The 72,089-nt window shown below is 34.8% G+C and overlaps 2 protein-coding genes across 2 annotated transcripts; both read right to left on the minus strand.

Annotated features, from left to right (window-relative positions):
- Positions 1–6,698: 6,698 nt before the first annotated feature.
- Positions 6,699–11,891, minus strand: LOC132556525 (uncharacterized). The gene is made up of 4 exons (XM_060220939.1): positions 11,843–11,891; positions 9,872–10,004; positions 8,505–8,665; positions 6,699–6,991 (listed from the first exon to the last, which is right to left on the minus strand). Exons 1-4 carry the CDS (start codon positions 11,889–11,891, stop codon positions 6,699–6,701), a joined length of 636 nt encoding a protein of 211 aa, XP_060076922.1.
- A 1,880-nt stretch (positions 11,892–13,771) lies between these two features.
- On the minus strand, positions 13,772–50,463 carry LOC132556526 (uncharacterized). The gene is made up of 21 exons (XM_060220940.1): positions 50,409–50,463; positions 48,621–48,776; positions 48,040–48,184; positions 44,960–45,094; positions 44,515–44,596; positions 36,898–36,973; positions 36,719–36,789; positions 36,323–36,401; positions 35,398–35,516; positions 35,088–35,218; positions 34,540–34,604; positions 33,649–33,830; positions 32,186–32,301; positions 31,544–31,700; positions 31,184–31,204; positions 29,816–29,896; positions 29,194–29,394; positions 28,696–28,879; positions 25,059–25,133; positions 24,562–24,652; positions 13,772–13,832 (listed from the first exon to the last, which is right to left on the minus strand). The coding sequence occupies exons 1-21, from the start codon at positions 50,461–50,463 to the stop codon at positions 13,772–13,774; spliced, it is 2,283 nt and encodes a 760-aa protein (XP_060076923.1).
- Between the last annotated feature and the right edge of the window lie 21,626 nt (positions 50,464–72,089).

A 72,089-nucleotide genomic window follows, 5' to 3' on the forward strand; every position in this document is an offset into this window, starting at 1 on the left:
TTGAATCGGGGCAAATCCCATTAAAACACACAATAGTTCTAACATCCAGTTGTACTGGGTAGACTTTTCTACCGCCCATCTGTTCCTTTTACTTCAAGACGTTTTAGGTGAAATTAGGATTAAAACTTGTATACGATAACTTGTTGTTCTAGGTGATCCCTGTGCAAGTTCCTGTTAACACAGTCCTCTCACTATGTGATCTAAAATATCGTACACACAGACCAAGTACAAAAACGGGGTATAATGTAAAGTTGGGAGAGAGGAGGGACAAGAAGCATGCCAACGTGGATATATATATATATATTTTGTCAATTTAAAATATAAATGACCAAATAAGGATTGCTTTTGCAAAATGAGAAAAATGTATGACGTCATGATGTTTAAAATAGATAAACCCATTTATGACATCATATTTTACTAAGGCTAAGTCTATGTAGGGACGCTGGCTCTTACTAAGTAGAAATATACTTTCACCACCTCCCTCGCTAGGTATGTACCATGTGTCCCGATCATGTAAGCCATTTTAAATAAGTTCTATGCCTCATAACAGTTCATAACCTGTTTAAATTTATTTAAAATGAAAATAAAATAAAACATAATGAAGATTTAATATTACAGTAATAATATTACCAAATAAAGGATGCATATGACAAGCTAAAAAGATATTCATTTAAAGATGAAACATTTGAAAATATTTAAACATGAAAGTTTGTTTTCATTTCAAAATATTGATAGCATAATGATTTCAAGCGTTGAAATAAAAAAAAACACATATTGAAACTTAAATGTACACCCGTTTGAAGAGTATCATGGGTTCATTGGGCATTTACCGAGATTAACGTCCTGGGAACAGACGAGACTTATTAGAAGTGGTGTCTCCTTAAATAAAACCAGCCCATCGCATGTCATACAAAGCAATTAGAGTGAAACTTTTTTCACCCAATGAGACAATCTCGATAGCATAGGACAGTCCATGGTATCTAGGTACTACGAAATAACACACATTGGACGTTTTGAGCTTGTCATCAAAATCAATGGGCACTAGTCTATTTCCTTGTGTAATATTAACTTCGATAAACTCGTCCGGACGTACCTACGTAAACAACTCTAGTTATTTCTTGAAAAGCACTGCACTGATCATTCGCAGATTTCATATAAAGGTTTCACTTAGTCCTTAGTTGTGCTCGTTAAATAATGGGACTGTGCAGAAATACAAAACAGATGAAAGGAGATCATCTTGAACTTTCCCAATGATAATTTGATATCACTGTTTATTGGTGGAAGGAGACAGGAAACAGTTTTCTCAAGTTTTCTATACCACTTTCATTTTGGGATCAGCATGAAAAGATGTACTGAATTAATCTTTCTCAGATTTCATATGCATGTGTCCCTGAATCCTTGGCTTTGGCAGTTAAATATTAATATCACGATTTCTTAGAGGAATGTTCAAATTTTTATATGATAAAGACGCCTAATCGTCACAAAGAATTTGACACTGTGCAATGGGGATGATTATAAATTGCTCTACAGATGTCAAATCTTCCAAATACACAAAAAACAAATACAATTTTAAAGCTCGATGTCCTTTAAATCACAGTTGTTAAAACAGACCTGTATGTTCCTGCTATAACCTTTTTGAATCATCAGCATTATGCTTGTTCATGTCAAAACAATGTGATATATCAGAGGATAGATATCAGCTTCATTACAATTCCTCAAATTGATCATCCACGCCGTGAATTTTGACAGTGTCATCAGCAAAACCCTGGGTACAACAGAACGTTGGTATAAGTCGGTCAGTGGCTTAGCGATAATGTATGCTTGTATGCTTAAGGATACTCTCGAAACAGCGATTATTGTTAACAAAAATTGTAACTGCATTTTGTCATTTTTGTTGAATAAAATGTATTGGTGTAAATAGAAAAGCTATTTCTAATAAGTTAATACACGACAGGTTTGCCTCAGACTCCCCACCGAGGCTTCGCACCTGGACCCTCTCTTGACAGCATAGACCCCTATAAACGTTGTTACGCCTATGTAAATCATCACAATATATATGTATATATATATTTTGTTATCTCTTTTTTTCAATTGATTAATCACCATCGATCAATTAACTGTACTCCTTACAATGATACAATGGCGCTTTTGTGATTTTCTGGTCAGAAGCTCCACTTAGATATCAGTTTCCAGTTCTCAGGTCAGTCATGGATTCTGTTATTTCCCGTTTTTAACTGTACAGGTCCAGATCTTGTTGGTGGGTTAAGGGTTTCCGTAACCGTTACACTCTAGTTAACAACTTAAGAAACACTGTTCCTGTTTTGCTCAATCAACTAATGTTTTAACGTGACAGCTAACAAGGGACAAAACAGAAACTGTGTTCGTTAAAATATTTTAATTTGTAATGAATTTCAACAACGAAAATAACATATTAATATATCAATTTATACGAAAACAGTTCATGGATGAATTGTACGTGTACAAACTAAGAGACCAGCATATTAAGATTTGAAAACTTCCAGTAAGCGTACATCAAATTCATAATATGTCATATATTGAAGACAAATACAACAGAAAATCAAAAGGTGTTAATTCACAAAATAAAGGAAATTCAAATGTAAGTGTTATTTTTACATAACAGAACTGGGGTTATAAACATGTCTCTAAGGTGACATTAAATCTGACGACAACATTTTTATCCCTTTTCTAATCGGGGTAGATACTAACGTATATATCTTTATGTATTGTACTATGTAATATCATGTAGAATATACTTAATACTTTTTTATGTTTGGTGTTTAACCCCACAACAGAGATACACCTTACAAAAAATACGGATTAATTACAAAAACAGAGGCATCGTTAATAAAACAGCAGCCTCGTTCCAAAAACAGCAGCCTTATTACAAAAATACAGCCGATTACTAAAACAGCAGCCTCGTTACAAAAACAGCAGCCTTGTTACAAAAATACAGCCCGTTACAAAAACAGCAGCCTCTGTTAAAAAAAAGCATCCTCGTTACAAAAACAGCAGCCTCGTCAAAAAAAAAGCCCATTACAAAAACACCAGCCTCGTTACAAAAATACAGCCCATTACAAAAACAGCAGCCTCCTTACAAAAACATAAGCCTCGTTCCAAAGATACAGCCCATTACAAAAACACCAGCCTTGTTACAAAAACACAGCCTCGTTGTTTAAAGCGGTTAGTCACCGTGAACTCTTTACAGTTGAGATAGTATTCTGTTGCCAATCAAATCTAATATCGAGAATAAGAACGTAACAAGTCGTGTTAATCCGACATGTAGATATGGATGAATGGACAGAGTGACTAAGATAATCAATTCATTAATAAAGAAATCATCATTTCAATCAAAGAAAGTGAAGCCAAGTAACACGAAAAAATCAAAAACAAAACAAAATATGAACAATCATATTGTAATACATCTGAAAAAAAATATGGATAAATATTAATTTGATATAATTGGCATCAATATCACAGCTGTGACGTGGACAGTAATACATTGAAATCAATATCAAAGCTGTGACGTGGACAGTAATACATTGAAATCAATATCAAAGCTGTGACGTGGACAGTAATACATTGAAATCAATATCACAGCTGTGACGTGGACAGTAAGACACTGACATCAATATCACAGCTGTGACGTGGACAGTAATACACTGACATCAATATCACAGCTGTGACGTGGACAGTAAGACACTGACATTAATATCCCAGCTGTGACGTGGACAGTAATACATTGAAATCAATATCACAGCTGTGACGTGGACGATAATACATTGACATCAATATCACAGCTGTGACGTGGACAGTAATACACTGAAATCAATATCACAGCTGTGACGTGGACGATAATACACTGACATCAATATCACAGCTGTGACGTGGACAGTAAGACACTGACATCAATATCCCAGCTGTGACGTGGACGATAATACATTGACATCAATATCACAGCTGTGACGTGGACGATAATACATTGACATCAATATCACAGCTGTGACGTGGGCAGTAATACACTGAAATCAATATCACAGCTGTGACGTGGACGATAATACATTGACATCAATATCACAGCTGTGACGTGGACGATAATACATTGACATCAATATCACAGCTGTGACGTGGACGATAATACATTGACATCAATATCACAGCTGTGACGTGGACAGTAAGACACTGACATCAATATATCACAGCTGTGACGTGGACAGTAAGACACTGACATCAATATCACAGCTGTGACGTGGACGATAATACATTGACATCAATATCACAGCTGTGACGTGGGCATATCACAAGACACATTGACATCAATATCACAGCTGTGACGTGGACAGTAAGACAGACATCAATATCACAGCTGTGATACATTGACATCAATATCACAGCTGTGACGTGGGCAGTAATACACTGAAATCAATATCACAGCTGTGACGTGGACGATAATACATTGACATCAATATCACAGCTGTGACGTGGACGATAATACATTGACATCAATATCACAGCTGTGACGTGGACGATAATACATTGACATCAATATCACAGCTGTGACGTGGACAGTAAGACACTGACATCAATATCACAGCTGTGACGTGGACAGTAAGACACTGACATCAATATCACAGCTGTGACGTGGACGATAATACATTGACATCAATATCACAGCTGTGACGTGGACAGTAAGACACTGACATCAATATCACAGCCGTGACCTGGACGATAATGCATTGACATCAATATCACAGCTGTGACGTGGACAGTAAGACACTGACATCAATATCACAGCTGTGACGTGGACACATTGTAAGACACTGACATCAATATCACAGCTGTGACGTGGACGATAATACATTGACATCAATATCACAGCTGTGACGTGGACGATAATACATTGACATCAATATCACAGCTGTGACGTGGACGATAATACATTGACATCAATATCACAGCTGTGACGTGGACAGTAAGACACTGACATCAATATCACAGCTGTGACGTGGACAGTAAGACACTGACATCAATATCACAGCTGTGACGTGGACGATAATACATTGACATCAATATCACAGCTGTGACGTGGACAGTAAGACACTGACATCAATATCACAGCCGTGACCTGGACGATAATGCATTGACATCAATATCACAGCTGTGACGTGGACAGTAAGACACTGACATCAATATCACAGCTGTGACGTGGACAGTAAGACACTGACATCAATATCACAGCTGTGACGTGGACGATAATACATTGACATCAATATCACAGCTGTGACGTGGACGATAATACATTGACATCAATATCACAGCTGTGACGTGGACAGTAAGACACTGAAATCAATATCACAGCTGTGACGTGGACAATAAGACACTGACATCAATATCACAGCTGTGACGTGGACGATAATACATTGACATCAATATCACAGCTGTGACGTGGACGATAATACATTGACATCAATATCACAGCTGTGACGTGGACAGTAAGACACTGAAATCAATATCACAGCTGTGACGTGGACAGTAAGACACTGACATCAATATCACAGCTGTGACGTGGACGATAATACATTGACATCAATATCACAGCTGTGACGTGGGCAGTAAGACACTGACATCAATATCACAGCTGTGACGTGGGCAGTAATACATTGACATCAATATCACAGCTGTGACGTGGACGATAATACATTGACATCAATATCACAGCTGTGACGTGGACGATAATACATTGACATCAATATCACAGCTGTGACGTGGACGATAATACATTGACATCAATATCACAGCTGTGACGTGGACAGTAAGACACTGACATCAATATCACAGCTGTGACGTGGACGATAATACATTGACATCAATATCACAGCTGTGACGTGGGCAGTAATACACTGACATCAATATCACAGCTGTGACGTGGGCAGTAAAACACTGACATCAATATCACAGCTGTGACGTGGGCAGTAATACATTGACATCAACATCACAGCTGTGACGTGGGCAGTAAAACACTGACATCAATATCACAGCTGTGACGTGGACAGTAATGCATTGAGTTAACTGTAACTTTTGCCATCGTAGTATTATATTTAAACACCGATATGAGTTATGTCTCGTTTGTAGATAACAGGAATGGATATCGCGGCTGGTATCAGAAATAATCTGTATTGGAGTATTTTTATATAAAATATCAAAATTGTACTGAGGACACTCACGCCGGTAAATGGTACCTTTCATGCATTTGGTATTTACAACTATCTGATTACTGTCTGGAACAGGAGTTATTACACTTTTCGTTTGATAACTTTTACAGGGCAACTTGGGTATAATGACAAGCAACAACTGGTATTATAAAGCTTGTGAAATATAATTTAAAATAAAAACTGGATTATCACATAACTACCCTACCACCAGTGTAATGGCACTCGTTACATACTTTTTGTTGCGATTAATGTGTGATATGACCTCGAGGAGCTTTGATTGGCTGATTGTTCCTATAGTTTCCATTGTGGTGCCATAACTCCGAGTGTCATATGCATTGTCAATCGTAAAAGTGTTTCAGATAATAATGAAAATAATTGTTTTTATGGGAAGACAATCTTAAAAGGCTTGTTTGAGACAAATAGATCATATATTCCGTACTTAGGAGGTTCAACTATGTCTTAGCGATTTCACATAGTAGAGGTGTCTATACTTCTGTGTCCGATTGGCGGAAGTGCTGATGAAGACTGTTGTCTGTAAGTATCAATGCCTCCTATTGGTGGTAGGTGATTGGAAGATTCGTATATTTCTGACGTCGAAGGATATTTCGGAGGCGCTGTTGAGGGGACGGACAGCTGTTCGTAAGATGGCGGCTGTGGAAATTGCCCCATAGGTTGTCCATATTGGGAGTATGCCGTGGGATTTCCTATAGGCTGAGGCTGTGGGTAGGCACTGGTGTGAGCCCATGACGTATTGTTACTTACTGAAACAGTAAAATCAGAGCAACTCATTAAAAGGAAGAAAAAGCCTCACCGTTGACTTATCCAAAAACATTAAGAAAATATCAACATGGCAACATGATCATATCATGTCTCGCTCTCAAATGAGACCAATGTATACAGCAACGGAACAAACAAGCTAACTAACGAGCAACAAATACGTCCAGCTTCATATCACACAAAGAAATTGAATATTTCTCGATGAAATCACTATGGCGACCATGAAATTTCCCCATAATTTTCATCAACCTGCAACTTTTGAACCTTTGCTTTACGAGTTTGTCAGTCAGTTGACGACTTCGTGTACGAAAATCGTGATAATGGGAACAAGCCCTTGAATAATGAATCAGCTGTGACGTGTAAATACCATAGGTTGGAGATGCAGTAATATTGTTGTCTAGAAATGGAAAATGCACAAAAGGGAAATTGAAATCATCACGTTGATCATATAACGTGATGGAAAGCTGTCCGTGTTGGTTTGTCGTAGGAAAAGATTGAGATAAGCAGCTGATGCAGAAGAGTTTGTCGAATGTTTGATTTCCAGTTCTGGTGGATATATATGATGGACATGTTCAAATCATTTCTTGTTATTTAAAGACAAGACGTCATCAATATATCTGAATCTGAACTTAAACGACTTTGTAAGGTCTTTGTGACCTGTTTTAATAAGCACTTCAATAAATTCAGCCTCGTATGAAAACAAAATCAAGTCAGCCAAAAGAGGGGCACAGTTGGTTCCCACAGGTATGTCAATAGTCTGTTGGAAGATCTTACCACCAAACCCAACGAAGATGTTGTCAACTAGAAACTCTATCATTTTTATGATTACGTCCTCTATATATTTCCTCTTTGATCTGGATGTAAATTGTACGAAATATTTCATTATATGTTATATCATTATATATGTATTTCATTGTAAAACATTTATCTCTAACTTACCAACCTGGATCCACATTTTTATGCCAGTCTTATTTTAGCCCTAAGAAAATATGGTACCTTTATGAATGTTGCCAATTAATTGTTTTAATTATCAGTCCTGTATCCCTTACAAAACCTCGCTAATTTAATCCTTTTATTATATTATTAGTCACTCTATAACCTTTTTATATACCTCTTCACTATATGCCTTTATCATTACATTTGTTTTATTGATGTACATCTTAGTCCTTCATGATTATGCTAGTTTACTGTGATATTTGTGATCTTTATATCATATGTGATGCTGTAATCTTAATGTTGTATATATTGTACATTTTACTGTCGACCAATTGTTAGAAGGGTCTTGTACTCAAAGTGTTATCGACTCTTAAATAAAGTCATTTATTATTATTATTATTATTTATTATAAATACGCTTCAGTATAGTACACAACTGTATATGTATACCGCCTTTCACCTTTCTTGGGAAGATAGGTGTCATAACAAGAGAACGAAGGCGTTCTTCGTGGTAGTGGGTACTTCCTTGTTGAGGAAGAGGATACATGACGACGATACTCACCGAAGGACAAGCTGGTAGTTTCCTGTTGTTGTGAAAGTGGAGCTATGACGCGGCCTCTGTTGCCTTTTTTATTCGTCATACACACAAGGCAAATTATGCAAGACGCGACTAAACTGAGAAAGATGATTCCGCCCACGACACAGCCGATGATGATGCCAACACTGGAAAAAACATACAAGGCATATATTAATATCAGGAGCTTGTTTAGTGTTACTTAATACAATATACACACGAATGATACTATTGTGGTTCTACAATGTAGATTAAGTGATAATGAACAAGTATATCAGAGTTTGAACTATTAACAAAATATCCCTTACGATATGATGTTTATGTTGCCTAGGTAATGTCTGAACCTCAGGTAGTAGTACACAGCTTCTCGGTGTGGCCATGAGTGATATGTTTGTTCCTTAAATTACCCCATTGTAAAGGTAGTAGTACACAGCTTCTAGGTGTGGCCATGGGTGATATGTTTGTTCCTTAGATTACCCCATTGTAAAGGTAGTAGTACACAGCTTCTAGGTGTGGCCATGGGTGATATGTTTGTTCCTTAGATTACCCCATTGTAAAGGTAGTAGTACACAGCTTCTCGGTGTGGCCATGGGTGATATGTTTGTTCCTTAGATTACCCCATTGTAAAGGTAGTAGTACACAGCTTCTAGGTGTGGCCATGGGTGATATGTTTGTTCCTTAGATTACCCCATTGTAAAGGTAGTAGTACACAGCTTCTCGGTGTGGCCATGGGTGATATGTTTGTTCCTTAGATTACCCCATTGTAAAGGTAGTAGTACACAGCTTCTCGGTGTGGCTATGGGTGATATGTTTGTTCCTTAGATTACCCCATTGTAAAGGTTCTAATTAAAATCTATAAAAATAAATCCTTGCTAAATTTGGTCTTGTCATGTTGAAGTGGACAATGTGGGGGTTTATTTTTTCAGAATTTTATCTCTCTACTATTAATGTAATATTTATGTGGTTTATGAATATGTATACATTTAATAACATTTTTTTTCGCAATCAAACTGCTATACCTGTATATCTCAACCATAACCAATAATTTCAGGAAAATGCAAATTAACTGTTTCCTGCTACCTCATAAAGAACAAGTAAGGCCGATTACCAGTTCTTCAGTGCTAAACGCACTTCCCTTTTGTTGAAACAAATTCTTAACACTTAAATTGAAGCAGAAGTATCCACTGTGATAAACATTTATCAATTACCTACTCAATTAAACTTATTTAAGTGATATCACATTTTGTAGATACACGGCACACCATACTAGGGTTTGACCGCTATACGACTGGAAGGATATTTGAAAAAAAGACCCCGGTTACAGGACGGGTAGAATCAATATACACTGTACTTACACCCAACCATCATCGTCACAGCACTCACGGTCGTACTGGTATCCACAACAACCATTCTCACAAAAGGCGTAGTATGTCCTGCGTCCTAGTGAGAAGCTGTACTCGTAACACGAGTCGCCGCCAAAGCTGGTACCTGTATGTATACAAATCGGACACATTTACTGGTTTACATGTTAAAAATATGATTTTTTCTGGGACAGGCTAGTTTCGTGATTACTACTAATGACTGGTATATTGGATCGTACACGATCTCATTTAAATATTTGTATCGTTTCTTTTAATCATGAACTTAAGACATGTTGTAGTCCTTGTGACCTTTCATTCCAAGTGAAAACATTAGATTTATATCTATATATATATATATGAATAAAGATGTAAATGAACCTGATTTGAATATGAAGGGTTTCAGTTTTGTGTGAAATATCAGACGTTATAACTTCCTGTTTTAGCATGATATATCCGGTAAGCTTATTTATATAATAACTTCCTGTTTTAGCATGATATCTCCGGTAAGCTTATTTATATAATAACTTCCCTGGTTTAGTATGATATCTCCGGTAAGCTTATTTATATAAAAACTTCCCTAGTTTAGCATGATATATCCGGTAAGCTTATTTATATAACAACTTCCCTGGTTTAGTATGTTGTCTCCGGTAAGCTTATTTATATAATAACTTACCTGGTTTAGTATGATATATCCGGTAAGCTTATTTATATAATAACTTCCCTGGTTTAGTATGATGTCTCCGGTAAGCTTATTTATATAACAACTTCCCTGGTTTAGTATGATATATCCGGTAAGCTTATTAATGTAATAACTTCCCTGGTTTAGTATGATATATCCGGTAAGCTTATTTATATAACAACTTCCCTGGTTTAGTATGTTGTCTCCGGTAAGCTTATTTATATAATAACTTCCCTGGTTTAGTAAGATATTACCGGTAAGCTTATTAATGTAATAATGTCCCTGTTGTAGTGATACACGAAAGGTTAACATATCATTAAAAATCACAGTTTTATTACAAGATATTGGATAAACGTAAGGTTTGTAGGAGTTCAAAATTTATAAGTTACATGAAGTCATTCTAGTAATGTCCATGTTAAATAAACTAGCACCAAACATATGAAATTTCGTATGCATGGTTTAGCAGGTGAATATGCCATGTAACATTAAAACAAAGTGATAACAAACTTAGGTGTAGTAATACCGTTCAGACACATTAGACACGTTTTATTGCATATACCTAAATAAACCGGTGACAAAAGTCCCTGATAAAGTGTAACAAAGTCCCTGGTTATAATCTGGTTCCTACAAACCGTGACAAGGTCCCTGGTTATAACCAGGTTCCTACAAACCGTGACAACGTCCCTGGTTTTAACCAGGTTCCTACAAACCGTGACAAGGTCCCTGGTTATAACCAGGTTCCTACAAACCGTGACAAGGTCCCTGGTTATAACCAGGTTCCTACAAACCGTGACAAGGTTCCTGGTTATAACCAGGTTCCTACAAACCGTGACAAGGTCCCTGGTTATAATCAGGTTCCTACAAACCGTGACAAGGTCCCTGGTTATAATCAGGTTCCTACAAACCGTGACAAGGTTCCTGGTTATAACCAGGTTCCTACAAACCGTGACAAGGTTCCTTGTGATAATCAAGTTTCTACAAACCGTGACAAGGTCCCTGGTTATAATCAGGTTCCTACAAACCGTGACAAGGTCCCTGGTTATAACCAGGTTCCTACAAACCGTGACAATATTCCTGGGTATAATCAGGTTCCTACAAACCGTGACAAGGTTCCTTGTTATAATCAAGTTCTGCACTTGCAAGTTGTAGGTTATCTGAATGTTATATATACCTTCCAAAAACACACACTCGTACATACACGTATTCCTGTACTGAAAGGGCGATGGCAGTACAAACGATTTATCATATTATACCCAATTGAAATTATACATAAGCTGAACACATACCTAGTACATGAAGGAAGACGAAGACTGAGCCTAGTACGAAGTTCGCCATTTTAGTCTGTAGATTCATAAATAGCATGTACGCCAGACCCGTGACGACGGGAATAACATGTACACTTTACCTGTATTATTTAAAGGGCTATTGGCATTGTCATTGTAGATTGTTTACACATCACGAACTGGAGCACTGCCCACCAATAGGTAAATCAGTCTTGGAACATGCCTGGACACACATGCGTATTTAAATGCATACGTGCAGAGCCGTATATATTCCATACGTTTAAAATTACAATGATTTTAACGTCAAAATGTGTTTTGTACTTACTCTTGTCTTTCGTCCAATTAATATTTAGTTTAAATGAAAGGAACTAAAGCATAAGTTGTACATTATTTCATCCGTGTTCTCTAAAGATCCAATTCAAGCAAGAATATCATATAGAATAAGGCAACATTATTGTCCTTTATAATTTTCTATTAAATTCAATGTGAAGAAGAAAGTATAACAAACCATATTTAAATTTCCTCGTTCCTTCACAAAATATCTGGACGATAGCTTTCAATATAAGGCGAGAAATAGCTGTAGTAATTACCAGGAAGTTAGGGTTTGATACAGTATAGCCAATGAATCAAACTGCATCAATACAGCTGTTTCGTCCTTCTACGACTCGTAATTAATGTAGTCTAAATTTTGAGGCGATTGAGGAAAACCCTAAACGAAATGTAAGAGAAGTCAAAATCTAAATGAAGGTGGTGCACTAGTCCCATAATTCAATACGTTTTGTAATTTTTATAGATCATATCCTAGTTACAGAAAAGGCCGAGATAAAACGGCAAATAATATCATCAGAAGTGAACGATTGGTCGCTATATCAATGGCAAATCGTAGGGTACAAACAAGTGTTGTAGGGGTTTCGGTCAGTCTGTCTCTGTATTTTTGTAATTACTGGAGCTTGTTTTGTTAACTTGTAGATATTTTTTGTCGTCGAAAGCAAAGCATCAAATATAAGAGATGTGCATTTGATAATTATTTCCACCAAATTTAGAGTAATGTTCAATGTTCACAAATCATAGGTGAACCAGATATCGAGACTAGATTACTAACAAAATGTTAACAAATGTTCATTCTACATAACAAATAAAAACGTAGCCTTTATGTTTGAAAGATATCCCGCTTCTGTATCCAAGCGTCATGTAGCTGCGACCTACTTCGAGTATTCAGCATTACGGCATTAGACGAGCACTTTATTCGCTTGTCTAACATGTTGTCCATTAAAATGACCTTATAGAAACCAGAACCAGAATCAATATTTTTATTATGTTACCTGGCAAAGTGCTTCTTTTCTTGTATATCAAAATGAAATTAATTCTAATAAAATTGATATGAAATAAATGAATGGATTAAAATGAATGCTTCATAAAGACCAAAGCCAGCATCATATTCAACAATAACATTTATTCGAAATACCGAGATACACAAATTGTATTTATAGCAATATCACCAGTAGATCATATACAAAAATAGATAAAAATAGACAAAATTTTCACGCTCTCTATGTCCGTTATGAAATCACAATTTATAGTTGTCAAAATGGCCTGGTACATTCCTGCTTTGCCCTGTCCAAGTCTTCAGCAGTAAGCTGTTGTGCAAATGACGTCACTTGTTAACAAGTGAGATACTAACATTTGCTGCAGCACAAAACCGTAGGTTGAAGTAGATACATGATGGATTTTGAGTGACATTTTGTGATGAACCAAAACTAGGGTATAACAGGACATCGTTTTATGATCAAAATATGAATATAAACTTGGTTATACATTTGTATCATCAACGGTCAATCTTCTGTTGTCATGACAATGACATATCAATGCTTCGCGACGAGGCGCCTCGTTTCTGGCTTCTGGACAGTTCCTAGACTCACTTATTTTCAGTATCTAATTGTACCATTCCAGATCCTGTTGGTTCTCCACTCTCTCCTGTCGAATTCTAGTCCTCCTGTAAATCACAGAAGTGTAAATATCAATCAATAAAAAATCTACTGAAATAGATAAGAACGTATATAGATAAATTTTGTAATATTTATTTTTTCGTGTTCAGTACCGTTTTATATGAAAATGTAAATCTCTAAAGGCATCAATCAAAATATATTACAATAAAACATTATCTGATATCATGTGTTATGATTAATTCACTTACTATGAATGTTTCTTATAAGCGTACATGTTATTAAACAAACAATATTATTGTGTTCTATTGTCACTATCAGTTAATCATGCCATACACCAGGTACATCAAAGATAAAACCAGAGAATGGAGGGAAACCAAGAAACAGGTACATCAAAGATAAAACTATAGGACGGAGGGAAACCAAGAAATAGGTACATCAAAGATAAAACCAGACAATGGAGGTAAACCAAGAAATAGATACATCAAAGATAAAACCAGACAATGGAGGTAAACCAAGAAACAGGTACATCAAAGATAAAACCAGACAATGGAGGTAAACCAAGAAATAGGTACATCAAAGATAAAACCATAGGACGGAGGTAAACCAAGAAATAGGTACATCAAAGATAAAACCATAGAACGGAGGTAAACCAAGAAACAGGTACATCAAAGATAAAACCAGACAATCGAGGTAAACCAAGAAATAGGTACATCAAAGATAAAACCATAGAACGGAGGTAAACCAAGAAACAGGTACATCAAAGATAAAACCATAGGACGGAGGTAAACCAAGAAACAGGTACATCAAAGATAAAACCATAGGACGGAGGTAAACCAAGAAACAGGTACATCAAAGATAAAACCATAGGACGGAGGTAAACCAAGAAACAGGTACATCAAAGATAAAACCAGAGAATGGAGGCAAACCAAGAAACAGGTACATCAAAGATAAAACCAGACAATCGAGGTAAACAAAGAAATAGGTACATCAAAGATAAAACCATAGGACGGAGGTAAACCAAGAAACAGGTACATCAAAGGTAAACCAAGAAACAGGTACATCAAAGATAAAACCATAGGACGGAGGTAAACCAAGAAACAGGTACATCAAAGATAAAAAGATAGGTAAACCAAGAAACAGGTACATCAAAGATAAAACCAGACGGAGGTAAACCAAGAAACAGGTACATCAAAGATAAAACCAGACAATGGAGGTAAACCAAGAAACAGGTACATCAAAGATAAAACCAGACAATGGAGGTAAACCAAGAAATAGGTACATCAAAGATAAAACCATAGGACGGAGGTAAACCAAGAAATAGGTACATCAAAGATAAAACCATAGAACGGAGGTAAACCAAGAAACCAAGAAATAGGTACATCAAAGATAAAACCATAGGACGGAGGTAAACCAAGAAACAGGTACATCAAAGATAAAACCAGAGAATGGAGGTAAACCAAGAAACAGGTACATCAAAGATAAAACAGGTACATCAAAGATAAAACCAGACAATCGAGGTAAACCAAGAAACAGGTACATCAAAGATAAAACCATAGGACGGAGGTAAACCAAGAAACAGGTACATCAAAGATAAAACCATAGGACGGAGGTAAACCAAGAAACAGGTACATCAAAGATAAAACCAGACAATGGAGGTAAACCAAGAAACAGGTACATCAAAGATAAAACCATAGGACGGAGGTAAACCAAGAAACAGGTACATCAAAGATAAAACCATAGGACGGAGGTAAACCAAGAAACAGGTACATCAAAGATAAAACCATAGAACGGAGGTAAACCAAGAAACAGGTACATCAAAGATAAAACCAGAGAATGGAGGGAAACCAAGAAACAGGTACATCAAAGATAAAACCAGACAATGGAGGTAAACCAAGAAACAGGTACATCAAAGATAAAACCATAGGACGGAGGTAAACCAAGAAACAGGTACATCAAAGATAAAACCAGAGAATGGAGGTAAACCAAGAAATAGGTACATCAAAGATAAAACCAGACAATCGAGGTAAACCAAGAAATAGGTACATCAAAGATAAAACTATAGGACGGAGGTAAACCAAGAAATAGGTACATCAAAGATAAAACCAGACAATGGCGGTAAACCAAGAAATAGGTACATCAAAGATAAAACCATAGGACGGAGGTAAACCAAGAAACAGGTACATCAAAGATAAAACCATAGGACGGAGGTAAACCAAGAAATAGGTACATCAAAGATAAAACCATAGGACGGAGGTAAACCAAGAAACAGGTACATCAAAGATAAAACCATAGGACGGAGGTAAACCAAGAAATAGGTACATCAAAGATAAAACCAGACAATGGAGGTAAACCAAGAAATAGGTACATCAAAGATAAAACCATAGGACGGAGGTAAACCAAGAAACAGGTACATCAAAGATAAAACCATAGGACGGAGGTAAACCAAGAAATAGGTACATCAAAGATAAAACCATAGGACGGAGGTAAACCAAGAAACCGGTACATCAAAGATAAAACCATAGGACGGAGGTAAACCAAGAAACAGGTACATCAAAGATAAAACCATAGGACGGAGGTAAACCAAGAAACCGGTACATCAAATATAAAACCATAGGACGGAGGTAAACCAAGAAACAGGTACATCAAAGATAAAACCAGACACTGGAGGTAAACCAAGAAATAGGTACATCAAAGATAACACCATAGGACGGAGGTAAACCAAGAAACAGGTACATGTACATTGAACAACATGTAAACAGAGTTTCAAACAAAATTTCGAATTTGACTAATCTAAAAAATCATAAAAGATGTACATACTAAAACACCTGTCTGAGGTGTAAAACAGTATATACATGTACATACTAAAACACCTGTCTGAGGTGTAAAACAGTATATACATGTACATACTTAAACACCTGTCTGAGGTGTAAAACAGTATATACATGTACATACTTAAACACCTGTCTGAGGTGTAAAACAGTAGATACATGTACATACTAAAACACCTGTCTGAGGTGTAAAACAGTATATATATGTACATACCAGAACACCTGTCTGAGGTGTAAAACAGTATATATATGTACATACTAAAACACCTGTCTGGGTGTAAAACAGTATATACTTGTACATACTAAAACACTTGTCTGGGTGTAAAACAGTATATACATGTACATACTAAAACACCTGTCTGGGTGTAAAACAGTATATACATGTACATACTAAAACACCTGTCTGAGGTGTAAAACAGTATATACATGTACATACTAAAACACCTGTCTGGGTGTAAAACAGTATATACTTGTACATACTAAAACACCTGTCTGGGTGTAAAACAGTATATACATGTACATACTAAAACACCTGTCTGAGGTGTAAAACAGTATATACATGTACATACTTAAACATCTGTCTGAGGTGTAAAACAGTATATACTTGTACATACTAAAACACCTGTCTGAGGTGTAAAACAGTATATACATGTACATACTTAAACACCTGTCTGAGGTGTAAAACAGTATATATATGTACATACCAGAAAACCTGTCTGAGGTGTAAAACAGTATATATATGTAAATACTAAAACACCTGTCTGGGTGTAAAACAGTATATACATGTACATACTAAAACACCTGTCTGGGTGTAAAACAGTATATATATGTACATACCAGAAAACCTGTCTGAGGTGTAAAACAGTATATATATGTACATACCAGAACACCTGTCTGAGGTGTAAAACAGTATATACATGTACATACTAAAACACCTGTCTGGGTGTAAAACAGTATATACATGTACATACTAAAACACCTGTCTGGGTGTAAAACAGTATATATATGTACATACCAGAAAACCTGTCTGAGGTGTAAAACAGTATATATATGTACATACCAGAACACCTGTCTGAGGTGTAAAACAGTATATACATGTACATACTAAAACACCTGTCTGGGTGTAAAACAGTATATACATGTACATACTAAAACACCTGTCTGGGTGTAAAACAGTATATACATGTACATACTTAAACACCTGTCTGAGGTGTAAAACAGTATATACATGTACATACCAGAACACCTGTCTGAGGTGTAAAACAGTATATACATGTACATACTAAAACACCTGTCTGGGTGTAAAACAGTATATACATGTACATACTAAAACACCTGTCTGAGGTGTAAAACAGTATATACTTGTACATACTAAAACACCTGTCTGAGGTGTAAAACAGTATATACATGTACATACTAAAACACCTGTCTGGGTGTAAAACAGTATATACTTGTACATACTAAAACACCTGTCTGGGTGTAAAACAGTATATACATGTACATACTAAAACACCTGTCTGGGTGTAAAACAGTATATACATGTACATATTAAAACACCTGTCTGAGGTGTAAAACAGTATATACATGTACATACTAAAACACCTGTCTGGGTGTAAAACAGTATATACTTGTACATACTAAAACACCTGTCTGGGTGTAAAACAGTATATACATGTACATACTAAAACACCTGTCTGAGGTGTAAAACAGTATATACATGTACATACTTAAACAACTGTCTGAGGTGTAAAACAGTATATACTTGTACATACTTAAACACCTGTCTGAGGTGTAAAACAGTATATACATGTACATACTAAAACACCTGTCTGGGTGTAAAACAGTGTATACTTGTACATACTAAAACACCTGTCTGGGTGTAAAACAGTATATACATGTACATACTAAAACACCTGTCTGGGTGTAAAACAGTATATACATGTACATACTAAAACACCTGTCTGGGTGTAAAACAGTGTATACTTGTACATACTAAAACACCTGTCTGGGTGTAAAACAGTATATACATGTACATACTAAAACACCTGTCTGGGTGTAAAACAGTGTATACTTGTACATACTAAAACACCTGTCTGGGTGTAAAACAGTATATACATGTACATACTAAAACACCTGTCTGGGTGTAAAACAGTGTATACTTGTACATACTAAAACACCTGTCTGGGTGTAAAACAGTATATACATGTACATACTAAAACACCTGTCTGGGTGTAAAACAGTGTATACTTGTACATACTAAAACACCTGTCTGGGTGTAAAACAGTATATACATGTACATACTAAAACACCTGTCTGGGTGTAAAACAGTGTATACTTGTACATACTAAAACACCTGTCTGGGTGTAAAACAGTATATACATGTACATACTAAAACACCTGTCTGGGTGTAAAACAGTATATACATGTACATACTAAAACACCTGTCTGGGTGTAAAACAGTATATACATGTACATACTAAAACACCTGTCTGGGTGTAAAACAGTGTATACATGTACATACAAAAACACCTGTCTGGGTTGAAAACATTATATACATGTACATACTAAAACCTGTCTGGGTGTAAAACAGTATATACATGTACATACTAAAACACCTGTCTGAGGTGTAAAACAGTATATACATGTACATAAAACATGTCTGAGGTGTAAAACAGTATATACTGTACATACTAAAACACCTGTCTGGGTGTAAAACAGTATATACATGTACAACTAAAACACCTGTCTGGGTGTAGTAAACAGTATATACTGAGGTGTAAAACAGTATATACATGTACATACTAAAACACCTGTCTGAGGTGTAAAACAGTATATACATGTACATACTAAAACACCTGTCTGGGTGTAAAACAGTATATACATGTGTGGGTGTAAAACAGTATATACATGTACATACTAAAACACCTGTCTGAGGTGTAAAACAGTATATACATGTACATACTTAAACACCTGTCTGGGTGTAAAACAGTATATACATGTACATACTAAAACACCTGTCTGGGTGTAGTAAACAGTATATACAGTATATACATGTACATACTAAAACACCTGTCTGGGTGTAAAACAGTATATACATGTACATACTAAAACACCTGTCTGGGTGTAAAACAGTATATACATGTACATACTAAAACACCTGTCTGGGTGTAAAACAGTATATACATGTACATACTAAAACACCTGTCTGGGTGTAAAACAGTATATACTTGTACATACTAAAACACCTGTCTGGGTGTAAAACAGTATATACATGTACATACTAAAACACCTGTCTGGGTGTAAAACAGTGTATACTTGTACATACTAAAACACCTGTCTGGGTGTAAAACAGTATATACATGTACATACTAAAACACCTGTCTGGGTGTAAAACAGTGTATACTTGTACATACTAAAACACCTGTCTGGGTGTAAAACAGTATATACATGTACATACTAAAACACCTGTCTGGGTGTAAAACAGTATATACATGTACATACTAAAACACCTGTCTGGGTGAAAACAGTATATACATGTACATACTAAAACACCTGTCTGGGTGTAAAACAGTATATATATGTACATACTAAAACACCTGTCTGGGTGTAAAACAGTATATACTTGTACATACTAAAACACCTGTCTGGGTGTAAAACAGTGTATACTTGTACATACTAAAACACCTGTCTGGGTGTAAAACAGTATATATATGTACATACTAAAACACCTGTCTGGGTGTAAAACAGTATATATATGTACATACTAAAACACCTGTCTGGGTGTAAAACAGTATATACATGTACATACTAAAACACCTGTCTGGGTGTAAAACAGTATATACATGTACATACTAAAACACCTGTCTGAGGTGTAAAACAGTATATACATGTACATACTTAAACACCTGTCTGAGGTGTAAAACAGTATATACATGTACAAACTAAAACAACTGTCTGAGGAGTAAAACAGTAAATACATGTACATACTTAAACAACTGTCTGAGGTGTAAAACAGTATATACTTGTACATACTTAAACACCTGTCTGAGGTGTAAAACAGTATATACATGTACATACTAAAACACCTGTCTGGGTGTAAAACAGTATATACTTGTACATACTAAAACACCTGTCTGGGTGTAAAACAGTATATACATGTACATACTAAAACACCTGTCTGAGGTGTAAAACAGTATATACATGTACATACTAAAACACCTGTCTGGGTGTAAAACAGTATATACTTGTACATACTAAAACACCTGTCTGGGTGTAAAACAGTATATACATGTACATACTAAAACACCTGTCTGGGTGTAAAACAGTGTATACTTGTACATACTAAAACACCTGTCTGGGTGTAAAACAGTATATACATGTACATACTAAAACACCTGTCTGGGTGTAAAACAGTGTATACTTGTACATACTAAAACACCTGTCTGGGTGTAAAACAGTATATACATGTACATACTAAAACACCTGTCTGGGTGTAAAACAGTGTATACTTGTACATACTAAAACACCTGTCTGGGTGTAAAACAGTATATACATGTACATACTAAAACACCTGTCTGGGTGTAAAACAGTGTATACTTGTACATACTAAAACACCTGTCTGGGTGTAAAACAGTATATACATGTACATACTAAAACACCTGTCTGGGTGTAAAACAGTATATACATGTACATACTAAAACACCTGTCTGCGGTGTAAAACAGTATATACATGTACATACTAAAACACCTGTCTGGGTGTAAAACAGTATATACTTGTACATACTAAAACACCTGTCTGGGTGTAAAACAGTATATACATGTACATACTAAAACACCTGTCTGAGGTGTAAAACAGTATATACATGTACATACTTAAACAACTGTCTGAGGTGTAAAACAGTATATACTTGTACATACTTAAACACCTGTCTGAGGTGTAAAACAGTATATACATGTACATACTAAAACACCTGTCTGGGTGTGAAACAGTATATACATGTACATACTAGAACACTTGTCTGAGGTGAAAGGTCACATTTTGACTACATCTTCATTGTCTGAAGCTTATTTGTTTACACCTAAATATGAAAATTGTGTTCTTTTTAAAAATGTGCTAAATCTATCTAAAAGCAACCCTAATTAAAAAGCCAAACAATGTTTACTAACACTATTCTTCAAACGTGACTAACCTAGACAGTTGTAAACATAGATAGCACATTGGTTTAGTATAGGCATCAAAGCTTGTTTTTAAAGATCGATGTAGATTTTGTATGTAAAAATATCCATTTAGTAATGATGAAATAAAACAGTTTTCAAACTTATTATACAGGTAAAAGACAGATAAATAGAGGCTGAAATAATATCATATTCAAATATTACTAAAACTCTTAAAAGAAACTTAACAATAAAGCTATGTAATGTGAGAATTTACAAAACATTAAAACCTACAAATATACATGAACACAAACTTAGAGAGAAGATTACATAAAGGAAGCAGGCCAGAAACCCACCAAATTGATCAAATTATGGGAGATTTGTCAGTGTTCTATTTAATCTGCTAGTGCTGATTGTTTTTATGGCTTTGTTGAGTGAATTATTCAAGTTTTATATCAAGAACAATGAATTTGCCTAAACCATTTTGAAAATAAAATCAAATCTTCAGAAGGTTATCATTTGTAAAAATTGAATAAAATATTCAGTAAATAATGATCAAAAACTTGTCTCATGTTACTTTTACTCTTAAACAGAAAAAGTATTCTTACAAATTGTCGGGAAATCATTCTAGGGATATAATGCGCACAAGGTGTGTTCAGTGTCTTAATGAAGATAACAGCTAAAATAGGTTACATACTGTACATAACAAAGGTTATACAGGGTGTCAAACTAAACAGGTAATTCACTAAACAAGGTTTTGAACAATGAATTTGCCTAAACCATTTTGAAAATGAAATCAAATCTTCAGAAGGTTATCATTTGTAAAAATTGAATAAAATATTTAGTAAATAATGATCAAAAACTTGTCTCATGTTACTTTTACTCTTAAACAGAAAAAGTATTCTTACAAATTGTCGGGAAATCATTCTAGGGATATAATGCGCACAAGGTGTGTTCAGTGTCTTAATGAAGATAACAGCTAAAATAGGTTACATACTGTACATAACAAAGGTTATACAGGGTGTCAAACTAAACAGGTAATTCACTAAACAAGGTTTTGAACTAAAGTCTGAAATTAGGGTGTCAAACTAAAATGCCCTATACCAGGGTGCAATATATAAAACGTAGAAGAATCAAATCATGCACCAATATTGAGAAAACATAGTTATTATGTCACAAACCAATCGAAGCTTCTCAATTCTTAGTGTACGGGCAACCAGTCTCCTGTTAAAGTTTGAATAGACATACACATAAAGGGTAACAATATTTGGAGTAACAAACCAAAATTAGTTAGCATGATAAAATGTAAGTGTATGATAAAACACTATAATACATTATTGGACAACAAAATATTTTATAATTTCATAAATGTAGTACCTTAAAACTACCTTCATGTTTCATCATAGTGAAAGAAACATTATACTTCATCAAATATAACTTTCTATCTGTCTGACTTTTCAAGCAAAAAAGAGGCTTGCTCCCTTTCCGTTGAAGCTTTGCAGAATGAGTTTAACTGCTAATTGTTCAGAAGTTCATGTCCATTTTACTAGTACTCTGCATCAATATTTGTCACTAAATTATTGAAACCAGGTTAAAACTAATGAAATATTATATCTTGAATAAGAATAGAAAAGTGTTGTCCGATTACTTTATAGAACAATCAAATGTAAAATAATTCCAAATTAGTGTCTGACATAGTAGTAATCATTTAGTGAAAACTTGATAATATTCTTAATATGTCTTATGATTACTGAACTGTAAATGAATAAATTTATGATAGGCACATCAAGAATGATGATTTAAAACACACAACCAAGTGTCATCTTTGAAATCTGAGATATCAAAATGATCATGATTATTAAGTTAAAACATTGTGAATTGTCCATTTAACAATGTAACTATTTTAAAATTGATGATTTAAAACACACAACCAAGTGTCATCTTTGAAATCTGAGATATCAAAATGATCATGATTATTAAGTTAAAACATTGTGAATTGTCCATTTAACAATGTAACTATTTTAAAATTATATCAACAAAATTGTTGCAAAAATGATTAAAGAAGTATTTGGCAATTACTTTCTTTTTAGTAAATTGAGTGACAATGTTCTTGTTTCAGAAACTCAATAAAATTATTTACAAGGTTCTAAAATATGTGATAATGCCACAAGGTGGAAATATTGCAGTTTCTGGATACAAGAAAAATCAGTAGCTAATGCATGTTTTGTAAACTGTATATTTTCTTTTATTATGGGTGGGTAACATTGTGTGTAGCAGTAAATGTATAAAGAATAGTAAAAATGACATGTTTTATACATTGTACTCAATTTCCAGTCATCGTACTTTGAATTATTCCATTACTATGATAAAAGTCAATTCGTGTCATGGTTATCTTTATTATTGTTTCTTTCTCATAAAAACCTGATATGTTCACTATTAAAATTTTGTTACTTTCAGATACAATTCAATAATTTTAATCAATTTCAAACACAAACATGGTAAGAGATGCTAGTGTCAATACATTGTTTTAAATTGATGAAAATAATCTTTTTTTAACCTAAAGCAACATTAACACCACTGACTTTGTGCTAATTGACTTGTCAATAGTGATTACATATCTTTAACAATACAAAGACATGATAATCTTTCTTAAATATGTGCTTTAATGGAATGTAATGGTAACAAAGTAAAAACTTCTCAGTCAAAAACGTGATCAGGAATTTATCATTATCAAAAGTGGAAAGGGGTTTAGATTTTTGTTTTGCAGTCACAAAATGAACCAATTGTTTCTTACCTTGCAATATTTGTGGCCAGATTCTTGACTGACATCATCGTGATGAGTGGCTCATCAGTCTGAACCAGTTGTAGCTCATGGCTTTTCTTTTCTGGAAATGTAGAAATATTTTATCATCACAAACTACACCAGTGTGACTGATGAAATAATAAAAGATCATGCATCATCTTCAGACAAGGAGAATATCCTACCTATATACTAGAGATTTACAGATGATATCTAATGACCTATATACCTATACCTATATACTCCAACAATTGAGAACAATTTGTCTTTATTACCTATAAATATGATCTTTATTGTATCACTACCGTTGAAATTTTCAGTAGATATATATCAGTTTATTATTCCTTACATTAAAAGATGGACTGTGACAATAATTCATGTCACTCTGTTATTGGTCCACACATTCCAGACAGATTTGAGCAATTACAGGACAGTTTGAAGTGTTTTAGACAAGGGAGATAATAACATATAGAAGTAGGGAGACATCCTACCTGAACCAGAGCTATGCGGCCTTTCTCTCACTAAGACTTTGTTCACATTCAATTCATTTGTTGTCACATTTGGATCTGCAGTAGGTACAGATAATCCAATGAAAATGTCAGTTGTCTCAAGGCTAAGACATCACATAAAAAGAACAGTCATTTGTTGTTGACATCACATTCAATAAAAGGTCATTTGTTGTCTACTAAGACATCACATTCAATAAAAGGTCATTTGTTGTCTAACTAAGACATCACATTCAATATAAATGTCATTTGTTGTCTAATAAGACATCAATAAAAGGTCATTTGTTTTAAGACATCACATTCAATATAAGGTCATTTGTTGTCTAACTAAGACATCACATTCAATAAAAGGTCATTTGTTGTCTAACTAAGACACATCAATAAAAGGTCATTTGTTTCTAAGACATCACATCAAGGTCATTTGTTGTCTAACTCGTAGAAAATAAAAGGTCATTTGTTGTCTAACTAAGACATCACAATTCAATAAAGGTCATTTGTTGTCTTAAGACATCACATTCAATGAAAAGGTCATTTGTTGTCTAAGACATCACATCCAATGAAAAGGTCATTTGTTGTCTAACTAAGACATCACATTCAATAAAAGGTCATTTGTTGTCTAAGACATCACATCCAATGAAAATGTCATTTGTTGTCTAACTAAGACATCACATTCAATAAAAGGTCATTTGTTGTCTAAGTAAGACATCACATCCAATGAAAAGGTCATTTGTTGTCTAACTAAGACATCACATTCAATAAAAATGTCATTTGTTGTCTAACTAAGACATCACATCCAATGAAAAGGTCATTTGTTGTCTAACTAAGACATCACATTCAATAAAAGGTCATTTGTTGTCTAACTAAGACATCACATTCAATATAAGGTCATTTGTTGTCTAACTAAGACATCACATTCAATAAAAGGTCATTTCTTGTCTAAGACATCACATTCAATAAAAGGTCATTTGTTGTCTAACTAAGACATCACATTCAATAAAAGGTCATTTGTTGTCTAACTAAGACATCACATTCAATAAAAGGTCATTTGTTGTCTAACTAAGACATCACATTCAATAAAAGGTCATTTGTTGTCTAACTAAGACATCACATTCAATAAAAGGTCATTTGTTGTCTAACTAAGACATCACATTCAATATAATGTAATTTGCTGTCTAAGACATCACATTCAATATAAGGTCATTTGTTGTCTAAGTAAGACATCACATCCAATGAAAATGTCATTTGTTGTCTAAATAAGACATCACATTCAATAAAAGGTCATTTGTTGTCTAACTAAGACATCACATTCAATATAAGGTCATTTGTTGTCTAAGTAAGACATCACATTCAATAAAAGGTCACATTCAATCAATATAAGGTCAAAAGGTCATTTGTTGTCAATATAAGGTCATTTGTTGTCTAACTAAGACATCACATTCAATAAAAGGTCATTTGTTGTCTAACTAAGACATCACATTCAATAAAAGGTCATTTGTTGTCTAACTAAGACATCACATTCAATAAAAGGTCATTTGTTGTCTAACTAAGACATCACATTCAATAAAAGGTCATTTGTTGTCTAACTAAGACATCACACAATAAAAGGTCATTTGTTGTCATAAGACATCACATCAAAAATGTCATTTGTTGTCTAACTAAGACATCACATTCAATAAAAATGTCATTTGTTGTCTAACTAAGACATCACATCCAATAAAAATGTCATTTGTTGTCTAACTAAGACATCACATTCAATAAAAGGTCATTTGTTGTCTAAGTAAGACATCACATCCAATGAAAATGTCATTTGTTGTCTAACTAAGACATCACATTCAATAAAAGGTCATTTGTTGTCTAACTAAGACATCACATTCAATAAAAGGTCATTTGTTGTCTAACTAAGACATCACATTCAATAAAAGGTCATTTGTTGTCTAACTAAGACATCACATTCAATAAAAGGTCATTTGTTGTCTAACTAAGACATCACATTCAATATAAGGTCATTTGTTGTCTAAGTAAGACATCACATTCAATAAAAGGTCATTTGTTGTCTAACTAAGACATCACATTCAATAAAAGGTCATTTGTTGTCTAAGACATCACATTCAATAAAAGGTCATTTGTTGTCTAAGACATCACATCCAATGAAAAGGTCATTTGTTGTCTAACTAAGACATCACATTCAATAAAAGGTCATTTGTTGTCTAAGACATCACATCCAATGAAAATGTCATTTGTTGTCTAACTAAGACATCACATTCAATAAAAGGTCATTTGTTGTCTAAGTAAGACATCACATTCAATAAAAGGTCATTTGTTGTCTAAAAGGTCATTTGTTGTCTAACTAAGACATCACATTCAATATAAGGTCATTTGTTGTCTAAATAAGACATCACATTCAATAAAAGGTCATTTGTTGTCTAAATAAGACATCACACAATAAAAGGTCATTCAATAAGAATCACATTCAATAATAAGGTCATTTGTTCTAAGACATCATTTGTTGTCTAACTAAGACATCACATTCAATAAAAGGTCATTTGTTGTCTAACTAAGACATCACATTCAATATAAGGTCATTTGTTGTCTAAGTAAGACATCACATTCAATAAAAGGTCATTTGTTGTCTAAGACATCACATTCAATATAAGGTCATTTGTTGTCTAACTAAGACATCACATTCAATAAAAGGTCATTTGTTGTCTAAGACATCACATTCAATATAAGGTAATTTGCTGTCTAAGACATCACATTCAATAAAAGGTCATTTGTTGTCTAAGTAAGACATCACATTCAATAAAAGGTAATTTGCTGTCTAAGACATCACATTCAATAAAAGGTCATTTGTTGTCTAAGTAAGACATCACATTCAATATAAGGTAATTTGCTGTCTAAGACATCACATTCAATATAAGGTAATTTGCTGTCTAAGACATCACATTCAATATAAGGTAATTTGCTGTCTGAGACATCACATTCAATATAAGGTAATTTGCTGTCTAAGACATCACATTCAATATAAGGTAATTTGTTGTCTAAGACATCACATTCAATATAAGGTAATTTGCTGTCTAAGACATCACATTCAATAAAAGGTCATTTGTTGTCTAAGTAAGACATCACATTCAATATAAGGTCATTTGTTGTCTAAGACATCACATTCAATAAACATGGACTCTCTGTATTTGTTGTCTAAGGTGCATTAAGAACATCACAAGGTCATTTGTTTCTAAGACATCATAAGGTCATTTGTTGTCTAGCTACATTTAACATTTGTAAGACATCATCCATTCAATAAAAGGTCACAATGATTGACCTCTTTAATTTCTGTTTGTGTCATTCCCAAAAAAATCAGTGACAAATCTTATCTTTGTCTTTGCTCTCAGTAATACTAGAATGATTCTGATTATGAATTGATTTGGTATTTTCCTCAAACCCAAGGGAAAGGATCAAACATTATTATTGCCATGGAAAGGGCAGACAACTGAGACATTCCCCTAAGAAATGGCAGACAGCTTGGGCATATTACTAGGAAAGGGCAGACAACTGATACATACCCCTAAGAATGGGTAGACAACTGATACATACCCCTAAGAATGGGTAGACAACTGATACATACCCCTAAGAATGGGTAGACAACTGATACATACCCCTAAGAATGGGTAGACAACTGAGGCAAACGCTCGAAAGTCCTCCACCTCCTTCCATTCCACTGCATGAATGAAGTCTGACATCAATATTGCATAGCGGAACACAGCACCATCCAGGTTCCCAGCAAGGATGTGACCAAACACCTGCACTGTCTGTTGGGAAGAAATACAGGTATGGCATTATATCTCACAAGTGATAAAAGGATTAAACGTGAAATAGATATGATTGCATGTCATACCTGGTAATAATGATGCATACCTGATCCATGACATTGGAGATATCAGTTATACTTCAACATTTGAAGAAATTAATAATTGACAAAGTGCTACAGTTTCCTGCTTCATATGATCTTGTATAGTGAAATATATAAATATATGACAAAACAAAAGCATGGAATTTTTTAAAACTAAGTAAGTTATAAGAGGTACAATAAGCTGTAATCCTGGACATTATACTGTACACTTACTTTGTGTGTAGTACCAGACTCAGCCACTGAAGCCAAGAAATCATGTGCACAAAGGAACATGATGTCTTCTATGATATATCTCTCCCTCATGAAGAGGTAGACATGGTCCAAGGTCGAGTGGTGAAGGTCATTCTCATCACCATTCTCATCTGTCCAGATCATATATGCCCAAAACTGCTCCATCTGGGACAAGGTTCGTTCCTATGAAAAAATTAAAAAACATTATTGTGAGAAAAAAAAACGTTCCATCTGGGACAAAAACCGTTTCTAAGAAAGATGTATACAACATCATTCTGAGAACAAAATTTCAATCATTTGTTCAAATCTGGCCTGTTTTGAAAAAGTCTTGAAAAATTTTTCTAGAAATTACATATGTGCATGATATATATTTATTGAAAATGGTTTGTCTAAAGAAGTAAACAGAATACAGATGATGACACACCAACCATAGTAAAAAATAACCAATGTCTTTTATCAGTAAACCTCAACCTTGATTCTACACCCTTGGCTATGAATATTCATATTTTACATAAATGTACCAACATATGGTTAATTCTGTTGATCTGTATAACCTGGGCCATCTTACTGATGTAAAATATAGCCTATAAGGAAGTATGTATACCAGAGAAAGTGGGCGTGGAATGCTCCTCTCCAAATGAGTCCTGTCCTTGTAGTCGTCAAACAATCGGTGCATCGTGTGTTGCTGAGAACAAGTAAGACATAGTTAACGATCATATTTATATGTACACACTGAAAAACAGTGATAAAAAAGTTACTTAATTAATCTACACACTAAGGCAAATTTATAACATTAAACTCTCAGTTCAATAGACACATCTCAAACTTAGAATGAAGTAAAACAGTAATATGATATTGCATGTAATATATCTAGCACCTTTATTTACACTTTTATCGTTTTACTGAATATGAAGGGCTTTTCTTTTTTTTAGATATTTAGTATCTTTCACAATCACTTCATGTATGAGGTAAATGTTTAAGGTATATGTTGGAATAACTTTTCTGAACTGTGACTGACAATCATGTTTTTATGTTACACCAATTTTCAGCTACAGATTAATGTCAGTGTATATATATGTCTGAAGGTCATCTGTTTATAGTTAATCACATTGACACAAATAATTCAACACCTGAGACACAATAAAGACAAAATAAATCTATAAAGGTAGATAAAATTCATGGTATGACTGGAGACGGTAAACATACATGTACAGTTGATCACACAGTAATATGACAAGCATGTCTACATATTGTAGTCTGGTATACCTGCCCCTAGCTGCTATGGTATTCCAGAGAGACAATGGTCCTTAATTAGTTTAATGTACAAACAAGTTCCTCCACAAAATGTCCTAGATAAATACTTCTTGCTTCTCAGGGATAAACAGAACAAGCACTATGATTTGACCTTTGACCCTGCACTGTGACATTGATTTTTTTAGTACGAAATTGACATGAATTGATAACCAGATATACTGCAATCAGGAAATATCAATACAACAAACTTTGATTACAAAATAGTCCTTTTATGACTTATTGTTTGGATATCCTTTGACATTTGACCTCTGGATATGACATTGGCCTTTGGAACATAGAAATAAAAATGGTATGTGTCACTCTCAATAAGAAAAGATTGATAAGAGTATTTAGTATATCACAGTTAGATTAAAAAAACTTCAGATAAGCAGGCATGTAGATTTAGATTTAATGAGACAAACAGAAAATTATAGCTTCTTCAATTACTACCAAACACAATCCACAAACACGGCCTTCTGTAGCAGGTTATTCAAATCAAATTACTGTAAAAAGCATCACTCTAGCTGCATTAGATACTTGGCTTAGTTTGATACATTGTAACTTTATCATGTAGGTAATTAGTAAACAGCATGTAAGCTGGTCAATCGTCAACAGAAATAGTAGCTTCTATAAAATAGTATATAATCAAACAAACAAGCTCCACTCAGCATTTACTTACAGGCCTCCCTGTAAAACTGTCCTATTGAATAAACATTTGTATATACCATAACATATAAAATGTGAAAAAAACTTTATAAGTACATGTATTACATTAGTATTCAAAAAAGTCATTTCCTTCAGTAAGTATAAAAGTAAAAAGCAAAATTTCCAAATCTGACATAAAGGATGAAAAACTTAAACTGATACAACTTTCCTTGTTTTTATACAGGAAAAACTCTCTGTAAAACTGACATGATGTACATTATGTATAAGTTAAAACACAATCATCAGATACAAAGTTAAACATTTTTTTACCACTTTCTCTTTGAAAATGACATGATGTTAATTGTAAGACTCAATGATCTGCCACAAAGTTTACCATGTGCGCCTCACTGCCCACTAAACTGGGACTCTCTCTCGAGGTGGCTGGAGTCTGAATGGTCATCACACTGCTGTCCATACGTGGACGACTATAGGATGCAGCAGTGGAAGGCATGTCAAAGGAAAGCTCTGGGCTACGAGGCTTCATCATCTCGCTGTCATGTAATACAAAGACAACACTTTAAACCATATAGGGCATCAAAAAGTCTTATTTATTAATGGATAAATTACTTGAAAAAAAATCATATATATGACTCACATGTGATCAAGTTAGAGTCCCTTATTACCTGGTACATGTATGTGACCACATGTCCCCTTTTCAGAAACAGAGATGCATGTTTCACTAGAAGAAGTTGTATTGTGTTTAAATACTTTGACATGAAACAAGAAGAACTAAACTCTTTAGTTTACTGTTTTAGGAATAGTAGATATTCTTATTGAGTAGCTGTGAATACTTTATTCGACAATTTATTATTTTTTTTTAGGTACATGTATGAAAATTTGTTCACACTGAAGATATATCAGCCTCCAGGAAAACAACAGAGGAGATGACTAGCCTAATTCATCAGATTCTCCACGATACTATGGGTCTAATTATACCAGTAATAGGAATGAAATAGTAATAGCAGTATAAACTTACTCGATAAGTTCCTTGTTAATGCGAACCTTTGGCCGTGTGATCTTGATGTGGGTCGTGTTGTGTGGGAGGACTATGACTTTGTCAATCCCAGGCAATTTGTGAGGGCAAATCACAGTCTGAAAGAAACATAGATAGCAATTATAAAAGACAAGAGGACCAGGGGGCCTAAACAGTCACTTGAGTGAACTCACAAACTGAAACAAACGGAAAGAATGTGTAGTATAGAGAAGAAAAAAAGAGAAATAATATTTGTACCAGGATAGAAGATCGAGCTTTACTTCAAGACCTATCCTTCCATGATGAGAAGTTGATTTTACTATATCTGGGTTTGCTGAAATTTCAGTCAATAAGATCCTTTTTGGCCATGCCTATCAGGGGGTCGACAGAGTAAAGCACCTTCAGACCCTTTCATCTATAAAGAGCATTTGATTCTGCCGTATTTGGGTATTAAGAAGAACATTTTTGAATTTCAGTCACTTTGATACTTTTTCGGCCATGCACATCATCCCCTGTGGTCAGCCAAGGTCAAAATGTGTATAACATCAAACTGTCATCCCATTCTTACAATTCTAACTCAGCTTGATTTATTCTAAAATGTAATTTTCCTGTATAAACTATAGAAAAGTTTACCCCTTCCCAATGGCCCTGGGGCTATGAAATTTACAAATTTGGTAAAGCACCTTAAGCCCCTTCCATCCATGAAGATTACATATTGTATTTGATTCTAGACCATATCTGGATATTGAGGAAATCTTTGAAGTTTCAATCAATTTGACACATTTTGGCTTGCCTCTCAAGTCCCTGGGAGAAGGGGACAATATAATTTACAATTTTGGTTTGTCTTCGGCCATGAAAGGTTTCTGCCAAATTACATTGAAATCAGTTCAAGGGTTTTCCAGAAAAAAAAGTTTAGAGACAAACGATTGACGATCGGTTCTTGTTAACAGAAGACAGACAACAGTAGTCAAATTATCCAATTTATAGGACCCTGCAAGAACTTAGATGCTTTTCAAGATAACCACTTTATTTTATTATACACATGATCACTCTGGAAAAGATCTGCAAATGAAGGTCCATGTATGACATATCTAAAATTACAATGGATGTATGACATCTGTTTACTTCAGGTATAGATATACCTTGTGTATGACCTTGAACTAAAAATAGCATATATAGATATATAGATATCAATGACCTTCAATCATTCAATATCATGTATTATTGCAGCCCTATTATTCTGAGGTAGAACCAGGTGTTTGCTAATGCTATGAACACATTTTCATCATTGTATTTATCTGGTAATATGCCTATGTCTGGTAATAAGCCCACCCAAATTGATCTCAGTTCTGCAGAACAGCCAATTAATGATATATTGTTGTCCTGTGTTAAGCCCACTCCACTACAGTTAATAGCGTATGTGTAGCTGCTTGGGCTTACTGCCATGTTAATTAAGGTATTGTTACCTTTTCTCCACAGCTGGAGCAGAACTTGGCATCCTTAAACTCCTCAAATGACTTGGCCATGTTGTTAGATGTGTAAAGCATGGCAGCATACTTGGCAAAGACTCTCTCCTGAGGAATAAAAGGGTCAGCATCCCCTTCCTCATCAGCCTCCGCATTTTGGAGACCAACAGACAAAATGGAGTCTGAAAATATTGAATTCTAAAGATAAATTTCAATTGCTTAAAGGGCGTTTTTTGTTAAATTCTGATACATCTCATACTAAATAGCACTATCACCCAGATGGTGCCACTAAAATATGTCCTGAGTAATTGTTATACATAAGGTAACTGTCCATGTGACATCAAAGCGTTACTTTGACTGACCTTGCCTAACATGTAAACAGTAGTATAGAAGGCAGACAGTCCTCATATGATCACATTCTTTTGCAATGCAAGCAATAGATTCTACTTTTACTAAACACTTTATACTGTTCCTCACCAAAAGATTGTAAGTCGGCAATATTCAGTTATATCATTATGTACATCCCATACAGGCCAAGCTAAAGGGGACAGGGCCAGCTTTCTCAGCTGTTGTGTCCCGAGAGAGACAGGATAACACTGACTACATACATTATTGACTCAAATTAGGTTGAAATATGGCATAATAAGAACCCATGGTCCAAACCCTTTAAGGTTGTGAGGTGTAATAGCCTGTATACTGATAAAGCTATTTGTTTTGCGGTGGTTATTTGATCAATTATACCATTAGACTTATGTAATTATTGTCCCTTAATGACCTTGGTGAAATGCAGATAAAGCATTATTGAAAAAGGGTTTATTTTACTGAGCCATACTTATCACCTGACATGGTTCATGAACTTGACTCAATGTTATATAAAGGATGAAGACTAACCAGATTTTCCCAAACCAGGCTGGACATTTGTGTCTGAAAATTTGGATCTCTCTCTGTTTCTCTTTCTGCAAGACATAATAAAAAAATTCACGTTAAACACTGGTTTGATTTGTGTCTTCATAAACTCATTACGTTATTTAGAACAGACTAAAGGTTAATGGCATGACACCAAATCAAATTTAGACTTTTTAATTGAAATTTTAAAAAAATATATTAACTTACTAAGAGGTTTAATTAGTATATCTTGATACATCAGAATTTTTCTGTTGTGTTTTACATATCAAAATCTATTTTATCATATACTTCATTACCTTGTTCCTAATTAATGGTGACGTAATCTCTAATGACTCTCATACATTATCATATCCTGTCCAGTTACACTGGCCGAAGTGCTCCAGCTTAACAGACTCATAAAAGCGCATTTTATTTTATCTTATTGTGTATTGAGGTGATGGATAAGCTCATTGACTCATGCGAGCAAGAGTGTTTCACCTCAATAGATAGCGTATGGGTATTTTATCTTATGTACAATGAGATAATCGACTCACACGAGGGTGGGTTTGTTCTGCTCCAGAGTCTGCAACTGTTCCATCAACATGGTGCCATGTTGTTTGAGGAGCTGCAGCTCATTACTAATGTCCCCCACTGTATTTCTGAACCTCTCTTGCATCGCCTCCAGCTGGTGGGTCATAGAAAATGAAATAGAACTTAACCAATCCTTTTCTCGACACACAAATTCAGCAACACAAAATCGATGCCAATCTTCAAAATGCTTTCTAAACATTCAAAAACAATGTCAACTGCATCATTATCATTACTCTTTACAGGTTAAACATAACCTCTAATTGTTTTGTTTACCTCCTGGTCAGCCTGTTCAATATCCATCTCTTGGACCTCAAACTCTGCATTGGTGAGATCATCACGAATCTCAATCTTCTGGAGCTCTTCCTTATGTTCCTCCAGGAACTTGTCAAATTCTGCAATCAAGAAGAATGGATTTAGGTACATAATGATAAAATAACTGCCAAGTTACATGAACAATGTCCAGTGGACACTATCTGAAAACCTTTCTATACAATCACACATTCAGGCAGTCTCCACATGACAGGTGAAAACAACTTCACAACAGACATTGACATTAAAACCTTTCTCATCCTCTACAGGTGAACTTCATTTCTGAGGGGAGGTGTCATCAGGAAGCTATTTTACTTTGACCAGCTGACTTTGTATTGAAATTGATTTAGTTTGCACATTTTACCTATGGACAACTTTATGTCATACAGATCTATAGATGTCATTATACAGCTTGCCTACAAGAACCTTAACGATATCTTAACTGTACATCATTGTTTTTTATCTTGATGATGGTGTACATCTTACAGCTGACCTTGAACCAATCTGACCTTCCACAATTGAATCATTCTTCTATGGTTGACCTTAAAACTGTCCTTTACTTCTGAAATTGAAAGTTTTTTTCTTTCTGCACTTGACCTTAAGATTGCCATTACAATGAATATACGATGTAAAAACTGATGTGACCTAGGCAGATGACCATAGTTACAGAATAAAACAAAACACAGCTGTTTTGACAAGCCAGTCATTACCTTGACTGACTTATAGACATTCTTAACATCAACAAATGACTTTGATCTTGACCTAACTCAGATAACCTCACTGTAAATAAATGACTTTGGCATACTGATGTTCTTGCCATCCACAGACGACCTTGATTATGTGATAACCTTACCATCATTAGATGACCATGACCTTACTGTGTCCTTACCTTCTACAGCAGTGTTCATCACACTCATAATTTGTTCTTCCAGTCGCTGGGCAGCTTCTATGTTGGTCATCAGGTTAGCCTGCAAGGTCAACAGAATTATAGATATATAATTACTTATATGTAACTTCAATACAGGGAAAAGACATATCTACATTGTATATTGATCCATTACTAAACATGAAAGTAATCAGATAACAAGTTGCATCATTTATAATTCGAGAAACGGATTACTAGTTATGTTCTTGAGATGTATTTTTCTTATATATGTTAAACAAAGCTAAGAGGTACTTAAACATATAAAACAATATTTATAAATTGACCAGGTGTTAAATTTGATAATATAAACTCGATCATGTGATATAATTTTGATTACAAACTCTTTTTGAATTAACTCACTCTTCTGGTTGATATAACAGGTCGAAGGTTCTTTTTGGGTAACTCATCCATTTCAGGTTGATCAAGGAATGCTGAAATGTAACAATGATTCTTACAATATTTAACAATATAAATCCTGTAGAGAATAGCTTTATACAACATTCCATTTTCACAAGAGTTGTCTCCCCTAAACCACTTACCATTGTACAGATCATCATAGCCTTTTTTGTATCTGGATAGGTACTCTATATCTGCGTGTGCCTCATCTAAAGATTCCTGTAAGAATAAAAACAAACTCAGAATTATTTAAATTTATACTATTTTGTAACATCAGACCAGAAAAGGATCGTTTATAATATACAAGTATGATAGACTTTTTGTAACATCAGACCAGAAAAGGATCGTTTATAATATACAAGTATGATAGACTTTTTGTAACATCAGACCAGAAAAGGATCCTTTATAATATACAAGTATGATAGACTTTTTGTAACATCAGACCAGAAAAGGATCGTTTATAATATACAAGTATGATAGACTTTTTGTAACATCAGACCAGAAAAGGATCCTTTATAATATACAAGTATGATAGACTTTTTGTAACATCAGACCAGAAAAGGATCGTTTATAATATACAAGTATGATAGACTTTTTGTAACATCAGACCAGAAAAGGATCGTTTATAATATACAAGTATGATAGACTTTTTGTAACATCAGACCAGAAAAGGATCGTTTATAATATACAAGTATGATAGACTTTTTGTAACATCAGACCAGAAAAGGATCGTTTATAATATACAAGTATGATAGACTTTTTGTAACATCAGACCAGAAAAGGATCCTTTATAATATACAAGTATGATAGACTTTTTGCATTTTGTGAGACTGTCATATACATTTACTACTAAAACTTAATATTCTCATAAAAAAAACGTTCAAAGGAAACACATAGATGTTATAAAGGTTTTTTTTTTTAAATGTGTTAATGGAAACTTAATTGGATTTTAATGATAATGTAATTGCCTTTCATCTGGTGCTGAGCTTCAGTGGTAATAGATATATATTTTTTTGTATATATCTGTTGTTACCTCTACTTTAGAGTAAACATTTCTTTATGTCACATACAATGAATTGTTCTGATATTTATGAAATTTTAAGTCTGGAAGAAATTAATTAGTGACCAAAATAAGTATTGAAATATTCCATTGATAACACTGCTTGTGTTCAAAATATAATTTTTTTTTTTAGTTTATTGCCCAATGAACAGCCAGGGTCATATGAAGGTAGCTAGGGTCTCCTTGTTAAATCTGTCTTTATCTCACTGAACAACATACAGGAAGCCCCTGCATGCCATCCAAACCAATGACAGTAAAGTGTTTTGCCAAAGGACACCACCTAACACAGTCTTGTTTCAAATTCTCAACTTCCTAGGAAATACAAACCACCATGTTAAGGGAGCAACTAACCAGGGATCTTAATTCTTTACAAGTCATAAATAGGCCAACACTCTAACCCACTGAACTGTATGGATCGCAGACCCATGCGTAAAAAAAAAATGGCAGTTGATTTAAAAGACCAATGGCTTATCTTCCTGAATTGTTCATCTTAATGACAGACAAGAATATGATCTACTACATGACATGGTGTACTTTAGAATGAATTGGAAGTCGATATATTGTACATCTCCAATTTACATATTGTACAATGGCAGTGCAAGCCATTAGAAGACTGCTGGGTCAATAACAGAAGAGTACGTAAAGTCTGTGTCATGATTAGTTTTATTGTGTTTTGATTGGCTACACTGTAAACCTAAAGTAATTATAGGGCAAACCTCTATACGGTAAACTAATTCATCTAGTTCTCAGATCTCCATGTCACATCTACACAGTAGTTTGTTGATATGGTGATGTAACATCAACGCAAAATCATACGATTACATTTTACGAATTCCTGATGACCTGTCAATCATGAGTGTTAGTTACTGTAACAGTACTTCTGCCCTATTGAATGACAAGTTCCATATCAAATCTTCATCAGCTCATATTTACAGTGTATATTGTGTTATCCAAAACTTAAAAGTACATCTAAGTAAGTAAAACTGATTTTCTAATTTTTATGTCGTTGATATTGAATAATGCTAAAATGATTATTGTGGAAAAAACAAAAATGTTTTTTTGTGTCTTTCATTAAACAAAAAACAAAAAGTTCATTTTGCCAGTAACATAATTTCTTGTGTTTGTCTCATTTGCTGTTTTGTGACCCTGCGGGTAACATCAAATATCCTTTGTCCAACCCACTCTGTTCTGTGATATCCTATCTTATACAGCATTCACTTAAAGGTACATTACCATGGACTAGGTTTAGTACCATTCTCATGACTAGATAGCCTTGGTTTAATACACATTGATATTTACATAATGTTTATTTGAGATGTCTAAATCAGACATTTACATATATTGTCAATTGAAAGCAAAAATATTAGGCAGAGCATTAGAGTTATCCTTAGTGTCTGATCTTCTTTCCTATGATCTGAAATAAATAAAGGGTGATAACTCTGTAAATAGTAATTATCTACACTCAGACAACAAATTGTTGATTTAGAGTTTAATCTTGATATATCCCTTTTTCAATTTTTAAATATATCAGAAAAGCTACGTATATAGGCAGAATTGTCAGGACTGTAACAAACAACGGAATTGGAAAGACGTGTGGCTGATGATTTCAATGTTTTAATCAGCGATAGGCTATAATCATCATAAATTGAAAAGAAAAAGGATAACCATTTTAATCGAGGAAAGCATTTACAATCAATGCAAAATTGAAAAGATAATTTATCATTTCAGTTCAGGAACAATGTAGTCTAACTTTTCTATCTCAAACATGCACAGAGCAGTATACAACTATACAGAATGATGTATATGGTATTACAGACATCATTAAACACATCTCTTTACTAATTAATTCAGTATCTAAATACTATGTATGGAATTATATATTTTAAAATTTCCTACTGTAAGATCATTGATTTTTGTGGTGGATTTAACCATGAAATTAAATGCCAGTGAAAATGTATTTTTGGTAAACCAGGAAAAATTTGAGCCCCACCAAAATACACGTGTAGGATTTTACAGTATAGTATATTGTCAATAAGAAAAATATACGACTCAACATTTTTTTTTCATTTTTTTTCTGAAGTATAAGAAATTGAATAAAACTGATTAGAATTGGACAATTATATTTAGGCCTATTTAATCTTTTAATATGAAAAAAGGCTGCTTCAAATCACAAGATCTAATTAACAGAAAGTTTTCGTTTCAAAGGAGACCACCATAATGTCTGAAAGATATCAGAAGACCTGGAGAAACAAATTAACAAAGATGGCTGAAGAATGTGTAGGGATTAATTGAATTATTTTTGGAATTCCCAACAAAGATATGAATAGTTGAGATGAGGATAAAGTGTGTGTCTGGTAAAGATCAAGAATAGCTAGAGGAGCAGTTGAAAGATCAGGATAACGAGATCAGCTGATGAAGGGGATGTTGATGGCTGGTAAGTAACCTCTAGGGATACATTAAGTCTACGCCTGATGACATATAGAAGGATAGGACTGATAGTAACGCCCTCACATCACATGTAGCTTATCTACAGATGAAACCAAGAGTCTTAAGCAGTCTCTGGGGTCTATATAGGGGACTTTCATCTGTTCAAGTAACAGACTATCAAGCCATCCATCCCCATACACAAACTGTATGACCATCACTAGAAATCTCCATGCGAAGTTTATTATGCATGAACATTACCAAGCTTTGTATATTATATTTTGCACATACAGTCTGGTCTTATTATGAATTTTATCATATATCATGAAAAAAACTGAAACAAAAATAGAAAAAAAACAATCAGTTTTTCCTATTCAACCACAAGGTATCAATTTCTTCATGTAAAATTGTACCTATCAAACCTTTAATACAAAAAGAACCACAGGGATTAATCATCAGGATATTACATTCAGAATGAGGCTCTACCAAGTGTCAGACATCATAAAAACCATGTCCCAAGTAATGGTGTTAATGAATAACACTATTACTTGGGGATTAAATGGATTTGGCAAAAAAAATATTTAGACCAAATCAGCTACATTTTCACATTATGAAAACTCATAAATACTGCTGATTCTTATTACACAAATGTTACAGGAACTAATTGGGTATCATAAAATGAAGATAAAAGGACAAAGAAACAAGAATGGACTCAAATTAAGTGAAAAAAACTAGATCCTGTTCCCTGCAATAGTTCTTGCTAGCCCTGCAACAATTAAACATCACATCAGTGTACTAAAATAAAATTGCATTTGCAGAAACCATTCAAAAACCTGTTACTGAATAAATTGAGAAACATTGAAATTGACAACACATAACAAAATAAAACTGAATGAAACAGGTGTCCTGTAATTTAATAGCTCTGAATCACCCAACCACACAAAATGACAGGACTCTGATATCCTGGCACTGGCTGAGACTATCACTAAGTGGACATCAAATGGTACATCATTAGAATATCAGAAAATCCTGATGTAACACGATCACAAATGACAACATACAATCAGGAACATTCTTCCAGAGAAAGAAGGAAATTTCATTAGCTTGAAACATTGGCAATTTGAGTTGAACATGGACGCCCTACCATCTCAGTCATCTTCAATAAATGCATTGTGGAAAAAATGGTTGCATTTTAGTGATTGTATCATATTGAATTAGCAAAATTCCTGCAACTATAGTTGACATCACAACAAAAGAGTTCTGATTTACCTAGCCTAAATTTATTTTCCTTTTTTTTGCATTAATTTACCGAGAATGAAGATGGTATTAAATTGGCAGATCTGTCAGGCAAGGAACGTTTTGATAGCTAGGATTTAATTAACTCACCCATCCTCTTTCCCTGATTAGAGGTGGGGTGTGCTTATAGGGACAAGTGTGATTATTAGGTTGAATATGGTTATGGATCCACACACACATATACATACCTGGATAATAAAAAATTATCTTACAGCTAAACTTAATCTCACCGTGGCATTCTTCAGTGTTAAGAAGTACCATTAATCAATCTACTAACAGTAAAAACCTCTCTACGCTGTTACAGGTTTGACATAGCACCTTCATTTCTATTTACTAACAGTAAAAACCTCTCTACGCTGTTACAGGTTTGACATAGCACCTTCATTTCTATTTACTAACAGTAAAAACCTCTCTACGCTGTTACAGGTTTGACATAGCACTTTCATTTCTATTTACTAACAGTAAAAACCTCTCTACGCTGTTACAGATTTGACATAGCACCTTCATTTCTATTTACTAACAGTAAAAACCTCTCTACGCTGTTACAGATTTGACATAGCACCTTCATTTCTATTTACTAACAGTAAAACCCTCTCTACGCTGTTACAGGTTTGAAGAAGCATATTCAACCTATCTTATAACAGTCAGAGCCTGTGTTAAAACTGAACTAAAAGTTGAACAGGCCAGCAATTTGAGCTCTTTTGGCTACAATCAACAAAGTGTATAGATAATGACTGACAACAGCAAAATGGAAAAGATGTTTGCAGTTCCACAAAACTATAATAGATATGACAAGGTTTCTGTATAAAATCTAAACTTTTCTGAAAAGTTTTCTCTAGCTTAAGATTCTTTTTTAATTGTGAAGAATTTGTTTTGTTTTTGCCCAACAAAGACAGAAAATCAATATGAGATGCTATTCAGAGAGCAATAGCAACATTTAAAGCTTTTGACAAGCTTCAGGAATACAACATTCATGGTAAAGCAGAATGACATTGATTTCCTCTTCATGTTGGATAGAAATATGGCATGTAATTAGAAAAAGCTGCAATCAGGAGATTGCAGGATTAGCTGACATTTTGTCAGTTCTTTAGGCATTTGAGAATTATTATCATCCATAATGAACGATCTCCTGTGAGGACAAGACAGTTTGTAATATAAAGGAACCCAGCGGCAATCCCTCAAACACCTTTTATTACAACTGCTAACCACTATAAACATGTGAAGTTGGCTTATTCAAAATAAATAAAACATTTATCATTTTCACCATACATTTATAATGTGGAGAGAAATTACAGTATGTAAACCAAAGTCAGATTTGGAGATTTTCAAAAAGCATGAAAGCTAATATTAAAAAACCTTCATGTGTGAAACAGGTTTGCTTCCTGTCCGTAATAACTCAAATGTGAGGAAATTTAGGTCAAATTAAATTGATGCTATAATTTCAGATAAAAATAAGGCTTAGTGACAAGGAAACCATGAAACAGTTTATCAGAAACAATTACACAGAACTATTTATTAGTGAGATCATGACAACAACCAACAGCTTTCATTGATTTGCTTCCCACAAACCATACAATCAAGCATTGTAATTTATACTACAAAATCATAATTGAATTAATTAAGCCTATGATAACTGAAACAGTCTTTAGCACCATACATAAATGCCTTCCATACCCTCATATGATAAAATACAATACAACAACTGTCATTAGAGAAATCATATATCTATATACATGTAATCACATTCCAGTGATATTATCTGTCATCTAATATAACCTGTCAAGAGAAATCACCTGTCATCATAGATCACCTCTAATGAGAGACCACCTCTTATAACAGATCACATGTTGTTAAGAATCAGATTTCATCACTTGCTTAGGTAGACCACCTGTCATAAGAGTTCAACTTGTCATGAAAAATCACCTGTCATTGGGAGACCACCTGTCATTAGAGACCACCTGTCACTGGGAGACCACCTGTCATTAGAGACCACCTTTCATTGGGAGACCACCTGTCAAGAGATATCACCTGTCATTGGGAGACCACCTGTCATTAGAGACCACCTGTCATTTGGAGACCACCTGTCATTAGAGACCACCTGTCATTGGGAGACCACCTGTCAAGAGATATCACCTGTCATTGGGAGACCACCTGTCATTAGAGACCACCTGTCATTGGGAGACCACCTGTCATTAGAGACCACCTGTCATTTGGAGACCACCTGTCATTAGAGACCACCTGTCATTGGGAGACCACCTGTCAAGAGATATCACCTGTCATTGGGAGACCACCTGTCATTAGAGACCACCTGTCATTGGGAGACCACCTGCCAAGAGATATCACCTGTCATTGGGAGACCACCTGTCAAGAGATATCACCTGTCATTGGGAGACCACCTGTCATTAGAGACCACCAGTCATTGGGAGACCACCTGTCATTAGAGACCACCTGTCATTGGGAGACAACCTGTCATTAGAGACCACCTGTCATTGGAAGACCACCTGTCATTAGAAATCACCTGACAAGAGATATCACCTGTCATTAAGACACCAGCTGTCATTTTAGATCACCTGTTATTATTTAAGATCGTTTTTAGAGAATCCATTTATCATGTGAAACCACCAATATAGACAGACCGTCTTATTGGAATTTGTCTTGTGACTTCCCCTTATTCAAAACATCTGTCAGGAAATCCATCTGTTACCTTATGCCACAGATAAACATGCATAAGAAGTACCGCCATATGTTTAGGAGCCTTCCAGTATATGTGTCCTAATTTTAAACTTCAAATCAACCATCTCCCATTTCCATTATTTACACACCATAATTTCTCAGCACCCTTCTGTAATACATGTTGCCAACAGTTATATGTAAAACTGTTACCTGATGATACATAACACATACCTACAACACCAATCAGTTTACAATTTGTTTCTGACACCATCTGTTGTGTAGAATATGTCCAGTTTGAGACACTCACCCTGAGATCCTCTATATCACCTTCTAACCGCGACTGCAGCTGTGAGCTCTTTTCCAATTCCTCAGCAAGTTCCTCTTCTAATCTGAAAATCAAACAAATTCAGGCCATGAAATTTTATCTAATACGACTACAGGTTGCAGGTTTTATGCAGTAGTATATGTATTTATGATCTGAACGATTCCTACTGCAAGAAAGTTAACTATATGTCTTTCATTTGACAGTTCATTGAATGGGAAGTTAGCAGTACCAAGTTTAACTTTCAGAATATCTTCAGTTTTGTTTTATCATATTTTCAATTTCAAGTCCATCAGTGAAACCCTGGATCAAGCACAATATGGTAATATAAAGAATTGTTTCCATCAAGCTATACATTAAGTATTGGCGAACTTTTAGATGCACACAGACAAAAAATGTAAGAGTGAAAAAGAGAGATAACTTTGCCTACTTGACAATCTCCGATGTTTTATCAGTAAGCATGCTGTCCACCATGACTAGTCTTTGGTTTAGTTCTTCAATGCGTTCCTCTAGTGCGGCTCCTTTCTGCTGGCTTTCCTCCAGTTGTTTGTGCTTCTCAAACAACCTAAACATTTGTAAACACATGTCTACAGAAAAAAACCAGGTCATACCATGATAATTTTGTCTACAGAAAAAATTCAATTGCTTTCAGGATTGCTATAAATTGTGTCCTTTCATGATACTGAGAAAAATTAGGTAATTTCATGATAGTTACCTGTATACAGGGTTAAATCAGATCAGTTGATACCTGTTTTCAAAGAACAATCAAGCCATTCCAAGATAATGACCTCTATACAGAATAAAATCAGGCCATCCCATAATTGTCTGTCTACAGAAAAAAAGTCACTCTATGACAACTACCTGTCTACAGGGAACATTGAAGTCATTTCACGATACATAAGTAATTACTTGTATACAAAGTAAAATCAGGTCAGTTCATGATAATCACCTGTCTACAGGGAACATTAAGATCAGCTCATGATAATTACCTGACTGCAAAAAGGATTCAGATCATTTACCTGTCTAGAGAAAATATTTGGGTAATGTCGTGATAATTATGTGTATACAGAATACAATCAGGTAATGTCATAATAATTGTATGTCTACAGACAAAAAGGAGGTCAGCTCATGGTAATCACCTGTTGACAGGGATAATTTAGGTACGTTGATAATTATTACCTGACTACAGAGAACATACAAATCATTTACCTGTCTACAGAGAATATTCAGTTTTTTTCATAAAAATTATTCCTCTACAGAAATTAATCAGGTTAGTTTTATGTTTTGAAGTTTCCACGGGTATATCATGATCATACTGACACAGATATCCCTTGCACTGGTAATGTGTATGCCTGTTCTAACTGACGGAGAATTTAACAAGCAAAACATACAAAAATGTTATTTTGGAAATGTTGGTTACTGTGCTTAAGATTCATGATGCCTGAATTTAACATTCAAAGACCTTGCAGCGAAATTTCATTCGACATTTACCTGTCATGATTTTGTTCCGGGCATAATTTTCAGAACATTAAATGATATGTGAGGATCAATTCAGGGTTATTGAAGTTATGAACAATCAGCATTAACTCTAAAGAATTACATGTATGTAAGTGAAAAATGTAGGCTGGATTGTTGTTATACTGATCTCCAATGATAACCAAATGATGTGTTTTAAACATTGAATTAGAATGTGTCTCTACAGATCACTTCTCTTCTAAAAGCTTACCTCAGTTAAAAGTCTTTAAATGTATACATGTATATACCATTTATATTGTGGTGTTGTAATGATTTGGAAGTTTGGAATTTCTCAGCAAAGCAATTTGCTGCCATTGATGTGAGTTCATTGCCCAGACAGGGTACAAGTAAAAACTTGTTCCTTCGTCAACTGTGTTACAAATATATAGAAATATACAGGTAACAACGGTGATAGTGAAAACAGTATATTTCCTAATAGTGATGCCTGCCACATTATAATGATATAAAAATTATTCTCTGTGGTCTTTGTTCAATATTGTAAGTGTCTCAGACAATCAGCCATATTTGGAATCTTTCAGAAAAAAAGAAGAAATATAGAGAAGACAATGAAAACTTCTACTCTGATGATGTAATAGTGTTAGATAATAGTAATGCAGAACATCCAGAGAAAATGATTGTAAAAGACACGATTCGTATCTGATAACATCAAATAGACAGTAATTGCCACTTTTCATTAGAAGAGATGAACTAGTAGTAGACAGAATGAGTTGTCTGGCAGAAGGCCAAGAAAGCTCTCTCCCATGCATTGCGAAAACTAATATGTGTTCTCTCTATATAGGGTCTGGGACAGCTGAGACACAGGATGGTTGTCACATAACTCTTAAGATAAATGAATGAATGGAGTGCATATGTTAAATGATTGTTTTGGACATATGCCAGTTGTAGAATTTCACTGTCATTTTCCTGGTCACTTTTTGGTAACTACACTTAAAAAAGATGTGTTTGATCTATACATTCTGAACACATCATATACATGTAGCAGTGATAGCCAAGACTTTATGGAATATTTCATGCTTGAGACCAAATCTATATACATCATATGAGTAATTTCTTAAACTGAGACTTAGCTGTTTTGTGATATTTTGTTTTTTCCAATGGTAATGGTAGTCTGGCAATGCCTTTGTGAATACCTTGTCATTCAACTGATGAGTCTAGAGTAACAACTAGCAATTTTTCTTACGTCTGGGATACGCAAATTATTGCATGATATACAGCATGCACCTACTGTACTGAAAATGAAAGGATTACCTTGTCAGTCTTTTTATACCTATCCAGCAAGATATACCAACTAAAAGAAAATATGTTGTATACCCACAAATTTTAAAACATAATCACTCTTGAGTGATTTATCCTCTAAATATTCTCAGTTCAGAGGAAAACAACATCCCAAACGTCTTGTCCATGGGAAAAGTTTTCCATCTCACAATCCTTATACAGTTTTAAAAAAAGAAGTGAATTACAACAATATTTCTATCATAACAATTTTTTATAATTTATTATAATCATATAATTTTGTAGACAATGATGAATGTAATGACATCATCAATGTGATTAGCATTTTTATTCAAATATTTAGGATTAGAATAAATATTATCCAGCTTTATTATCAACAGTGAAAGTCTTTTAAACCTCTTATTGTTTTATATTATTTGAATTTCTTAATAAAATTTTACAATATTGTGGCACATCAATTTTATCAACTTGGGTTTTTATCCTACAGGCTGACAACCTTTTAGAACCAGTTAGAATTCAGCAAACTCTGTGACAATGACACCACGGTCAAGACCAGAATATTAAATAATATTTAATATCATAATGGATAAACAGCAGCCAAAATTCAGCCAATCAAATCAGAGAACGTAAATGCTTTAAATTTTTCGTTTAAAATTTAATTCAATACAGTCATTCAAATGTCTGTGTTGTTCAAAGGTAATTTTTACAAAGATGTTGTCTGAAAGTTTAATGTTACAATACCTTTGTTTAACAATATCCAACTGTTCCGTGACAATGTCCAATTTGTCATCATGTTCATCATAAATACGTCGGACTTGAGTGTAGTATGGTATCTGGGTGATACTTCCATCCTTGGTAGTTGTCAAATTTTCACTGTATACTGATGCTGAACAAAGAAATAAAATCATATTATTTACATTAAGTTTTAAAGCAAGACTGCTATACAACTCATTATACATCTACAATATTATGTAATAGTATGCCCAATTCCAAAATCAACTTAATCTGATATTAATTCAGATGACAATGGCAAGTTCCAATCCTGAAATTTTACAGAAAATAAATCAACTTGGTATTTGAAACAGGGCTTGTCTTTGATACCAAATCATCTCATGTAATCTTATTCTTTACTGAGGTGCTTTGAGGTTTACAAAATTTAACTTTACGTATCAGATCAAGGTGTTTACATGTCAATTCAATTTAAATCTGCATTCCTGAAAAATATGAAAATCTGTGGCTATACTGAATGTAAAAAAATAATTGGAATCAACATCATTTAATTATAACCATGAGTTCATTAAGCAAACAATAATTTGTCGTACCAAACAGGTCATCCTTGACCTTGGCAAAGATACGAGAGTAAACGCCAAGCTTTGGAATGAGGTCATCCAGGACCTGGAAGGATAGCCTTGTTCTCTCCTCATCAGGACCATTGTCTTTAGCTTGGTTCTCGAGGCACATCAACTCAAACTTGTTCACTATAATCAGATAAGTACAGTTTTTGATAATGTATCTAACTTCACATCACCAGGCATCTTCAAACATTAATTGTGTCAGGTAACAAAAAACAATATTTTTATTTCTAACATACACTATACATATGATATGTAAAGTACAATCTAGTTTAGTTTATTGTTCCTTTACATCCTAATAACAGCCGGGGTCATTTAAGGAGGTGCCAGGTTTACAATGGTGAAGGAAAGGCAGAGTTCCCCAAGAAAAATCTCCGACCTGTGGGCAGTACCTAGCGACTGCCTCTTGTAGGCCTTAAACCTGTGATGCAGTGGTGGAGGACAAGTAATCAGGTTCATCAGACAGCTTTACCATTAAGCCATCAGGGCTCTATGAAGTAAAAAGTTGTCTTTAGCGTAAGACAAATCTGCTTGAAAGCTTGCATATACATTTGTAAATTAGTATAATGTATGTTCACTCATCTGTGAAAATAAATCTTAAATCAAAATGCTAATGTAAAGCTGTAAATCACCTGTAAGGTTTAGAAAATCAGATATCATTATCAAATCAACTTTAATCACAACTTCATAACAACATTCATAAGAAATTTCAAAACTGACAGCTATATTTGGTCATTTAAATCTTGAAACTGTGCAGTACATGTACCAATGTGTTAAAACACTTCCGCATTTTACCTATTGTAGAGGGTCAGAGAGGGACATCTAGTAACTGGAATCCCTATCAGTGATCCAGACTTGGCTTTTGAAATAGGTGATATGTCATTAGTTTCAGATGGTACATCAATGTATTATTATGATCATATCTACAACATATCTTTTAATGCCACTAATTTTATTAAGTATTTGAAGATATATAGTTTGATGACACTGCTTACAAATGTGATATACAATACACACATAAACTGATGACAAAGTAAATTCAACTCTCCCTTACTCAATCTATTGTTCCAATATCAACATGGAACTTGGTACATTGGTGCATTATGGTCATATTAACAAATACTTTCTGATGTCATGAACTTTATTGTGTCTTTTTAATGATAAAGCCAATAAAAGCTTCACTATAACCCGTGCTATTGGTATGAATGTAGATGTACACGCGTGTGCCAAACTGCCTATCTCGCTATAGTAAAATCCTCCTAACTTTGTCATTTTTTCATATATGAAATTGAAACTTGGGCCACTATAATTTATGATCATATTAAACATATATTTTTATGTAGCTAACTTTATTAAGTATTTTAAGATGTATAGTTCGAAGACCCTGCTCGCGGGTGTGATACACAAACACACGTGTATAACCGACGACCGAAAGTAATTGATGGTCAATTCTCCTTAACTTTACCGTTATCAACATGAAACTCAGTGGCACAAATGTGAATTATGTCATCCTAACAACACACATCTTAATGTCAATAACTTAATTAAATATTATAAAGATATTTTCTGAAGACGCTTTATAAAGCTTGTCGACACTTTTTGACGCTTTTTCGAAAGCTACACTATAGGGTGCATATACATTGTATGCAGAGATCAGGCGATTAACGGACACATCTCGCCTGGGATCATAAGGCACAGGAGAACACGTTCCCGACATGAATATATGCACACCATGAATGCCTAACGGTTAGTATGTACCTGCAGAATATCCTTTCCTGTCAAGGACTCGAGTTGACTGCTTGGAAGAATCCATTCTGGTAGTAAAATAGGCCTTTTACTGACAATCCATTACATACGTTACTAAGCAAGCGAAAACTGAATTGATCTGGGTCAGCTACATGTTTATTTGCAAGATAGGTAGAGACTTGTCAAGCGTTGTGTTAACCCGGTCAAATTGTAGACAAAGAGCCAGACAACGGTTTGCAAAATCCGGAAATTAACATCTGTAGTTCATTCAATAATTCAACAATATCACACATAATATTATGTATTTGCACGGAAAAAACTTTAAAGACTATGAAAATAGCTTGATGCAAAATAGATTGATGCAAAAGAATTAATGGTATTTCCAGAATGTCTATTGACAAAAAGTATTTCCAAAATTAAGATTCCCAAACACCTACACTATAGAACAATTATTTGGAATCTTTGATATGCATGTAAATGTATATAGTGGAATTTATGAAATAAAACCCTGACCGATTTTCTTATTTTGATAATGAGCCATTAACTTTAAGAGTTTACGTATTTTCCATATGGAAAATATTTTATTATTGCATAATAATTTAATAATATCAGTTCTAAGAAATACATGTGTAGATAATTTACAGTTAAAAGTGTGAACATTTTAAAAGCATGCTTATTTTATCATTACGTTATTGATATTCAAAACATCACCTTTAAATCAACCTGCAATTCTCGATACTCTGTGATGTGATTTATATGTCAGCTGACGGCATCTTTCACCGGGAAGTCATAATTAACAAGCATTTAAATACCCTGCATATTGGGGAAGCAAGGCTGTCTAAAATCAAATATTTAAAAAGTTTCACGTTCACCAAAGCTGAGTGAACAAGCTGTCTTTGTTGGTTGTGTTGTATATTTATTGGATCATTATTACATTGTAAGTACAATACCTATATAACATATCTTCACTGCAAATACTGTCTGTAAACCGCTAATGCTACTGTTTAATCTATCCCTTACTAGTGGATTTTACCCTAAGGCTTTGAAAAAAGCCAAGGTTATGCCTCTTTATAAAAATAAAGGTGACAAACATGACGCTACAAAATATAGACCTATTTCATTATTATCTGCTGTTGGTAAAGTTTTTGAAAGAATCATTTTTAAACATGTTCATAATCATTTGTTAAATAACTCTCTTTTTTATGAACACCAATCGGGATTTATGTCAGGTCATTCAACCGTTTATCAATTAATTGGAATTTTTCATAGAGTTTGTTTAGCTTTAGATGAGAGGAAGCACGCATGTCTGGTTTTTTGTGACATATCGAAGGCCTTCGATAGGGTTTGGCATCAGGGCCTTCTAATAAAATTAAAGTCTTATGGTATTTCTGGAGATTTGTTGAAATGGTTAGAAAATTATCTCTCTCATAGATATCAACAAGTTTTTGTTGGTAATTCTGTTTCGGATATAGGGTTCATTAAAGCTGGAGTTCCTCAAGGGTCAATTCTTGCTCCGTTGCTTTTTCCTGTTTATATCAATGATGTTGCTGAAATTTTTCAATTTGCATCACATCTTTTTGCTGATGATACCTTTCTAATGCACACTTCTTCTTGCGATGAAATTTCTACGCTACTGAACCGTGACTTAGAAGCATTAAATGTCTGGTCCAAAAAAATGGTTAGTAAATTTTAATCCAAGTAAGACTGATGTAATGTTTGTTTCGAATGCTAATAATCTCGAGGATTTTGAACTACAGTTTGATGGAATATATTTAGACTTTAGTGAAATTCATAGACATCTAGGAGTTACTTTGAATGCCAAGGGTAAGTGGGGAGACCATATTTATAGTATTTATGTTTCAGTTATGAAAAAAAAAATCAACGTTTTGAGAAAACTTAAACATATTCTTAAAAAGGAGACCGTGTCTAGAATTTATCTTACATTTATTTTACCTATCTTTGAGTATGCGTGTTAAGTGTGAGACGGATGTACTAACGACGAATGTAATATGTTAGAGAAAGCCCAAAGAGAAGCGGCTAGAATTATTACAGGTTTGCCTTCCTATGTTAATAATGCATCACTATATTATGAATCAGGTTTGGAAACACTTTTAGAAAGACGTAAAAGGCGAAAATTGCAACTTTTATATAAAATGAAACATGAAATAACACCAAATTTTCTAAATGTTTTATCGCCACCACCAACTGTAGACCAAATTAACCCGTATAGCCTGAGAAATAGACATAATTTCACTTTACCTAATTATAGATTATCACATACAAATTTGTCGTTCATCCCTTCCACAATTCGTTTATGGAATAATTTAGTTTTATCGGTCAGGTTACAACCATCACTTAGTCGTTTTAAAAAGGCTTTGCTTTCTGGTCAAAGAGAGTTGACTCCACCCCCTTATTTCAATTATGGAGAGAGAAAACTAAATATTATTCATACAAAATTAAGACATGCGTGCAGTTCTTTAAATTACTATCTTTTCCGTGTGAATTCTCCAATGTGTTCCTGTGGATTTGCCTGTGAAGATAACTATCATTTCTTCTTCATTTGTCCAAATTACCAAAATCAGAGACTTACTATGTTAAATGACTTAAATATACTACGTTTTAATCACATAATTGATATTGATTTACTACTTTTTGGGGATAATCAATTACCTTTAGATATTAATATAGACATTTTTAGAATTGTACAAATTTATATAAGGGCCAGCAATAGATTTACAATTTAAGTTACTACAAACCAGCATTGTATATAGAAAGTTCATTAGTTATTATGTTCCTGTTGTGTCCGTTATGCCATCACCTTAAAATTTATATAAATGTTAATCGGAGAGGGCGTTGATAATGTTGAAATAACTTGTGCCCAATCCGTTGTTGTCAAATTTTGGCAAATAAAATATGTTTAAACAATAACATATCTACATATATATACATCACCCTATTCTAAATCAACTACATGAGTGATATAGTATATTTTATATAAGCATTTCAGCATTTTAACATCTTGTGGTTTATATTAGAAATTTTGTTGTTTTAGCAAAAACAATGGCGTTGTGCTGGCCCTAATGACCTTTATGTGTTGACGGGCCGTTAAGAAAGAATAACAATGGCGTTGTGCAGAAATTTGGGACCGTGTAGTCGTTGATAGTTATCTATCTTGTCACATCTTATTACAAACACGCAACGATGTCACATCTTATTACAAACACGCCACGATGTCACATCTTATTACAAACACGCAACGATGTCACATCTTATTACAAACACGCCACACGATGTCACATCTTATTACAAACACGCCACACGATGTCACATCTTATTACAAACACACCAAGATGTCACATCTTATTACAAACACGCCACACGATGTCATATCTTATTACAAACACGCCACACGATGTCACATCTTATTACAAACACACCAAGATGTCACATCTTATTACAAACACGCCACACGATGTCATATCTTATTACAAACACGCCACGATGTCACATCTTATTACAAACACGCAACACGATGTCACATCTTATTACAAACACACCACGATGTCACATCTTATTACAAACACACCACGAAGTCATATCTTATAACAAACACACCAAGATGTCACATCTTATAACAAACACTTTACGATGTCAAATCTAAAACACGCCACTAAGCAATTCACATCAATGTCAACAACTTGCCGTATAGTATCGTTTTATAAACAATTTTGTCTGGAAGTATCTACAAGTACTTCACAATTAACGAGAACTTATTCGGTCCATATCAGACTTATCGAGAGGAGCGAGCGGATTTCATGATCTCTACGATAGATAGGTGTTTCAAATATCTAGTTATTACAATAACAGGCATGTCAATAACAAAAAAAAACAAAAAACAAAAAAAAACCAGTATCATTTACTAAGACTCCTCAGTACTGCTATCTCATATGGTTGAAATGACTGTGGACTGCATCGATCTCTCATCATCGCTTCCATTCTCCGTGCTACGTAAAAACTTTCATTGAATACAGCTAAAACTGCTTCTGGCAACCTGTTGAAACTACTGTAAAATCATTGATTTTCGCCGGAATTTATTTTCATTGATTTAGTGGATACTCAGAATTCACGAATTTATTTGTTCATAAACTGTCAAATTGAATATCAGGTCTCCACGAACACGAATATTGAGTGGCACTAAAATTTATGGTTTAACAGAAGCCTGGAGAATGCATTCAATCATCGATATGGGATAAATCGGAATTTTAAGTCTTGCCGTACGAACAAACGCGATTTTCTCCATTAACTCGTGAATTTATGAAAACTGGGTTTGCAAAGGTAGTGGATGTATATCATATCTGTTACATGCTACTCTCACCATCGGTTATCCATGGTCCCCTGTCCGTGAGCGTCAAGACAATGAGTTACCGACGGTGTTCTACACTAGGAATCTGTCAAAGCGAACATCCCATCACAAGTCCTTTTCAGGAATTCTGCTATCATTTTCTATGGTGCATTCAAACTTCGACGTGACACATAATAACCGACCGTTTAAGCACTAAAAACCAAAAAACAGTAAGCTACAAAATGCTTTTCATGAATGACCGAAATATCGCCAAGCTCTGTCCATTAATTGGAACGTGAATTTCAAGGTATCTGTGTATTACGTGGAAAACTCTTCCAGGGAATAGGTGAAACGAGGACATGCTGTGTCCGATTCCCTTAGAGACTGGGTTAAATCTATTCGGTCCATTATTCTTAGATAAATTTGATTTAAATCTAAAATGCAAACACATGAGAAATTTGTGTCTCGTAATCCTGATATAAAAACCATATAAACACAAATAAGTAGATAAACCATTTAAAACTGTATCCAAGTTTGCAGTCTGTAATCCTTGATCTTGGTATTCATTCCACACTTGAAGAGTTAGATGACAGGCATGTTATTTTACGTACAAACAAGACACCTATTAACACGATCCTTGTCTGCAGACACTATTACATTTAGTTGTAAATTTCCTATATAAAAAAACTATCTAGGCTTCTTCGATTACGAAGGAAGCCTTACCTATACATTATCCAATTTTTTCCGAAGAAGAAAACACTGGCTAATAATGCTTCAATACTACAATCAATTACACTGCCTATTAAATTGGATTCCTAAACATCACAGGAATCCTGAAAAAAAAAACGCTTTTTGTTTGTTTTTTGTTTTTGTGTTTTTTTGTTTCTTTCTTTTTTTGTTTGTCTTTTTTCACGCTCGTTTTTTTTCGTCTTAAATTAAATCTGATCATAATATGATTCTTACGTCCACTTTAAACACCGCAATATCAGGGTTTCAGTAGTATTGCGGTCCTATATACTCGGAGAATTTTATTTTTCTTACGATTTATAGAATAACTTATCAAAACAGGTCATAAAAGACCATGAAAAATCCTTCCATTTCACTTTTAGATATATTGATGTCTTGTATTTAAATAAGAAGAGATATATTGATTATATCCATCGTAAAATGTTTATACCCACCACAATTGGAAATCAACAACACAACAGACTATTTTACATCTGCCGCCTACCTAGATCGTTTCTTATAACAAAACCAGCAGTGACAGCTTTCCATCAAACTGTATGATATGCGAAATTTCCCTATTTAGTTTGTTTTCCATTTGTGGATATCAACATCCCTACATCTCCAACCTATGTTGTTTATATGGCGCAGTTGATTTGATATTCAAGTGCCTGTACCCAATATCACGATTTTCGTGCAAGATGTCGGCAACTGACAAACTCTCAACAAAGGGTTCGAGCAATGCGCTGGATGAATGGTTATGGGTACGTTTTAACTGTCGTCATAGTGATCACATTGACAAAATGTTCTATTTGTTTCTGTAATTTGAAGCTGGAATTGTTTGTTGCTCATTAGTTTGCCTGTTAGTTTCCGTTGTTGTATACCTTGTTCTCATATGAGAACCTGACATTTCCTTCACGGATTACCAAGGTTTACACCGAATGTTGCCGAATCAAAAGACGCTTACCCGTCCTGAACACTTAGTCGCCTTGTTTTTGTGCCCTTATCTTATTGGATAGGAATTTGGATTATGATTAGGCTCACATGTTGATATTTTATTGTTTTTGACTTAATCCATATTTTTGCTAGACAGGAGCTCTCCCTGAAGAAGAACGCATTTTCCTTGTCCTAATCTCATTAAGGTTTGTTGAAATGTGTTTTTATTCAATCAACACAGTGAGATCTTAAAAGGACAAACGGCCAACAATTTTTTGATGGAGTGTTGTTGCTGAACAATATCGGGAAAGATGGCACGTCTGAGAGTTCCGGAAATCATCTCACGGCGGCTATTTGTCAACTTTTTATCTACTTTACATTAACTAACCGAGATCGAGAATGATTTTACAGATTGAAGATAATATGATATATACTTAGATTACGTCTTCAGTTTTAGATCTAAACACATTCTTTGAAAAAAACCTTCAAGTCATCACAATCACAATTTTATAAAACATGTTCTCCATTGTCTCAAAATTATTCAAACTTTATGCCAAAGTATCAAGCTGTAATATTCATTTTAAATTACCAATGTTTATTTAGGCAACACACAACACATGTACATTAATATATGTATATTTTACATATCATAATGATACATGATTACCATCATCTGAGCTAAAGGACCTGATCAATGACAATTATAACTTGCCTTATGTCATTTTGTCTCCCCTTAGAATGAAAATGTTTATCACAATATTTCGGCTTCTTGCCATAACTGTGAATCGTTAAAGCTAACCTTAATAAACACGAAACATAACTATATTACCCACAGACGATTTAAACAGATTATTACTTTTCATATTAGTGTCATTATGCTGACATTGATTTTAAAATCTTCAAATTATTCATTCATTATTTTAGATATGTCTTAATGTCTTAACTTTTCACGTTCTGATAAGAAAACAAACATTTAAATATTTATATTCAACAGAATTTATGTATGTACCTAAACAGTCGGTGGAGTGCTGCTAATCCATTGACATCATCAGCCGGGTCCATCAGTCTCGGAACGTTTCAACCCCTGTCCCGGAACGTCCTCATGATGGTAGGTCGACAGTGACGATCAACTCACTGCCTGTCAATGGATAGCTTCCATTCTTTCTCCTACCGTCTACTCCACAGCCAGCATGATGCGCGTTCTGCAGCCTCCGCTAGTCTGCGCACAACAATCTTCCGTGTCCTCCCGACCACACCCAAAGCCTGAAACGTCTTCCAGACTGAGCGTGCCGGGAACCCTCTACAGCCGATCTCCACAGGGAACAGCCATGTGCGCCACCCTCGTTCCCTACACTGTTCCATGAGGTCTGCATACTTGGATCTCTTTCTCTCGTTGGCCTGGTCACATCGCTCTTCCCAGGGTACAGTCAGCTCGATGACTACGATCTGCCTGGATTCGGCAGACCATATCACCACATCAGAACGTAGTTGTTTGTACCACGTCCGGAAACACCAACTTCTTCCCCAGGTCCACTCTCATCTCCCATGTCTCTGCCCCTCCAAGAATGCCTGTGATGCCTGGTGTTGTCCTGGTCCCCTTATCCCCTGCTTTCACAAACCGAATGAAGGATGGTTTGTGCTTTCGTGGCGGACTCTTCTGTTTCCTCTCCACCTCGAGAACTTCTGCCATTTCCCTAAGCACCTGGTCATGCCTCCATCGGTATCGTCCCTGAGTCAGTGCTGTCTTGCACGCTGAAAGGATATGACTCATGGTCCCACGTTCTTGGCAAAGTTGACATTTTGGCTCTTCAACTAGTCCCCACTGATGGAGGTTCGCTTGCGATGGTAGGGTGTCATATACTGACCACAGCAGGAACTGGATCCTCAATGGTTCATAGCGCCACAGGTCTGTCCATGTCAGTTTCCGCTCCGGCAGCTTCCATCTGGTCCATGCCCCTTGTGACCTCATTTCTACTGCTCTTGCTTTACTAGCTCCTTCTTCCTCTCTTCGAATCTCTCCCTGTACCATTGATCTTTTCTCCTTGTCGTCTGTTCCTTCCCACCTCTGGAAATGTGTTGTCCCCAATCCTTGCCGCCCTGAGCAGGTTGCTCCGTATGTTGAGTACTTGTAAGTTTTTATATTATTATATCAGAATTAACTTGTCAAGTCACTTGGCTACCATTGTGACTTCTAGGATTATGTCACATGACCATAACATACAGGGTCACTTTAAGGAATAAATACAAAGAATATAGCTGTTTTTTGACACGCCCATCACTCTTCCCTGTCTCCTCGACGCTGATTTTCATTGTTTATTATTTTGAAAAAAATACACTGTTTTATTACTTTGGCCGAACAAAAGAACATTTTATTTTACAATTTTTTATGAAATGCTAATCTGATGTATATCGATCAGGTTATCATTACTTAAAGTATTTTCAACAAACGGCCATTTCTATCCATATGTGTGTTGAATGACTTATTGGCTACTGTAAAAGCTTGCAGTATAACTGACAACTTGTGAAAGAGCAGATGGACATACAAACTACATACCGGAGAAAGAATTATAGCAATGTCGTTTAGCAATCGTTGAATGCTTTGAAATACACATTTCTTCTAACTTTTTCCACTCTATGCACTACCATACTCCATTTCAAAATAAAGGAACGCCATTTCCTCTAGTTATGAAAAGTTTCTTTTCGCAGAAAGGTGAAAGGCAGTACAAATACAGAGTTATGCACTGTACTTTTCATGAAAAGTACATGCAAAGCCAACCATGAGGAAATATACAGAGGACGAAATCATCAAAATTATCGAATTCCTGATTAATTCCATCGAGTTTGTTGGTAAGACCTATGATCGGTATTTTTGTAGCTGTGGTTGCTTTTTTAAAATAGAGTCGTTATTTTTTGAAACTGTTGTTTTTAAATATTTACTTGTGTTTGTTTAAACATTTCAGTTGAATGAAGTTTTACTTGACCGAATAAGACGTCATGCACTAAGATAGCAAATCCAACAGGCTGGTTTTTATTTTGAGAACGTGGCATGTTTATGTATAGACAATATAGGAAAATATTCCCGACACAAATGCTCCTTTATTATTTTTATGTGTGTCCTTTGATTTTGATTTAGGTTTTACAATTTTGAATACACGCTGGTATTCTCTTGTTTTTTTTCCATCAAGTATCGAAGTGATGTGACCTATTCTAAGCTGTAAGAGGTATCATTAATTCGAAATTCTTACGCAATATTACTAATTAGAATACGCGATATTACCCGATCAAAGAATGTGTGTTAGCCGTTCAGATAATTAACAAAAAGTGAAAAAATTGAATGGCGGATAAACATAAAAAACATATTCGTCAACAATGACAAACACAATTCCTAAAGGCTACATAAAACATGGAGTACCTGATGTATTGTTTTAAATTATCTTTGTTTTGAATACGCGCGTGACAAAAAGCCATCAAACAAGTGATATAAAATCATTTCTTGCCATTTTAAAAGAAGTAGGTTAATAAAAGAATGAAAAAGGCCCAAGGGCAACATACAGAAATGTAAATAAACAATAGTAATGACATGTAAACAGTTGTTTTCGGTGATGGACGGTGTCACGTGATCACCGAGATGAGCAGTATATATAAACAACGAAACTATATAAAACACTAATAGATGTTTTGATACAAACCAACCATAAACCTTCTAAATGGAACCAATTGTCAGATAGTTTACAATACATGAAGACTACATCGTAGCAGAGGGCGCTCGTCATTTCACAGCACATAGATAAATCATTTGCCTGTGGCCAGATTGGCAACACCGTCGTTAAGAAAGGTGTTTCGTGACATCTGTTAATATATACACCATAATTGTATCCGATAATTTAGGGTTCCAACTTGATAAATAGCAACCCACGCGTAATATCAGGAATCTGTCGATGTATTTATACCAATAATAAATTTCTTCTCGTTAGGCCGTACAGATTGATCATCACCATTATCTCATTCAGTCACTGTCCTACTATGGAACTAACATCATCTGTCTTACAGAAATGACATAAAGCGCTGTAATCATACATCAGAGACATTGGTGAGATAGGTCCCTTCAACGTGCAAACGTTGAACCAAAAAACACAAGTGAATAGCACATTTAAAGACAAATTTAATTAGATACAGCAGACCCAAAAAATAAAACCTGTATCTTTCAGATGTTTCGTCCTTCGAGGACTCGTCAGTGATTCTAAAGTCTTAAAGTATGAATCTTATGAGGCGACTGTAAAGCCAAACCATTCGAAAGGAACGTCAAACCTTAACCCGGAAGTGTAGCAGCCCCATAATTAAAAATAAATTATTATTTCCATACATCTGATAACTTAAACAAAGTCAAGCACATGTGTATATTTTGAACCGTGCCATTATTCTAATGAAATAAAACTTGGACTGTAGGCTATGCAAATCTCGGGGACTAATAATCCACCAGTAGTGTCTACCACTTGCAATCTCGATACTTGTCCACAAGTCTCACGGAAGGCCACTACACAGAAATAGTATAATCCAGCTGAAATGATAAAGTGCTCCATGAAATAAAAGTATTTGAAAAACATAATTAGATTTTTTTCTTGTGAACGTTTGGTTGACGACAAACTTTTGAAAGCTGATAAGCCTTGTATCTAGATGAAATGGTCAAATGGTTAAGGTCAGACATGCCCTAGATACACATTAAGGCATATACACTAATAAAAACAGTAATACGTCTACAAATCACCAGTTCAGATAAAAAATAATCTACGGATTAGACAAAAATATGCAAAGTCAAACATATCCGAAATTTATCATTTTAGATGTATTTGTTTCCGCATATTAGAAAAAAACACTGCTGGAACATTACAGGCTCCAGACACATATCTGTCGTTCGCCCTGTTGGAAGATGGACGAGATAGTGACCCATGATACCAAAGGGCCCGTCCAAATGAACCACAGATTAATTAGAATAAACTGGAGAAAACAGCACGTGGTCCAATTCTTGTTACAAGGCTGCAGATGCAGAGGCTGGATATGGACATAAAAGACGTCTGACAGATAAGTATTTAATGAGGTAACACCATCAATACTGTAACTGCACAGTAAGCAGATATACTGATTCCAAATATACCTTTAGTACGAAAAACATAAATTGCTGTCTCACTAATTACTTTCTCATAAATGCATGTTAATAGAGACAGGACATTTGTTTAAAACTTCACAAATCAATATGCTATGAATATTGCGATCTTCTGAGAGTCGCTCATACAGAACTTAGTGATGTTGATAATTTATTTTAACAAGAAACTCCTGCATCTGTGAAGAATCCACGAAGACGATTGCTGTAGGTTTGTATTGTTTATTCGACCAAACCTATAACTACTGAATACCCCCTGCACTCCCTGATCAGCTTGTCTTTGCATGCTATCAGGTAACATCACGATAATATCTCTTTTTTCTTGACGTTAATGCACGCCTGTTGAAGCACGGGGTCTTCTAACTGTCAGTTCATTGTCACATGTTTAACATACCGTTTAACTTAATTTCTCAAAGGATGATTTTGAAATCCTAGAATTGCACTTTTTCCATCATCTAAAGATATTTCAGAACGTAATCAAATGAACAGTTCTGTGAGATTTAATACAGCTTTGAATGACAAACGAATATAAAATGGTAGCCCCCATCAACCAAGGCAACTTAAAAAAAACAAAGGAAATAAGGAGACCTTTACGTAAAAGTATAAAAAAAAGAAACTATCAGGAGGTCTCGGCATAAAAGCAACATGCGGAGTAGCTGTTAATACCTCGAGATCAAACTCCAAAACAAAATGGCGAAAGAAACCTATGTTTAAAAGCTTCGATTTTAAATGACGAAAACAATCTACAGGAAACTGTGGAGAAATAGGAATAGCAACAAAGGAAGTTTGGTAAGTTCGAATGAAATGTAAAAACTACTTAAGCAAAGAGACCTCTGTAGAAAAGGAAACCTTGGCTGATGGGGACCTCAGTATAGAAATACAGAATAACGAAAACTATTGCAGCCTTCTAGAAAACATCCTCTTTATTCTTCAAAATACAAGCCCCCTTCATTATCCTCCTGACATTAAGATAGACTGTAAATCAGGGCTAAGCACTGAACCTAAGTCAATACATTAGACTCAATGTACACCAGTCAGATGTGTTCCGTAAAAATGTTGTTAGAGTTTTTAGATACACTCATGATGAGCTAACGTCGAGTGGAATTGATGAAATCCAATTATACTGTGAAGTTTGGGCTGAATTCTAAGATAAAGAAAAATCTGTGCTTAGGTGTACCTGATACCACCCAGCAATCGTAACAAAAGGAACAGGCTCACTAGCATAACAGAATGTAACAAGGCAAGTTCTAGACAATCAATATCTTCAGTATCAGCGAGAACACTTGAAATGGACCACTCAGATAAATTTCATATCAAGCCGTTCAAATTCAACTCTTGGATTCATATTCAAAATCTCAAACACTTCTCTACAAACCTCAAGGAACATCATATACATCATGATTCCAGTCTGTCCTGAACGCAGCTTCAGTCGTATGGGACCCATTTGAAAGATCGAGGGACATCAATCAGCTTAAATCAATACAGCAACAAGCAGCTTGTTTTGTCTGCGACAATTATAGCCGACATACATGTACACCTCATGTGGAAACTCCTTCTGGAATGTAGGAGAGACCAACGGTTAATCCTACAAAATCACATTAAAGCCATCCTCACTGTTCCACTCATTACCTTCATTAATATACCAAGTCAGACTCGAAGGTAATCAATCTAATTATGTTTAAACTGACATATTTAAATCTTCAGAATCAATTGTCAGTCTAGTTAAATAAACTTTTAAAAAGGCTGGAGAATCACAAAGCGACCAAACGCTCTTTCATCCTAGAAGATATTTTGTTCAAATGTGAGCCCCTTTCAAGTCGTTATACATACCGATGAATAGCTTGCGATTCTTTACTGATATCTTACAAACCGAAATGCGCTATCGTGTTGTTTGTTTGGGGCAGCATGCTCAGCTATACACAGGACATGTGTAGACAGAAATAGCAGCATGCTTACTGATACATACGATTTTGTAGACAGAAATAGCAGCATGCTCACCGATACACACGATTTTGTAGACAGAAATAGCAGCATGCTCACCGATACACACGATTTTGTAGACAAAAATAGCAGCATGCTCACCGATACACACGATTATGTAGACAGAAATAGCAGCATGCTCGCCGATACACATGATTATGTAGACAGAAATAGCAGCATGCTCGCCGATACACACGATTATGTAGACAGAAATAGCAGCATGCTCACCGATACACACGACTTGTGTAGACAGAAATAGCAGCATGCTCACCGATACACACGATTTTGTAGACAGAAATAGCAGCATGCTCGCCGATACACACGATTTTTTCAGACAGAAATAACCAGCATTTACGGAAAGAAACACCGACTATGATTTATCATCATTGTTGATATGTTGTTGTTCGTAAATCAGTCAGTCAGTCTCCTGGCAAAACTCTCCACTGACGGCATGAACGGAAGGCAGTTTAATGTCCTTTCATAACGCAAATGCTCTTTAGGCATAAAAAGCACCAGTGTTGTCAAGCAGGAGTCACTTTTCCTCTAAAGAGTTCAATTTACTTTTAGAATACAACTCATATAGGAATTGGTAGCAGAAAATTACAGCATTTCATGTCGAAATGATATAAATCCTATGGTATCTAGTTCCATTCCGTTCTCACAATGACATTTGTATTCCGGCATTGTAGTGGCATACAAATCAAAACTCGTTTCCTATCCCGTAAACATATTTGCACATGTACGGTTGTTCCTGACAACCTGGTTATTTGCTTCACTGAAGTCAGTGTTATCTTTTTTTCTAATTTACGATGCCATGTCGTTGATATGATTATTCAATGTGACGTCACGTAAGTGGAAAATTCTCACCAAAAGTGCGGAAAACGATATAACTTAAAAATAATGGCCATATGGACATGTGTTATGGAAGTTTTTTGCCCTCGAAAACGGTTATTCAATGGCGTAACTACACTATTTAGAACATTGACTTTCATAGAAAAAGATCTTTAATTTGATAAAATCATGAAGAATTATGATACATTGATACGTGTAAATTCGAGCGATGAAATATGTCCTCAAGGGAGAATAATCCAATCACTTATGTCGGATACATTCAATTGTCTCGTCGTCGGTATTTCTATCATCTGTTTTTTCATTTTTTTATTTTTCATTAATTTTCTTATGTTTAGGAAAGTAACCCATGTCAGGTGTGTGATACTATATCCCATTTCCCTATAATATTGTAATGTACTATAAACCTGGAAATGCCTTGTTATATTTAGAAGGAACTTCCAGAACTTTTAAGCCCATGGCTTCGCCAATTACTGCTGACTGAGCATCTTCTCTAGTTATAATTGACAAGTGACCGTATAGGATTAGAAATTTGTGACGTTATCAATTAAAATGGTTCATGCCACTTATAATTTATAACCTCAATTTGATGGGGAAATTTGCCAAAGACGCCATGTGCTCTATCATATTAAACACCTCAAGGACACTTCTGGTTATCAGCACGGAAAATGATTGACGGCTGCTGTCACTCATTATATTGTAACGTCGTTAACACCGTGTTCCGTTCTCTTCCGCGCTTTCTACACTGAATTTGACATTAATTGTTGATGTCATTTATCCTCCCGTTGGAATTGTACTAAATCTATAACACATAGTAAAACTGAGATTCCAATAAAGCACCTTTTTAAAACACAATTGAAATTCTCAAAAAATAGAATTATACAAAGTTAAAGAGAGAAACACATGTATCTCAATAGACGAAATAATAAGATTTTTAAAAAAAAATCATTCAAATGTTAAAATGTTTAACCCTTCAAATACCAATATATTATTGCGACAATGTGTTTGAGGACGGAGTCATTCATCAATGCGCAATTATATACATATTTTTTTATCTGAATTTCGAGTGTGCTACGTCATGGTGCTCTTGTGCATGTTTCCGTGTGGGTTGTGTTTCCGTCTTCTGTTTTTCCTTGATAGTTTGTATAGGATGTCATCTATGTATAACAGTAGTTGGTTATTGTCGGTATATATCCTGATAGTGGGTGGTTATAATTACGGAAGTAACAATTATGCCTATCAGATCTCTCATATGTTTGTATTAATACCAGTCAGTGTTCTGAAATACTAAGCGCTTGCCAGACCATGATCTATGTAGAATCAATTGTATTGTAGCTGTGTTGGTGATCGCATTGTTTTCGTTTTTATTGTCAAATTTATCCAGCGACTGAACAGTTTAACTGCAGCCTTAGAATTAATGATAAGGTTTCCTTGTTTGCTATTTTCATTTTCCATGTTCGTCAACAAATACCAAACTGTGCCAGAGAGTGGTTGAAACAAAAGCATGCTGTTTGATGTACTTTCAGAGTAGATAAAATCCAAGCAGCGTAAAATCTAAATTAAAAAATAAAATTTGTATTCCTTGATCCTAATGACCACACTTTACTCTTTGCATATCAGATGTGTTTTATCCACAATAAGCTAAGATATCAAATAAGTTGGTCTTAATGTACAAACACTAGCGATTGTTCAGCGTACAAACATAATATACTTACTGCTTAACGAAGGAAGTCCTACCTGCACATAACTCAACCTTTCCAAAGAAGATACATTACTATGATGTATCAGTTGTATTAACTTTCCTAGTGCCAATTAATGATGATGAGGATGCGGACCTTTTTCGTTTATTTTCACAAGAATTCATATCGTCATTGTTTTATTGCAGACTCGTCTAATTGTTTAACCTTACCATTACCAAGACTTTTCTCTACCATTCTTATGTGTAATACATGTATTTTTATATCAGAGTTACAGCCTCTTTGTGATATCGACATTAAAGAACACTTTCCAAAAGTGATTTCTCCTTGGAGATATTTTTGGTCGTTGTATACGTTACCACACCCCCATTCTGGATTAAAGAGGCTCATTCGTTCTCTGATATTAGAATTTTATTTTTAAAGTAAAGAGAACGGCGGCACAAATAGATAGTTGTGAACAATACTGGAGCTTATGTTGTGAAAAGTACATACAAATCTAAGAAGAATAATGGACTTATTGGTATGATCTTCCACCAGACCATTGACATACCTGTGTCTTGTTTTTAATTTATTGATCACGTGCATCGTGAACGACAGATATTTTACATCAGACGTTCGCCATGATCTTTTTTTAACGATGCTTGATAACTTCTCACCAAACTATGATATGTGTAATGCTTTCGGGATGTTTAATGGCTTCCAAAAATTGTTTATTTTTCCTTTGTGTCTCGAGTATTGTCTTGTCCTTGGGAGAACTCGATATTGTTACGAAATCTGCTTGCGACAGAGTATCAAGAGTTGTTTCATGTTTTGTGTGTTTAAATTTTATTTAAATTCCCCTGTGTCTAAGTTTTGCTTAAATTTCCCCTGTGTCTCGGCGTTATATCAATTTCCCTTTGTTTTAATTTTCCGCTTTGAGTTTGGTGTTAATTTGCTCTGCCTTGTGATCTTTGTGTAGTTTGGTGCTCCTGGATTCTCGGTATTGGTATCGACATTTGTCTCAGAGTATTCTTGAGTGCTGACACCTTCTTATATATTTCTTCCTATCAAAACAGTCACACTCCTTACCATCGTATAATTGTCCTCTAGTCAATGTTTTCCAAGATTCAGATATAATTACAATACAAATCCAATGGTAAAAACTGGTCTTTACAGATCATGTAGCCCTATTGATGTGACGATAATTTTAGCTGACAAAATACGTCTCGCCAGTACGTTATTTCATCACGCGATACGGGAAAACATACAAAGGAACTCAAATATATATATAATTCAATCAAATATCTGTCAGACAGGGTAACATAAAAAGGTTAAGGTAACTTTGATTAAAAAAGAATAATAAACGCTTAAGCAATAAAAAGCTGATGTTCCCTGCACACATTGCTGCAATAAACATATATAACCGCTTTAAGCGATATAACCGTCCAGCTCCATCTCACTTTATTGGTTCGTTAATGATTACAGTTGTGGTTTGATGGCTGAAGAATTAGAGAACTGCACAAGTCCTCTAAACAGATAAAGGAAATAAAGTGTCTAAACAAAATTACCTCAGTTCTGATGCCAGATAATTAAACAGAATAAGAGCGTCAACTTCATTTTAACTAGTGAATTATGTATTCATGATTTGTTACAGACAATTAGAGATAAAGAAATTGTTTTAAGTACATTACCGGGAAAACAGAAATAACTCATCCCTTAGTACTTACAGACGTTTAGTAATAATCTTTCATTCCAAAGTCATGTTAACGGTTATAATGTAATGTCATGTAATGTTTAGGGATTTGTAGTTTTCGGAGATTAACGGATATTGTAAACTATAGGATATTGATCTACAGATATCTCCGAGATTAACGGATATTGTAAGATACTTCAGGATATTGATCTAAAGATATCTCAGGGATTAACGAATATTGTAAACTATAGGATATTGATCTACAGATATCTCAGGGATTAACGGATATTGTAAGATACTACAGGATATTGATCTACAGATATCTAAGGGATTAACGGATATTATAAGATACTTCAGGATATTGATCTATAGATATCTCCGGGATTAACGGATATTGTAAGATACTCCAAGATATTGATCTATAGATATCTAAGGGATTAACGGATATTGTAAGATACTTCAAGATATTGATCTATAGATATCTAAGGGATTAACGGATATTGTAAACTACAGGATATTGATCTATAGATATCTAAGGGATTAACGGATATTATAAACTACAGGATATTGATCTACAGATATATCAAGTATTAACGGATATTGTAAACTACAGATTATTGATCTAAAGATTTCTAAGGGATTAACGGATATTGTAAGATACTACAGGATATTGATCTACAGATATCTAAGGGATTAACGGATATTGTAAGATACTACAGAATATTGATCTACAGATATCTAAGGGATTAACGGATATTGTAAGATACTACAGAATATTGATCTACAGTTATCTAAGGGATTAACGGACATTGTAAACTACAGGATATTGATCTACATATATCTAAGGGATTAACGGATATTGAAAGATACTACAGGATATTGATCTACAGATATCTAAGAGATGAAAATAAAACACATGATATTGACTTAGATGTATCGACGGTAATGGATAAATTGCTTGAAGACGTTGAACAATGTGTATTGTCAATGCATTGTTGCTGTTAATACACTGGTATAGCTTTGTTTGCAAATGATGGCTCTGGACCGGTTAAGCAGTGGGTAGACCTTTCCTGTTCTATATCTTACACCTGAATATTGGAATAGAATATTATTAAAATACCGTATGTAATACTCGCCATCATGTCATCCGGTATATACAGCGCATCACCAAGGGTACCTGTCACAAGCTAGCTCTGAAATCTCCTATATCAAAACAGTAATAAAACGTCAGAAACGGAATAGAGCTTGAAGAATAAAACCGATTAACAGTCTGATTGAAAATTACAGTTAGCTATAAAATAGAGATAAATGTATGTATAGTGCTGCATTCCCTCTCCTGCTCCCTATAATGCAGCTACGAACCGTATCTCTCATCCCAGGCAATATCTAGGATAGGTGGTAATTCAATAAATATCGTCACTTTGACAGTAGCACTGTTAGCCAGTGGGTAATCACTGAACTTTTATCACCGTGGAATGTATGTTTCTATTGGAGATCGGCTGTGTTTATGATACTTCGAACATACCAACACAGAGACATGGTCTTGTCAATTTATTACAATTTTACTGCCTTTCGAGACGACCATGTTCTGAGAATTATTTCCACTATTTTGATATTGGTTCAGGAAATTACACTTAAGTAGCGAAGAATGCGATCTTGTGCATCAACAATGTAATGTTTTTCTGTCACCTATTTGACATTGTGTGTTCTGACATGTAGATTCACTGAAGCCTATATAGACAGTTGAGTTATCTTTGTACATATATACATACATAAATATTAACAGCAAATAATCAACCAATCTTATTGCTCGACATCTTGGTAGATGCGACATGATGAAACTGTGTAATGTGCAGAAAATGACATTGCAAAACTGACTACAACTACATTCTCTTCCATTTCAAATTCAGTGGCCTTGTAAAGACGTTATTACTAAATTCACGTCCTCTGAATTGTAACACCTGTGTACAGTGAAGTGATCTTCCCAAATCTTTAACCTAGATGGAATTTACACTGATCTAGTCATCTTTATCTATAACGCAATCTGATATCCTCTCCTCTTGTAATGGTTATACAAGTGTAGGCGATTTGGTGGTGTAGAGTGGTAGAGTCCTCGTGGTGTAATGGTTATACAGGTATAGAGTGGTAGAGTCCTCGTGGTGTAATGGTTATACAAGTGTAGGCGATTTGGTGGCGTAGAATGGTAGAGTCCTCGTGGTGTAATGGTTATACAAGTGTAGGCGATTTGGTGGTGTAGAGTGGTGGAGTCCTCGTGGTGTAATGGTTATACAAGTGTTGGCGATTTGGTGGTGTAGAGTGGTAGAGTCCTCGTGGTGTAATGGTTATACAAGTGTAGGCGATTTGGTGGTGTAGAGTGGTAGAGTCCTCGTGGTGTAATGGTTATACAAGTGTTGGCGATTTGGTGGTGTAGAGTGGTGGAGTCCTCGTGGTGTAATGGTTATACAAGTGTAGGCGATTTGGTGGTGTAGAGTGGTGGAGTCCTCGTGGTGTAATGGTTATACAAGTGTAGGCGATTTGGTGGTGTAGAGTGGTGGAGTCCTCGTGGTGTAATGGTTATACAAGTGTAGGCGATTTGGTGGTGTAGAGTGGTGGAGTCCTCGTGGTGTAATGGTTATACAAGTGTTGGCGATTTGGTGGTGTAGAGTGGTAGAGTCCTCGTGGTGTAATGGTTATACAAGTGTAGGCGATTTGGTGGTGTAGATTGGTAGAGTCCTCGTGGTGTAATAGGTACATAGGCGTTTTGGTGGTGTATAAGTTTACGGGTATGAATAAGAAGGATCGTTCTTCATTATTGATTTGTCGATTTATGCAATGCATTGTGCACACCAAAATAAATGTTCATAACCAAACAGCTTCCTCTACCATTCTTATAGAGTTAAACAGATTCTTCAAGATTGTAATTAAGTTTTCTTCATAAAATACTCTTGTATTGTAGATGATAAGATGTCCTTTATTGCATGTGGTAATGATCGATAATAGCAGGTTATCATTGCATGTGGTAATGATCGATAATAGCAGGTTATAATTGCATGTGGTGATGATCGATAATAGCAGGTTATTATTGCATGTGGTGATGATCGATAATAGCAGGTTATCCTTGCATGTGGTGATGATCGATAATAGCAGGTTATTATTGCATGTGGTAATGATCGATAATAGCAGGTTATAATTGCATGTGGTGATGATCGATAATAGCAGGTTATTATTGCATGTGGTGATGGTAGACGATATCATGTCCTTTATTGCTTGTTGTGACGGTAAATGACATCAGTATAGTTTGCTAGCCGATACGACCTTCCTATTTCAAATGGTGTACCCCTCTTTTGTGTGATAAAAGTGAAAGTGTCTGATGCAAATTCTTTAGTGATCACACCGAAATGCCTGGCTTTTTTGCCCTAGGTTTCACAAAATCCTTTTTTTCATTATTCCCTTACACTGATTGTTTTAAATGTCTGATTTTGACCTAATGGCACCATGTGCTTTGGATATCCAGCAACGTATCTACTTTTATAAAGTGTTATTTTCTCTCCTCATTAAAAAAAAGTTTACTTGCCGATAGAACGTTTGGAAATAACAAAAAAGGGGTCTATTAATTGGTCAATATCTGATCCAATCAACTTTCGGAGCTTGGAAAACTCTAAGCTTATTCATGGAATTGGATTTTTGTGTTGAATAATGGTTTATATTCAATAGAATCCTATCTCCCCTCATACAGATCTGTTTGTGCCTCTATCCACACGTGGAAGTAAAACGCACGTAAAAGAAAAAGCAGTTTTTCATTATTCGTCGGCCATTATTAGAGCGTTGGCTTGTCCGCACACAGGGATTTAACTGACCTCATCAAATGGAACTAAACAACCATTTAGTACAAAGTCATTTGGTGAAGGCGTACACTGACAGTGCCGTTCCTGCATGCTGTCCTGGATCAGTCTACATATATCCACAATTTTTTGCGTTGACGTGGTTTTGGGTCGAATAGGTTAATAGTTATATGGGTTTTGTGTTCCATTTTAGGACATCTAAACCATGTTTGCATTACAAAATTGTGGATGATGCATGGGTTATTTAGGATGAGTCCCCTAGAAACCTTTGCCGTTCCATCAATCTTGATCGAATTCTCGGTCACAGGGAGCTTTCAATCAACGTTAACAGTGGGTCAAGAGTGATTGGGTAGAGCGAATCCTTTGTGATAACAAGTCTCTCGTGTCTGAAGGACAGGGCGCGTACACATAACGCCCCACAAACATACAATGCAGTATTCTATGAGGCCTTGGTCAATCAAATTAATGCTTGTGTTCATACAATTTACATCACA

Source organism: Ylistrum balloti, unplaced genomic scaffold (genome assembly GCF_031769215.1).
Source record: "Ylistrum balloti isolate Yb309-2 unplaced genomic scaffold, AGI_CSIRO_Ybal_v1 Utg370574, whole genome shotgun sequence".
Classification (NCBI taxonomy): Eukaryota; Metazoa; Mollusca; class Bivalvia; order Pectinida; family Pectinidae; genus Ylistrum; species Ylistrum balloti.

Excerpts from the sequence above, each read along its gene's own strand:
- LOC132556526 (XM_060220940.1), bottom strand. The coding sequence starts at position 50,463 with ATGGATTCTTCCAAGCAGTCAACTCGAGTCCTTGACAGGAAAGGATAT. Across the intron at positions 44,597-44,959 it reads AAAACATCGGAGATTGTCAA|ATTAGAAGAGGAACTTGCTG; the intron begins GTAGGCAAAGTT and ends TTTGATTTTCAG. Across the intron at positions 36,974-44,514 it reads GTGATATAGAGGATCTCAGG|GAATCTTTAGATGAGGCACA; the intron begins GTGAGTGTCTCA and ends TTATTCTTACAG.
- LOC132556525 (XM_060220939.1), bottom strand. The coding sequence starts at position 11,891 with ATGGCGAACTTCGTACTAGGCTCAGTCTTCGTCTTCCTTCATGTACTA. Across the intron at positions 10,005-11,842 it reads CGTCTTCCTTCATGTACTAG|GTACCAGCTTTGGCGGCGAC; the intron begins GTATGTGTTCAG and ends GTATACATACAG. Across the intron at positions 8,666-9,871 it reads TGTGACGATGATGGTTGGGT|TGTTGGCATCATCATCGGCT; the intron begins GTAAGTACAGTG and ends TGTTTTTTCCAG.